We start from the raw sequence: 59,264 nt of genomic DNA on the forward strand, positions 1-59,264 counted from the left end.
TTTAGAAGAGAGTGATATTATCATGACCTTACTTATGAGCCTTCTCGAGTCCTACAACTACCTCATTGTAGCATTGGAATCCATCAAAGTAAAAGAACTCACAATGGATTATGTGATGGAAAGACTTGCCCATGAAGTGATCAAGAAAAAAGAAAAAGAGCCCCAAAGTGAGGATTCGGCTCTCTTTTCAAGGCAAAGTAAGGGGAGTCATTCCAACCAACGTGACAATGTGAGAACTTGCTTCATTTGTAGAAAACCAGATCACTTTGCTCGAAATTGCTACAAGGCTAAGAAAGGAGATAGAAAAAGTGCAAACAATGCTCGTGATGAATATAGAAGTGAGTATATGTCAAAGCAATTCAATGATTTCTTAAAGTTGCATGGTATTGCAAGACAAACCTCCACTCCTTACACTCCACAACAAAATAGAGTTGCTGAAATAGGAAATCGGACCATTGTGGAGATGGCAAGGAGTAAGCTTCATATACAACACCTTGGACATGAGTTTTGGGTGGAAGCAGTGGTGAATGCAGTATACATAAGAAATAGGTGTCCTATAAGTGCACTTATATCAATGACGTCGGAAGAAGCTTGGAGTGGGAGAAAACCTTGTGTTTCTCACATGAGGATCTTTGGATGCATAGCATATGCAAAGATATCAGATTGTATGAGATCAAAATTTGATGCAAAAGGTACAAAATGTGTGTTTGTTGGATATTGTGAAGGTACAAAGGCTTATAGGCTCATGTGTTTGGAGACTAAAAAGATCATCAAAAGTCGTGATGTTGAGTTTTTGGAGCACAAGAGTGCTTGTGAGCACTTGGAGATGTGTCCAAGTGGGAGTAATGGTGTGTTTGTGGACACATCTTCAAATTCAGCAAAGAAGGAAGAAGACAAAGACAGTGATGGTTGTAAAAGTGGAAATGAAGATAAAGATGCAAAGAAGGTGGACAAGAAGGCCTCTACAATTGCTAAGACCAGCAATGAAGAGTATGAAGATGTTGATAATGATGGTCATGAGGATTATGAACCTTTGAGTGAGAAAAGACTATCTTCAAAAGAAAAGAAGGTTGGAGGTGACCATGGAGTACAACAAGTTGAGTCCTCTTCTAATGAAAGGAGATATCCTTTGAGAGATAGAAAACAACGTGGTAAATGGTGGAAGGACTTCATCTTTCCTCAAGTAAGTGAAGAACATGCCAATGTTGCACTTCTTGCTGATCTGTTGAGTTTATGTGATGCAATGAAGTCCATTGATGCTATGAAGTAGGAGAATGCTATGGAAGAAGAGTACAAATCACTCATGGACAATGGAACATGGGAATTGACTCAACTTCCACCAAATCGAGCTTCAATTGGTTGTAAGTGGGTGTTTAGAACCAAAAAAGATGCAATGGGCAATATTGTGAGGTATAAGACAAGATTGGTTGCCAAAGGCTACTTACAAGTTGCTGGCATTGATTTCAATGAAATATTTGCTTCCGTGGCCAAATTCACCACCATTAGAAGCATTGTGGCAATTAGAGCAGCAATGGACTTGCAGATGCACCAAATGGATGTGAAGACGGCTTTCTTCAATGGAGAATTGAAAGAAGACATCTACATGGATCAATCTCAAGGATTTGTTGAAGAAGGCAAACAATACCTTGAGTGTAAGTTGAAGAAATTCTTGTATGGACTTTAGCAATCATCAAGGACATGCTACCAACGTATCGACACCTTCTTTGTGAATGAAGAATTTGTGAGGAGTGAGGCTGATCATTCCATATATGTGATGCAATCAAAAGCCTTCTTGCTGACTGTTATTCTTTATGTTGATGATTTGATCATTTTGACCAATACTTTGAAAAAGATGGATTGGTTGAAGGCAAAGTTAGCAAAAGAATTTGAAATGAGTGATTTGGGAGAGCTCTACTATTGCTTAGGAGTGGAATTTTTGAGAGATGGAGCTAAAAAGATCATTACATTGAGCCAAAAGAAGTACATTGAAGAAGTATTGAAACCGTTTAACATGGAGGAGTGTAAGTCTATTGGAACACCATTGGAGGCAAATTTGAAGTTGATGAAGCTCACGGATGAGGAATTTGCTGAAGTTGAAGAAGAAATGAAAGATATTTCATACAAGGCAGCAGTAGGCTCACTTATGTATGCAATGGTTGGTACAAGGGTGGATCTTGCATATGCGGTGAGTGTTGTAAATCAACACATGTCAAAGGCTGGATCAATTCATTGGACAACCATTAATAGGATCTTGAGGTACTTAAAAGGTACTTTGAACTTCAAATTATGTCTTGGAGGTGATAGTATTACATTGCATGGATATTGTGATGTGGATTGGATTGAAGATGCAAATGATAGAAGGTCAACAACAGGATATGTATTCTTTGTTGGAGTGGGAGCAATTTCATGGAATTATAAGAGACAACCAACAATAGCAAGGTCTACAATGGAGGTGGAATATATGGCAACAAGTCATGGTGCAATGGAGGCAATATGGCTAAGACAAGTTTTAGAAGACATTGGACTTGTGCAATTGGAAGTAACTCCAATGAAGTGTGACAATCAAGGATGCCTTGTTTTTGCCAAGAATCCGAAGCATCATTCAAGGACAAAATACATTGACATTCAACATCACTTCATACGGGAGAAGATTGACATGGAAATAATTGACATGAAATATTATGCATTAGAAGACATGCTTGCTCATTTACTCACAAAAGCATTGGTGAAAGATAGACATTATAAATTGACAAAGGGATTAGGTTTATTAGTCTTTGACCAATACCAAAGTGGGAGTGTTAAAGTAAATGAAGGATAAGTTAGAAGATAAAAGCTATTATCTTAGATAAGTTGTAGTGGTCAAAGGGCAGCAAAAGGATGAAGGAAAGTTACCAAGGTGGCGGCTAGGGTTTTAAGTAGCGGCTAGGGTTATAGGTAGCAGCTAGGGTTTAAAGTGGCGGCTAGGTTAAGATGAATCTAGGGTTTAGTTGGATGAAAGTAAGTTGAATACTAGCCAAAATGGATGTAACCTCTACTTATAAGTATAGGGTGTTGGAAGTGAGAGGCATCTCATTCCACACTTCTCTTGTGTCTAACCTTGCTGATTTCTACTTACTTGTGTCTTGCTTATTATATTTCTTCAATATATATATATATATATATATATATATATTACTTATATTATCTAATTTTTAATGACAATAACCATGTAATTATGTAACATTTTAGATATTAAGTGATTTAAAAAATATATATTTTAGTTATTTATAGTTAAAAAATAAGGATAGTGTATAATATTATAATTATGTAAATAGTAATGCAAAAAAACTGAGTCTTTGTTACAAGTGACATTATTATTATATTATAGTTTAAATAACAAAAACAAATACTGATGAGTATCTATAGAATAAAAAAAAATATAACATTCCATTTTGGATATAAATCAAGTTATTAGTTATATATCAAGAGGTCTAAAGTTATGTATATTTAAATATTATAAAAATAATAAATAAAAACCAATAGATATTATATCAAATATACTTAATTATAATTGCAATTTTTTTTAATATATTATATAAAATAAAATAAAAATTATTAAAATTTATAGAAGGTGTGGCTTTAAATGAGTATTTATTAGGTTTATATAATTCTTTTAAATTTTTTGGAAAGAATTCATCAAAATTGACATCTTAATTCAAATAAAAATAGTTAGATACACATTATTTTTTACAATCAAATGTTTAAGCATTCAGTTGATATTATGGTATTAAGAATTATTGTAAGTCAAATATAAAATTAGTAAGGAGCTTATATATATATATATATATATATATATATATATATGTAAATATATGTATGTAGGTGTAATTTAATAATTTGATGTCTCTTAATTACTATTTTTTGCTTACTTGAAAATATTTGTTGGAATGGAGGTCATTCCTTGATGGACATGATTTCAAATAAATTATAAAATCTTATATAATTCATAAATTTTCTGTCCTCTGGTGGTAATTTAAGCAAGGTATATTTATGTGTGTATATACATATGTATATATATATATATATATATATATATATATTTATCATTTTCAAATAACACTCAATTATAAAATTTATATAATATATTATAAAATTAAACTTTAAAAAAATTCTCATCTCTTATAACTATTTTATTAATATATTGTATCAAAAATTAAAACTTTTAGAAGTACTTAAAAAGTTCTTTTTGTTCAAATATGAAATGTGAAAGATAAAAGTAGTAATATTTAGTATATATTTTTTTAAAATAAAGAGGATTTTTTTGAATAGTTATATAATTCATCTTACAAGAAAAAATCCTATACAAGTAATAATAAAGATATTTGGCACATGTAAAAATATATATATATATATATATATATATATAGTTTTTATGTCATGTATAACAAAATTTTATATTATCAATAATATGTATCATTGATTACAAATTTTATAATAAGTTTTACATGGTTATTAACAATAAATTATTTTAATCAATTATATCTAATTAAAAACATCACATGAGAATTATTAATGATTTTTTGTCATGTAGTTTATTGAAAAAAGAACACTATAAGCATAACACAAATAAGTAGAAATCAACAAGGTTGCAAATAAGAGAAGTGTGGAATGAGATGGTTCTCTCTTCCAACTCTCGTTACTTATAGGTGGTTGTTGCTGCCCTAAAAGGACTTCTTCCACCATTTCACTTTTACACATATGCTCCTTGGATCCTTTGGCTCATACCATGAGGGTATCCAAGGATCCTAGGATCCTATGGCATCTTACATACCACGAGGGTATCCTATGCTATATACTAATTACTCTTACCTAGTTCTTTGGATATTCCCTAGGACACACTTTATCCTCTTGACTTTGACTCTTTGTCCTTGACCGCATCCCATGTCCATAGGATGCTTTTTCTATATGCCAAGAGTCAAGCCTTTGACCATTAGCAACTTACCTAAGGTAATATCCTTTATGAGGTAACTTATTCTACTTTAACTATTATCTATTCATCTTTATCTTTTACCTCAATACTCCCACTTTGCTAATTGTCAAAGCCCTTTAAAATTTAATGCCTTTGTCAACATATGATGTCTATCTTTGACCAATGCCTTTGTTAACAAATCAGCAAGCATATCTTTTGTTGCACAATACTTCAAGTCAATCACTCCCATTTCAATCTTCTCTCTTATAAAGTGATGTTGAATGTCAATGTACTTGGTTCTTGAATGATGCTTTGGATTCTTTGCAAAAGCAAGGCATCCTTGATTGTCACAATTCAATGGAGTTGCTTCCAATTATACAAGTCCAATGTCCTCCAAAACTTGCCTTAACCATGTTGCTTCTATTGCACCCTGGCTTCCTGCCATATACTCCGCCTCCATTGTGGACCTTGCAATTGTGGGTTGCCTCTTGCAATTCCATGAAATTGCTCCCACTCCAACAAAGAATACATAGCCCGTTGTTGACTGCCTATCATTTGCATCTCCAGCCCAATCTGCATCACAATAACCATGCAAAGCAATACTTTCACCTCCAAGGCACAATTTCAAGTCCAAAGTACCTTTCAAGTACCTCATGATCCTCTTAATGGTTGCCCAATGAATTGGTCCTGCTTTTGATATGTGTTGACTTAAGACACTCATCGCATAAGCAAGATCCACCCTTATGCCAACCATTGCATACATGAGTGACCCAACTGCTGCCTTGTATGGAACACCTTGCATTTGGCCTTCAACTTGTGCAAACTCTTCATCCATGAGCTTCATCAACTTCAAATTAGACTCCAAAGGTGTTCCAATAGGCTTGCAATCTTCCATGTTGAATCGTTTCAACACTCCTTCAATATACTTCCTTTGGCTCATTGTGATGGTCTTGTTAGCACGATCTCTTGCAAATTCTACTCCTAAGGAATAGTGAAGCTCTCCCAAATCACTCATTTCATATTCCTTTTCTAACTTTGCCTTCAACCAATCTATCATCTTTAAAGTATTGGTTAAGATGATTAAATCATCTACATAAAGGATAACAATCATCAAGAACTCTTTTGATTGTATCACATACATAGAATAGTCAGCCTCACTTCTTTGGAATCCCTCATTAACAAAGAATGTGTCAATTCTTTGATACCATGCCTTTGGAGATTGCTTGAGTCTATACAAGGATTTCTCCAACTTACAAACAAGGTGTTGTTTGTCTTCTTCTACAAATCCTTGAGGTTGATCCATGTAGATGTCTTCTTCCAACTCTCCATTTAAGAAAGCCATCTTCACATCCATTTGATGCATCTCCAAGTCCATTGCTGCCCCAATTGCCACAATGGTTCTAATGGTGGTGAACATAGCCACGGGAGCAAATGTCTCATTGAAATCAACACCAGCAACTTGTGAGTATCCTTTGGCAACTAGCCTTGCCTTATATCTCTCAATATCACCCATTGCATCCCTCTTGGTTTTAAACACCCACTTACAATTAATTGAAGATCGATTTGGTGGAAGTTGAATCAATTCCCATGTTCCATTGCTCATGAGAGATTTGTACTCTTCTTCCATAGCCTCCTCCCACTTCAACGCATTCGTAGACTTTAAGCATCACATATATTCAATGGATCATCAAGGAGTGCAACATTGGCATGTTCTTCACTTACTTGAGGAAAGATGTGGTCCTTCCACCATTCACCACGTTGTTTTCTTTCTCTTGTAGGATATCTCCTATCATTTGAAGAAGATTCACCTTGATGCTCTCCAACCTTCTTTTCTTTTGAACCTTGTCTCTTCTCACTCAAAGGTTGGTATTCTTCATCATCATCATCATCTTCAACTTCTTCATTGTTTGTCATCCCAATTGTATACACTTTCTTCTTCTTCTTCTTCTTCTTCATCTTCTTTGGTTCTTCATGTTGATTCAAATCTCCACTATCTTCATTGTCTTCATCTTCTTCTTCTTCTTTCGTTGCTGAAATTGAAGATGTGTCCACAAACACACCATTACTCCCACTTGGACACATCTCTAAGTGCTCACAAGCACTTTTATGCTCCATAAATTTAACATCACGACTTTTGATGATCTTCTTGGTATCCAAACACATTAGCCTATATGCCTTGGTATCTTCACAATATCCAAGAAACATACATTTTGTACCTTTTTCATCAAATTTGGACCGCATAAAATCTGGTACCTTTGCATAAGCAATGCATCCAAAAGTCCTCATGTGTGAAATATAAGGTTTCTTCCCACTCCAAGCTTCTTGTGGACTCATTGATGTAAGTGCATTTGTAGGACACCTATTCCTTGTATACACTGCATTTACCACAGCTTCCGCTCAAAATTCATGCCCAAGGTTTTGAGCATGAATCATACTCCTTGCCATCTCCACAATAGTTCGATTTGCTCTTTCAGTAACTCCATTTTGTTGTGGAGTATAGGGAGTGGAAGTTTGTCTTGCAATACTATGAATCTTCAAATACTCATCAAAATCCTTTGACAAATACTCACCTCCATTGTCTGTACATAACATCTTGATCTTGCACTCACATTGCTTCTCCACAAATGCCTTAAATTCCTTAAACTTTGAAAAGCATTCACTCTTGGATTTAAGGATGAAAATCCACACCTTCCTTGAAAAGTCATCAATAAATGTAACAAAGTACCTTGATCCTGCCATTGATGGTGTCCTCATAGGTCCACAAACATCAGAATGCACAATCTCTAACAATTTGGTTGCACATTGTCATATGCCGTGATTTGCTATCTGGGAATACACTGGGTATCTAGCTGTAGAGAGTGTACCTTAAAACTTTATATGATTCTTTTCTTGGCTTTCAAAACTCCTTTATTTTTGTATAAAACTCCAAATATAACAAAATCCCTTCAAAACATATTTTTCCAGCAAAGGATTTTCTCGCCTGGAACTTTAAAAAATCATAACTATTGATCTAACCGTTCAGTTTGTTTCAAATTTATAAGACAGGTAGAATTTATCCTTAACTTTTTCCACAAAAAAAAACCAACCGCAAATTCACTCCCGATCTTCTGGCATCTAAGAAACCCTAGCAGACACTCCAAACCCTAATTTACAAAACTATTTTCCATATTTCTCAAAAACCCAAACTCCAAATATCATAAAACTTATGCACAAAGTTTACTAACATGAAATTACACATTTCTTGAAATTTTGAGCCAAAATCTCACAAAATTGCTCAAGATATAGCTCAAGGGACAAACAGTAGTAAATCGGTTTACTTACTATCCTTAGATTGCATGTGCTGACTTCAAAATCCAATAACTCCTTCACTCCAACTTGGAATCCAATAAGCAGTATGCAAAAAGTATAGCCGCAAAAGTTTTCTCTCTAGTCGCGGTCGCCGATCCTCAATTGCCATCCGTACGCGTGCGTTATGCCCAAAAGAGTGACAGTAGGTCCAAAACTAACACCTTAACTTTGAGCGCCTATAACTTCTTCATAAAAACCCCAAATGACACAAAACTCGCACCAAAACCTTAATCAAAAACCTAAACCTTCTGACCTTAGCCTTCAAAGTTCGAATGGCCTCGAGAAACTAACCCTAATCCCTAATATGGCCTCGGGCAGCCTCCTCAAAGCCCATTGGTCATGATTTTTGACCAATAGGAATGGAAATTTTTATTTTTCATCTCCATTCATCTATATTGGTGCCCTAATTCCTCTCTTTGCTACCAAAATCCTTCTTCAATCCTTTTTCTTATAAGATTTACATAATGTATGCTCTAAACACCAAATAAAAGAACCAAAATAAAATTTTAAATGTCACCAATGTCTAACAAAGGTGACTCTAAATATTTAGAAGTTACTATCAACCAAAACCAATCTTAAAAACCACTATCAAAAGAAGATTAAAGTTATACAAATTCTATAGTAATCTTTTTAAACAACCTCTTTTCAAAGTAATAATCAAATTATATTCTACAACCAACTAAAATCTACTAACATGGCTCTTACCATGTTACTTAATAAATTATATATTAAGTACATAATTACATTATTTTCATCTAGTAGCCGAACCACAACAGGACAACGTGTTGCAACTCCACTTGGAAATGAAGCTCTTTGTTGTTTGCCTTGAATACAACCTTCACAAGTAAGATTTGTGCATGATTGACCAAGATCTAAGCCACTAACCATGGATTGGAGCTCCTTCATACTTTTGGCATTCAAATGACCAAGGCGTCGATGCCAAATGTCAAACTTGTCTTGATCTTGTGAAAATTCAGCAAATGCCGCCACTTCAACTCCATTCACCTTCTTACAATTGATGAAGTAGAGATTGCAATCTCTAAAGCCTTTCAAAAGATTATCTCCATCCATTGTCTTCAAAAAGCATCCATTCATATCAACTTGCACCTTACAACCATGAGAAACAAGTTTACTCACCGAAAGAAGGTTCTTCTTCATTTTTGGCACATGTAACACTTCTTTCAATCTGATCTTCTTCATTTGATTCTTCACAATAATCTCCACCACAATAGAGCCAATTCCAATGGCTTGCACCATGCCATTTTTTTTAACCATACTTTTGTTGTTGGAATAGTCTCATAAGTGTCAAATGAACACTTGTATGGAGTCATGTGCTTGGTAGCACCCGAATCAATGATCCATTTGGACATGGCAGCCATAGACGTGCCTTCACTTGCCATGAATGCATAATCATCTCCACCAACTTCATCACATGCATTGTTAGCATTTTTTCTATCTCCTTTCTTGGCCTTGTAGCAATTTCGTGCAAAATGACCCGATTTTCCACAATTGAAGCAAGTTCTTGCATTGCTTCTCACATTGTCACGTTGGTTGGAATAGGTACCTTTGCCTTGTCTTGAGAAGAGAGCTGAATCTTCACTTTGATGCTCCTTCTCTTTCCTTTTAATTATTTCATGTGCAAGTCTTGATATCACATAGTCCATTGTAAGCTCCTTCAACCTCAAAGACTCCAATGCCACAATGAGGTAGTTGTAGGACTCGGGAAGACTCATGAGTAGAGTCATGACAATGTCACCATCCTCTAAAGACTTGTCAACAATTGCTAGTTGATTTGCAAGGGCCTTTACCTTATTAACATGTGCCATGAGGTCTTCACCTTCTTCCATCTTAGAAGTGAAGAATTTCCTTCTTGTGAAGAGGATGTTGGATAAGTTCTTGCTCTCATATATGTTGCAAAGTGTCTTTCATGCTTCCGCTGGTCCTTTGCAATGGATAATGTGAGAAAAGTTGGCTTCATCCAAATTAGTGGCAATCATGCCAAAAGCCTTCTTTTCACGTCTTTTGAAGTCCTTGTGGTCCTTAGGGCTTGCATCTATGCTTGGAGGGTCTTCACTCTCATCTACAATATTCCAAAGGTCCAAAGATGCCAACAAAAGCTCCATTTTGACCTTCCAATGGTAGAAATTGTTGCCTCTAAACTTCTCAATCACTCTCAAACCTTCACCCTCACTAGAAGCCATGTCTAAGGAGGATTGTATCAAAAAATATTGAGAAAATGAGTCTCTAAAAGCTTAAAATCACCAAACGAAGTTTGCACTGGCAGAATCTCAGAATGCCCTGTTATGAACAAAAGAGTAGTATTTTTTCACTGAAAACACTTTCAACTCAACTTGTGAAGCTTTCTACAAATAATTGCACCCTCATGGAACTCACAATCACTCGTCTTAATCACTTTCTCATCAAAACACTCAAGAATAATGAAGAAATTTCACCAACTCAAAAGACACTATCAAGGTCTTTCTACAAAGTCTTAACCTCACAAAGCAAGGATATAAGAACCCACAAAGCAATGTTAGAGATGTACAAGCTTAATACCAATAGCCTCCTTATACCAACAAACCTAACATCAACAAATACCATAAGATCTAATCCACACAAAAGCAACAAAGAGAAAACGACTTCAACTTACTTGAATAACACAACAAAGAGTGTGTGGGCCCATAACCTATTGAGAAAAGAACACTGTAAGCATAACACAAGTAAGTAGAAATCAGCAAGGTTGCACATAAGAGAAGTGTAGAATGAGATGGTTCTCTCTTCCAACTCTCGTTACTTATAGATAGTGGTTGCTGCCCTAAAAGGACTTCTTCCACCATTTGACTTTTACACATATGCTCCTTGGATCCTTTGGCTCATACCATGAGGATATCCAAGGATCCTAGGATTCTATGACATCTTACATACCACGAGGGTATCCTATGCCATATACTAATTACTTTTACCTAGTTCTTTGGATATTCCCTAGGACACACTTTATCCTCTTGACTTTGACTCTTTGTCCTTGACCGCATCCTATGTCCATAGGATGCTTTTTCTATATGCCAAGAGTCAAGCCTTTGACCATTAGCAACTTACCTAAGGTAATATCCTTTATGAGGTAACTTATTCTACTTTAACTATTATCTATTCATCTTTATCTTTTACCTCAACATAGTTGATACAGAAACAAATATATGGTTTTTTTGTTATATAGTACTAAAAAGGCATACCATCTTATTTGAATAGATTTTCTTTATTGATGTACATAGATTCCATCAATTCTTTGTAATCAAATATATCTATGTTGATTGAAGACAAAAAGTTAAAATATATTTTTTTAAAATTGAATTACCTGAATTCAATTGAAGTTGGACAAAATATAACTTTGTTTTACAAAAGTTTTGTATAAAAGAAAAGCATGTATATATCAATTTAATCACAAGTTTATTTTTAATGTTCAAAAAATCATATAAATTTATATAAAAATTAATTAGGATATGTTTAAAAATTAAGTTGCATCAATTTTGTACCTATTTCTTATGTATTTCAATAAATCAGGTATCAAGCTTTAAGCTCTAAATTTTGTTATCTTATAACCGATATTGTTTTCACAATTTTTATGTATAGATATGCTCTTATCGAGGGCCATTAGTATTTGTGCTATCATTTTTGAAAACTAAAATTTAACAATCAGATTTTAATTTCACAATTCAAAATACAATTACTTTCAATTTAAACTTTTTCATGACAATGATGCTGTCAATTGTCTATAAAATAATAAAAAAAAATAGAGTCGATGAATTCTGGACTACCATAGTTTTAAATAAACATCTGTTAGAAGAAATATGACACATTTACATATGAATGGCCGTTGATGGCAACAAGAAATCATGTTATTCTATACTCAAAGCTAAGTTTTACAAAATCTTTTAAAAAAATTAAAAAAAAGGAAAAAAAAAAAAAATTATGCCCATAAATATATACAACCGATTTTTTTTTTGTAAAACAAATCATAATATCTTCTAAGATTTAATTCTTATTGAGGAGTCTTCTTGCATACTAACGTGCAAATAAAAAAAAGAAAAAAAAGAAGAAGAGGAAGTTAAAATCACATTTTCAAAGAAGTTCCATATTTATTTATTTTAATTAATTCATTAAAATTTTTAGGTGTATACAAAACATAAAAAAAAAATATATATATATATATATATATATTATAAATATTCTTTTGAGGTACTTGTTTAATGTCAACACATCGTAAATCAAGCCTTTGGTTGATTTTATCACATGTACGTATGAAGAAGAAAGGCGAAAGGTAGAAGAAAAGGGAGGGAAACGAAAGTGGAGTCCGACTTTTGACCTTTTCAAACAAGAGCGACGAGGCGCTCGCAACGAGCAACCGCACTTGCGCGACAGAGCAGACGGAGACGAAGCCTAGCCTATTTGTCGTCGAGCTCTCCGCCAGGATCCACGAGACTGTTGTTGTTTCTTAGTGTAGTCTGAGGAGTATTGTGACTTCGTGCGTTCGGATTCGATGTTTTGAATCGCCGACACGGATACCGAAGTTTGCAGAACAGACGGCATTCGAAACAGTGCGGAGAGCAGGGAGCTCTGGAAAATTAGGGTTGCAGGTGTTGTAGTAGTTCAGAGAAGGGGATGAGCAAAGGGAGCATGTAGAAAGAGCTGACGGGCCTCATGGTAGCGTGGTGGTGCTTGTGCTGTGTGTGTGGTATGTGTGGTGGAAAGCGAGGGCTGTGGAGCTGATGCATTTTCAGGGGAGGTTGTGAGACTGGCATGAATCTTAATGGTGTGTGGAATGCGGTGGTGTTGGAAGTCAGTGTGGAGATCAAGGAACACGTCGAAAGAAGAGGTTAGGCTTTTAGGTGGCTGAGTAATGGCACAGGGGACATCGCTGCTGGCAGCGTGCGGTGGCGAAACAGTAAAGTTGTTTGACGTGTCTATTGAGACAGGGGACCCCTGCACGTTCCAGTATACTCCTTCCCCGGGTTATCAAGTTAATTGCGCGCGATGGAATCATACCAGTAAGTTTGATACAGCTACAGCTCTAGGCGTGTCAAAGGATCTTAGTTTGCGCGTGAATCAAGTAGTTCAAGTTCGTGTGCAGATTGGCAATTCGCTTTTCGGATGAATCAAGGGACTGATGAGTTTAATTTTAGACTTGAAGAACTTGCCACAGAAATGAGGCCGTCGCGGCAGTTAGGTTCCTCCTGTGTCTACAAGCTTGTTGTTTGGAGCTTGCAAGAATACTGATGCATTTGCTATGTCGTGATAGAGCTCTTTCTCACTTTACTCAGAGTTAGTTCTGTGGTAAAATTCTGTGTGTATGCAAGAAGGGTTTAAGCTATTGAGTAAGTATTGCCCTGCAATGCGATTCTTGGCATACCCCTCTCTCTCTCCCCCCCTCCCTCAATATATATATATATATATATATATATATTATAACGTAGAGCTGAGGGTACGCTGTACTTTGTAGTTTCAGGAACAAGCTAGGTCGCATAGATTCGTCGTGCACTTAAGTTGAAATGACTCTTGCTCAATGTGTTAGGGTCTTTAGTGTCAGTTAGCTCAGCACATTGCCAGAAATAGTGTGCGATACTCCGAAGAAAATTGGAAATTCGTAAAGTGTGGATATACTTGGATTAGAATTCGAAGGTCACTGATACTGGAGTTTATTCTTTTGGTGGAAATCAAATATGTTTATTTGTCTTATGGCCTGTTTGTTTTATTATGCTATGTCGAGCTTAGGCTTCTTCCATTATCGTGACACTGAGCATGGAACAATGCACAAGAAGTAGGGACTTACTCAAATTTTCCTCAAGTTGCAGTTTAATTCCCGTTCCATGTGAAGCTTGAACTCATTTGTTCAAACGCATTGCATGACGTTAGACTCGCCCCGTATACTAATCATATCATGAATTGCTCGCCAAAAAAGTGGATTATCTAGACGGTAGATTTGAACGATAACATGACACTGATATGCCAAAGGACACATTGATTCATCATGGAAGTAGAGCTCTAAGTATCTGTTCTGCAGATTTGGTGGTTGCAAGTGCTGGAGAAGACTGCAAGATCTCGCTATGGATGAAGAATGGTCAATCACTAGGTGTTTTGCCACAACCTGGGGGAGAACCTGATGTCAATATTGATGTAAGCACTTAAGTCATTGTTCCCTCCTGTTCTGTTTCCACGGGATGTGAACAGAGGCATTGACATTTGATATCTCTGTGGTCTTTGAGACTCCGTGAGAGTTTCCTTGTGGCATAGAGTGAATTGACTGGGAGAGGCCATCTTGAGAGTTAATTGCTCTTGTTCATGTTGCAGGAGTCTATATTGGGAATATGTTTCAGCAGTAAAGGTTCCCGGTACCTTGGCTCTGGTGGAACTGGAAAGGTTGTCCGTGTATGGGATCTACAAAGGAGGAGATGTATTAAGTGGTTGAAAGGCCATACCGATACCATCACTGGTGTCATGTACAACTGTAGGGATGAACACTTGGCTTCTATTAGCATGAAAGGTGATTTGATCATCCACAGCCTTGCATCAGGAACCAGGGCAGCTGAGCTCAAAGACCCTCACAATCAGGTATGAACGACTTCTAGTTACCTCTACTTTGTGTCTTTGTGTATGATTTGAGGGTCCATCCTAATGACATTATGTCACTTTCAATGGAGCAGGTTCTCAGAGTTATGGAGTACTCCCGATTGAGTAGGCATCTTCTGCTGACTGCCGGTGATGATGGAACTGTCCATTTATGGGATACCACTTCACGTAGTCCCAAGGCAGGTCAATTTCTGTTTATTTCTCTTTACCCCTTCATTCGAAGTTGAGGTTTAAGAACTTTTTGTGGGCATTGGAGCTATTGCATCAAACCTAGAATGAAAAGCATTTTTGTTCTAGGAACTTTTTTCCTCATTCGTGAGTTCGAATTTATGTTGTACTGAGCATGTCAAGGTCAATTTTTCAACATTGATTTGTTGTCGCTGCAGTTATCTTGGCTTAAGCAGCATTCAGCACCTACCACAGGGCTTTGCTTCTCACCGACGTCTGACAAGGTCTGATTTTGTAACTCCTGTGTGCTACTGTAGGTATCCAGTATGAGTTAAAAGTTTGGTTGTGATGTAAATACAGACTTTGTTTTCGCTTCATTCGTGGTCGATTTGAACTTGTTATCAGAAGTTAGGTAATATAAAATGCTCATGGGCAATATTTTCTAATATTTTATGTATCATGCGTTGTCAGATGATTGTAAGTGCTGGGCTGGACAAGAAGTTGTATATATATGATCCTGGTGTAAGGAAGCCTGTTTATTGTGTACCATATGAGGCTCCCTTTGCATCACTGGCTTTTAGGGATGATGGCAACACCCTCGCAGCGGGTACCAATAGTGGCCGGGTTGTTTTTTATGATGTGCGTGGTCGACCCCAGCCCTTCACAATCCTGCGAGCTTACAGTGCTTCTGAGGTGAGGAGATGTCATCCTCATTCTAACTCGAACTAACATAAAGCTGGCTTAATTCTTGGGAAGAGGTTTGGGTGCTTGTCTCAAGATGTAGCTAAGCTTTTCTTCGAGACCCGCGGAGGGCAGAGAGGACATTTGCATCATGAGCGTGCACATTGTCTTCTCTACTTCACGGAATGATTTTTTCATTATTTTACGATACTCATCGCACACGAATTAATAATATCATTATTTCCCTCTTTCATCTCTCAGTTCTTACTGTTTTCTTTCGAAGATTTTAGCCTGCAGCTACCCAATTATTTATTTATTTATTTATTTCTTTTTAAAATTTCTCTATTATTTTTGTGCTTAGTAATTGTGTACCTTAAATCTTTCATATGTGCAGGCTGTAATAAGCTTGAGTTGGCAGCGGTCTAATCCAACAACGGTCAAAGATACAAGACCCGGAGAGTTTGCTCTTTTAGGTACTAGCAATGAAGAATCAGTGATAATGCCAGATCCTCTTCCTGCTGGCACTAGAGGGCGGGTAACAACAGCTGCCCCACCCACTAAAACTAGCAACCGTACAAGTCCATTTTCGAACCAGGAACCTCCTATTACTGGTGGGTCCTCAGGGCCTCCAAGGCCAAAGTCAGCGGGAGGAGACGTCACACCTTACTCTTCCTTGCGTACTTTAGGACAAGGTCCAATCTCTAGACTTCAAACCCCTCGGGCGAATCCATTCAACTCTGGAAAGGATGACATGGAGGTTTTTTCGCCTCTTGTTGACGTACAACCCATTACACCATCAGTTGCAGGTTATTGGGATGGAGACGTTGCTGGAGACGAGTTCAATAGGGAAACATCAGCTCTCGGGGGTGACAGTAGGAGAACAAGTTGGGGAACTCCCTCAGTTCGTCAGTTTCCTAGTATGGAGAATGTGAAAGAGGATGTACGGGAGTCACGAGATTCAAATGTTTCACGCAGGTCTTCGATAGGAACTCGACAAGTGAGTCCTATTGTCGTCGAATCTGTCTAGCGTTTTCCACCGGAACTGCCAGCATGGCTGATACCCAAGTTAATTTTTGAAATTTTGATGAGTATGTTGGTTTTATGTCTCTTCTGTCTTCTAGAATGTTTTCTTCCAATTTGAATCGTTTTTTTGGTGAATGTTTGGTGCTTGAGATAGTTTTGTAAATCAAATCAACAACATGTTTTCCTTTCATTGCATTGCGCGTGTCTTTTTTTATGGTACATTGTTAGTAGCTAATAATTGTTTGCATAAAGTTTTGTTTTGTTATTTGATTTTCAATTTTCAATTTTATGCAGGTGGGTACCTTTTTGGTATATTAATTTTGTGACTGAATGACAGGAAGATTTACATGGAAGATCGTCGTTTGGGTCTCCTGTAGTAGTGACTTCTCCAGGAATATCCTCTAAGTCGGATCGATCTCCTTCTATAACACCTCCTGAAGCGTGGGGTGGCGAGGCTTTGGAAAGAGGTGGCTCAAGGCAGCCCACTATGTCCAGGTTAGACATTACAATTCCCTTCTGGTGAACAGCATGCTTGTATAAGCTTCTTCAGGGTTCGTGTTTTAGGATGTTGTGAACTTGATTTTTATAGGTGGTCAATGATGTGGTTCCTTTCTCTCTGCAATGTGCTAATACTTGCGTTGGATTCTTGTTATCAATTTAATGTATCACTTGCTGGTCCTCGTGTGGTATCTCTTCGCGGGTGTTCGTTTGCGTCTCTGTCTATACGAATTCCTTATTTTCCTGAAAGTTGTGTTATGCCGAATTGGGTGGTTGACAAAAGATTATGTGATGTGTTGGTTGTGCTTGTTGCAGATTTGCTTCCACAACAGGTCTTCCGTCCTCTCGATTTGATTCACTGGCTGCTTCTGCAGATAAAAAGCACTCGTCTTCTACCAAGGGTGATATCTCATCGCTTAGATCTTTAGATCCAAATCCATCTTCCCCTTTAACAAATGGTGTGAACCATACGCCAGCAAGTGATTTTGAAGCAGCAACCATAGCTGCAAACAGAAAACTGTTGTCTTATGAGGCACGGGACCTTAACTCAAACTTTACTCGATCTCTTCCTGGATCACTTCCTGGGTCGGCTGAGGATGCAGGATCACCAGGGAAGCATAGAAAGTCAGCGTTGGATAGAGGAGAAGAAAAGGGTGGGGTTCCTGGAAGTTCTGATGGAAAAAAAGACATTGGGAATATTTATACGTTAAGACCGGATGCTGCCGCTGCCATAGTGGCAACTCCACCTTCATTAAACGTATATTTTTTTTCTAGCTCAGTTGTATCGCAGTGCAATTCAATTCAGTTCAATTTTCTTTTTAAAGTTTACTTTGCGTTGAAGTAAAGTTTTTTAAAAAAATTGATTTGTTAATGAAAATTTAACTAATGTGAAGTTGCTAATTCGTATGCTCGGTACAATGTTTTATGCCTTTGGCAGGGCCTTGCTCAAGGGAGCGTGCAAAGAGCTCAAATACTACTCGAACAGCAGCAACAGCAGCAAGGGGTGGGAACTACTGGTTTCGCCCTGCAACTGGTGCAAAGGGGTCTAGAAGAGAGTCTTGGTGCCGTCCAACGATCTATTCACGAAGAGGTTCAAAATTTGCATTTGGAACTTCTTCGACAGTTCCATATCCAGCAGGTAATGTGTGAGGTATAGCCAGTCCAATGAATTGTTTTCACCTTTTTAAATAGTGTCAATCGAAATTAAATGCTTCTCTTGCCTTACTTCAGTGACATCGCTCTCCGTATAAATTCTTATGCTAGTCTCGTCTGGACAAGGGGTGTTCTACTGATCCGTTGAGACAAAATATTTTGTTCTTGTAGATGGAAATGGGTAGCATGATGGATACATTTCAAGCAAAGCAAGCAGAGCTAGCGGAAGAGATCAAGGCTCTCCGTAGAGAAAATCAACAACTGCGAGATCTTTATTAACGGTAGATTACATGGCACAACTTAACTATTAACAACTAGCGAGCTTTGAGGTTTGGGAATCTTTAGGGTTGTTTCAAACCTCGTGTAACCTTCACGGTATGAATGTATAGAAGAGGCGTTGCCATTGTATACATTATGTTAGCGTAATTTTCCCAACAGAAATGCGATTAGTTGGTTGAATTGGATGTATACAAATTGTCTAGATCACAACAAGATTTTGAGATTAGAGAGTGGGAACTCCCGTGTAGAGACTGAGTTGATGGAGAAACTAATGAATGTGAGATTGTGAAGATGTTTTGGTTTATTAATGTTTTTATGTGAATTGCTTACATTAGTTTTGCAGAGAAGTTATGTGTATTATGAAAATTGCTCACGTCTATGAAATGATTGATATGGGAGTAATTGTTTGTTGAGAGAAAATTGCACGCAAGAAAAGTTCGATTGGTTCTATGGCCATTTGACAGTATTATATATGTTTTACTTAACTGAGTTATGGTTATCTACAGTTAAGAAATAGGTGCATGTAGATATTTAAATAAGAATTGCATTTAGTACATTTGTAACTCTAAATTCCCAGAACATGCACAACAGTCTTACAATTGATATGGTGGATAGAATATTCAACAAATTTAGAACTTTATTATAATAGCGTAATGTACTGTAGTGCCAAACTAGTGTTCATGCTTGTATGTACAGAATGGAGCAGATTTCACCACAAATTGAAGCGCTGCAAAAATGGGGAAGACATCGCACAATTCGGTAGCCACGAGTGGAAGTGACGAGACTAGGTAGAGAGCAGCAACCGAGTACAGCATGAGAGGCCCACTACACGGCGGTAGCAGCTGGAGTGCCATACTTGGGATCGTTGACAGCCCTCTGGCCCGGAGCGTTGGCATAGCCTTCCCTGGTAACCCTTCCGGCGTACAGAGCCAGCAAGTAAAGCAGCTCGGTCAAGGAGAGAATGATCATGAAGGCCTCCACAGTTTTCTGTGATTCATACAGAGACCAGAAGAGACATTAGAGAATACTCGCATCAAGTTTCGAGAACGACTTTACAGCTCAGTAAGGATGCTGTGATCTAGGTTTCATTTACCAGTTCTAAATACAGCGAAGAAATGAGGTTATTTGATCAGTCTATTGAATGAAACAGGACTTGACCGGTATGGATAAGGAGTTGTGTGTACCATTCTCTTGCTGCGTCCGTAGCGGGTGTGGATTTGCTTGCAGGCAAGACCCATGGCCAACAGAGTGAGCGTCCACGCGATTACGGCAGTGGCGGCTGCGGCAGCCAAGCTCTCAGTGCGCCAAATGCGAACATGGTGGAGCCCCGCCAACACGGAAGCGAGACCGGCCATGCACGCAATCAAGACGACGGGAATGAAGATGGGCGTCACCACGTTGCCTGCATCAAAAGATCAGTTAGCAAACCCGCCGTTACGGCATTCGCTACTCGTCATGTGAATGGTGAAAGTTAGACTAATTGAAGAAACCTGCTTAGCTTACTGCTCAGACTCGACATCCATCAGATAGTTAGAGAACCTGATCAACTTTCCCTGCTCCGACTATAGCCACCTAATAACTCCATGTACTCACCGATGGGGAAATTGTTGGTGATGCCCTGGTTGGCGTCCAGATTACGGTTCAAGATAGAACCGGCTAGACAAGCAGCAATGAAGTACAGGCAGAAGTTGAGAATCATGAGTGGGAGAACCATCCCCTTGCTGATTCCAAACGCCATGGCTACGAACTTGCAGTTTCCGGAAGCCTCACACGAGTGCTGATACAAAAACCCTTCGGATGCGACGTCGCCTTAAACCTCAGATTCTCAACACCGGCGCATGAACTTATATAACTCTTTGAGAAACACAGTCCAATTTTTTCTGCGATGAAACCGCCTCGTTGCAGGCGAGGTATCAACTCGAAGCTAATCCCTTGCCGCCACCTTAGAGTGGAAAACTGTCATGTGTCACGCCCAAGGAGGTCGCGATCATTACGGCCCAATCCGCTCCAACGATGCATCCCATCTGTCGATCTCGCGAGCTCTCGCTTTCTGCGCGCTACTTTTCGGCTGCCTACACGCTATTTCATCGAATTACTTTGTCCGAGACAGCATGTGGCTGATGACTAGCAATGGATTCACCTGTCATACCCGAGTCCGACCTCTAATTTTGGAATCTTCCTGTTGGGTACGTGTACGATGCCGCTCGCAATCTGGCCCAGGTGGGGTAACTTGGATGAGTGAGAGGCTCAATCTATAAGAGAAGCCAGCTTCGGAGGTCCAGCCATGGCCCCTATTCCAACAATGACAAGTTCTGCCACCAAACACATGTTCACCCACAGCACCTCCTCTAGAACACCGAGCCCCTCATTCCTTCACACAGCAGTGAAGTCGATGCCAGTTGTCCTCGTCGTTTCATGCGTCAAGACATCTACGAAAGACACACGCGATGCGCTGGCAGAAACTGGGTGGAGAAGGAAACCCTGGCAGCTGACCAGCCAGACACAGGGGTGCTGATAAGGATTATCAAGATCAGCCTGCTGATGATTCACAGCTCGTGGGGTCTCAACGGAAGCATCTACAGCAACGTTGTGTGCTACTGCTGATGATGCTTCTCGACGATGCCAGCGAGAGAGAGAGGGGCCCTCCTCTTCCACCTTCAGCTGCTGATGCCGGCTTCGTCCACCGTCTTGAGATTCAGAACTAGGATTGAGCATACATTCCTCGGAGCTGGTTGATTCTCATGATCTTGTGAGCTTTGTTGAGATTGAAATTTGACGAAAAGCAAATCGTGCATGGAGTGGAAGGCTCCAGAAGAATCCAGAAGCACACGGCTGCAGCATTAAATATTGCTTTTTCTCCATAATACGTAGTCTATTTTTTCTTTTATTCTTTTTTTTAAATCCACATTAGCTTGATTGATTTCTATACTTAGATGAGTGAATTTGAAATAAGGTTTTAATTTATTCAACATTAGTATTCTAAGTTTGTTTTGGAAAAAATCAATTTGGAGGTGGTTTTAAAATATTATGGTATTTATATAATATAAATAATAAATATTAACAAAAATAATATTTATAATTAAAAAAACTTGTGAATACAATTTGATCTATTTGTCAAGGACATGAATCTCAAAGAAAAAAAATCTCAATATATTCTTGTATTATTCAAAAAGACTAAAATTACTTGAAGATGATATTATATTAAATTAGAATGGCTATTGCCAAAGATAAGAAGATTAGAAAGTCTTGAAATAAGACTAAGGACTAGAAAGGCATTGATAAGAATGAAGAAAGCTTTACTCTTCCTTCCATATATATCTTTAATTAGAAGTTATGTGGCAATATCATATAAGACCTCCAAAACGTGTGGACTTTATAAGATACTTATCTTAATTTATAAGACAAGCTTTTTATGTGTGTACCATATAGTTAGCTTATTTCACAATTTACCACTATATGATTAACTTATTAATCAAGTTTTTAACCTATCAATCAACTACAAACACATGTAAAATCAAAATAGCATCTATGAAGTTTTTACGAAGCTTCTCAAAAAAATATTATGAAATAAATATATTTTTACATATTTCTACTTAATCATATATATAAATATTAGAATAAATATGTATATCCATGATATTACCTTCCCTTCTAAGGACAAGTTCCATGAGTAGCAGTCATCATATGTTGAGAAAATCTAACATGTAAATTGTGTTTTTTATACACTTAGATCTTTGTTGTCTTTGAAGATGGTTGTTAAGTCTTCTCAACCATTGATAATGTCCCATATTAAGATAAGCAGACCACCCTATTATTTGATTATTATTGAGGCCCTTGTAATTCCCTTCAAATAAAACATTTGGAACATTGTGAGGATTTGTTCCTACCTTAAATAAAATCACCAAATATTGGAAGTCTCTTCTAAGGTCGTGATATTAAAGATGTTATATTTTACTATCTATTTGAGGAAGGACATATCATTCTTGAGGATCTTCATCTCAATTATGTCATCTTAAAGGTTGTAACAATCACAATGTCTTGTCCAATAAGTCAGCAAGTGATAGCTCTTGAGTTGAATTTGTTGGTTTTTAGTTATCCATCTTTTTAGCGTCACAAATATATATAAGTTATAAACAAGAGTAGAAAGTAGAATGCTATCTTTTTTGGATCTTGTTTCTTTTATAGTAAAGATTTTTTATTCTTCATCTTGGTTTTGATAGATGTACTTAATGAAAAGCTTCAATCTTTTTTATTGCATTTGCAAGTTTCTTTGTTGACTCCCATGTCCATTCATTCATATTATATTTTTGCCAATAAATAAGATATTTTAATCTATTTTGGCGTTGCCTTGAATCTAAGTCTTTTTTCATTTTAAATTCTTGATTATTATCTACTTTTATAAGAAGAAGCGATATTTGTCTTCTTCTCAAGATATTCATTGTCTTATATGACTCAATAAGAGACATATGAAATATATGATGGATCTTTATAGACTCAAGTAGATGTAATTAATAAAGAATAAGATTGAATTATTCACAAATATGAAAAGGTCTAAGCTTACAATAGTCCAACTTGTTACAATGACAAATAGTCTTAATATTATGACAAAGTAGTCATACCTTGTCACTTATGGTGAATTGTGGTTATTCTTTGCAATATGCACCTATATTGATCATTTATTGTTCTTGAGTTTCTTTTAAGTGCACCTCCATTGTTCAATTTAGCTCTAACAAACGATTTATCAAATCTTCTACTGTTGCATTATCAACTTTTAAAAAGTCAAAAGTATTAAGTTATGGATGATAACTATAATTGAAAAAAAAAATGTTTATTGAATAGAAGAATATACCAAATTATTATATGCAAAATTTTCCACTACCAAAATAATTTTTCAATCGACTTAATAACAGTTAATGGTATATCTCAAATATTGGTCCATAACTTGATTCATCTATTTTGTTTGCTATTATTTTAAGGATGAAAAGCCAAAGAAAGCTTTATATCCATCTTTAGAATTTTGAAAAGGATTTTCTAAAATTTGAATATAAATTGAGTCCTCTTATTCGATATAATATCTTAAAATAATCTATAATAGCAATAGATGTTGTCAAAAAAAAAAAAAAAAAAAAAACTGAGTTGTTTCTTTACTTGTGATACATTTTGTATATGGTACAAAATGTGCCATCTTAATAAAACGATCTATTATTATTAACATAGAATCATAGAAACTTGAGACTAGAAGATCTATAATAAAATCCATAGAAAGAAAAGACCATGGTTGTTTTGGAATAGGTAATGGTTGGAGAAGTCCATAAGGCCAATAATGAGGAATTTTTGAGCTTGAACAAATATCACATGATTGTATAAAGTCTTTAACTGCCTTCTATATTTGAAGCCACCAAAAATCTCTTGATATTAGCTCCAAAGTATTATTGTATCCAAAATATCCGACTGCTAGAAAGTCATGATAAGCTTAAAGAACATGTAATTGTGCTTTACTTTTTAGAATATTTAATCATCCTGCAGAATAGAATAGATTATTCTTAAACTTGAATCTAGAAGTATCTAAAAAATTAAAAGTATTATTCTTTATATTATAAATAAAAGATCAATGGACATACTTTATTAAATTTGCTTGATGAAAGTTGAATCAATAGTCAATGTTAATTTTATTGTTTAAAGATGAAAATGCTCTAGCTTCAAGATGATTATTCTTTGTTGATCAAAAGCTATGTCTTTTTCTTTTGGTGTAAAATAAAAATGTCTAAAAAAGGTGTGTGACAAACCTTGTTGTTTTTTAATGTCGGTGTAGAAAGAATTTGCCTTAAAAAAGTGCTAAGCTTTTAGCTGTTACTAATTGTTCAACCAAGTCTCAAGATAAAATAAAAAATACTAAGTCTATATCTAAAAAAATTCCTATAAAAAGAATTATATCAATACATAAGCCCAAAGTACCAAAGCTCATCCAAAATGTGATAAAAATATTCTAAAACCTTATATATCCTTAAGATAAAATCTTTTCAAATTTCAACAATTTGTATCTCATAGTTAGATTGTCCAAACAAACTAAAATTTCATATAAAGTACTGATTTACTTTCAAAAAATATTACAACAAATTTCAAGTACAAATTCATTATGGATCTTAAACTACTATAAAAATCCTAACAATAGTTTCAAATCCTTACTTACATACATCTATGTGCAATTTTCTTCATATCACACAAATGAAGTATTCAAATACCATAAAATTTTGATATATAGCTTTTTAACCTAATAACATATGTTTTTGGAAAATTTGAGCAAAAATTTGTTCAAAAATTCAAGATATGGCTCCAACCATTACTATCAAAAAAATAGCTCACTTATTATCTTGGAATTACATATACTATCTTCAATGCTCTATGACTCCTTTATATAGATTCCAAATGTAAAAATATTTTTGTTAAAAATATTGGTCTTGAAATCACCTTTGCAATTGTTTCTCTTGATTTCCAAAACCTACTGCAAAACTCCTTGTATTTTCAAAAGAATAATAGTATGTCTTAAAAAGACACCTTAACTTCAAATAGTTATAACTTCATCATTCTGATTCCAAATCCTCTAAAATTTGTGTACTAATTGTAATCCAAAACTTAAACCTTATAATCTTTGCTTTTGGTTCTTAAATGCATCTTTTGAAGTTGCCAAAATCCTTGTTATGGTCACAAATAGCTTCTTGAGAGCCTATTAGGTATGGCTTTTGACCAATAGGAATGATCTTCACCTCTTGCCTTCATGCATCCATACCTTGCTTTCATTCTTCCAAATAAGTTTTTTAAGGTTTAAATCTTTATTTTTAAATTCCAATCTTTTCTTTAAATTTTATACTAAATATCTAAATCTTATATAATTTAAATACTATAATCAAAATAGATAAATCTCAAAATAAATTTTCTTACATAAACTCTCTTTAAATTAACCTACTAATTATTTTAATATATTATTAATAATTATAGTATAATATTGGATTGATAAGTAATCTTGAAATAAAATCTTGATAAAGATATATTCTAAGGGGCTTGGTGAGAATTTAAAATATGTATTGACATAAAGTGCTCTAGATTCTTGTGATTTTTATATACAGTGATTGGACTAGAAGTACCTTCTAGATAATGATGCCATTTTTGAAATGAATCTATGATTACAAGAAGCTCTTTGTCATAGATCTCATAGTTAATCTTAGTTGTTGAAAATTTCATAGAATAAAAGCTATTAGGTGGACCTTGTCATCTATTCTCATTTGTGACCAAATCACATCTATAGCAAAGTCTGATGCATCTATTTTTATAAGAAATGCCTTTGAAAAATTGACTCAATACAAGATTGGTGCAAAAATAAATGATGTCTTCAAAGCTTCAAAAAATGCTTCAATTTCTTTGCTCCACTTAAGTTTATCTTTATATGTTAAGTATATAAAAAGGGCCACAATTTGAGAAAAATCCTTAATAAAGATCTAGTAATAATTAAAAAATTCCAAAAAATATTATACATCTTTGATTGTTTTTGAAATCTTTCAATCTATGATAATTTGGACTTTCTTAGGATCTATCATTTGAAATGATGTATCTTAAGGAATCAACTTGAGTAGTGTGAAATATACACTTTTTTATTTTAGCAAATAATCTCATATTTTTTAATTTTTGTAATATACAACAAACATAAAGTTCATACTCTTTTATTTTTTTAGAGTAGATCAAGATGTCATTTAAATAATAGATAATAAAATCGTCAAAACATTCATGAAAAACATCATTCATTTGATTTAAAAAATATTTGGCACATTTATGAATCCAAAAGGCATGACATTATATTCAAAATATCCATACTTGATTGGAATCATAGTTTTTTATTTGTTTCCTTCTTTAATATATATCAAATTATATGCTTCTAATAGATGTATTTTTGTATAGATCTTTGCTTCATTCAATTGATCAAGAAGTCTTAAAATGAAAGATAGAAGGTATCTATTCTTGATGGTGATCTTGTTGAATCCTTGATAGTCTATACACATTTGTAGAGATCTATCTTTTTTCTTTACAAATAAAATAGGAACTTTAATTGAAGTTTTAAAATGACATATGGAATTCTTAGCCAAATTTTCATCAATGTGTTTCTTGAGTCAAAATGCTTACGTTTCTTGCTTCTATTTAATTGCTCTTATCTTTATTAGTATCAAGATCCTTAAAATACTCTTGAAATCTAAAAAATCACTTGAAGAAAAAAATATGATAAAATTATTCTATAATATAATAGAAAAAATATAATTTAATCAAAAATATATTATTAGAATATAAGACTAAACCTAGTGATGTGTATAACCATATTCTTTAAAAACTAATTAGTTTTTAATTATAGCATATAAAATTTAAACCTTAACAATAAAATATTTTATCTATCTTTTTTGTTAAAGTAAAATGATGTTTTATATAAACTTATTTATATATATATATATATATAATTTGATAGAAAGATATAGATATTATATTTAGAAAAGATATTATGTATCTTTATTATCTCTTGTACATACATCTTAAAGAAGAAATAATTCTCTATAGATTCTATTTTTATTATGTTTAAATTCAATGCATTTAGAAGTAGACAACATATTTAATATTCAAAATGACCTTGTGTTCAGTATATTGGATGTCATGAAAGATTTATATTCTATTAATAATAAGTTTTTGCATAAAAATTTATTACAATGTGGATATACACTATTTGGTCTCATCATAACACTTTCACTTTTAAAGGTACAATACAAACGAATGCACATGTATGAGAGAAAGGTGATGTAGAATAAATTTCATTAAGTACAACAATAAAAAAAACATCATCCAAAAATGATAATAATAGTTTGATGATAACAAATCATTCTTCGAATGATTTAAAGCGAGCCTTAACATTTTAGGTTATTACCCTTGGAAACATCCCAACATCGGGAAGGATCTCAGTCGCATTGTAAATGTTTCTCATTTTGACACACAAAACAAAAATAAATTTTCCACAAAAATAAATTTCCCAATTCTGCAAGAAAACCGGAAATGGATCCTTCAGACGGCAACATGACCACGATTCTCACAGCAGAATGCCGAAATTCGAACCATGAATTCAATGGTTGGAGCTTCGGTACCCATTACCCAACAGTTTATTTATTTATTAGAGCAATGTCTTCGATTCGAGGTTTCAGTGGAGCTTGCAAGTCTGAAGAGATATGTGCATCAAATCCGCAAAAACCTCTCCCGAATTGGGATATTTTTCTGACGTTTAACTTCGCAGCTGCCTTCTCTTGTGCTGTGGTTGTTCACTTGTAGAAGCTTGGGTCAGTGTCAGAAGTTGCTGGGCGACGTGTTGATTGGATTTGACAAGATTGGCATTGCGGTGTATCTGCTGCTGCAATTGGTGTGGCGGTAGGTTTACTTTGTGACCAAGTTGTTTCATCCTGAGTTTGTTGGGTATTGCTGCTGCTTAGGGTGAGGATGGCCTTCTCGTTTGCGCAAATCTGGTGTTCCGAGCTGGCCCCCTTGTGCCCATCTTGTTTCTTCGGCTGAATTGTTTCTTATTGATCTTCGTTTCGTATCGCCCGCGGCCTTTGAGGTTGCAGATTTTTTGTGGATAGCTTTCGAAGTCACGCTGCGTTGATAGGAAGAGGGCTGATGTAACGATGCCGAATGAAGCCCCGCTGAGCTGGGCTGCTCTGGCCGGTTGTCCAATCTCATCAAGGTTGTGGAATTGCCCTTGTGGGGTCTCTGTCAAAGCTTTACTTGGCGCCGACATTCCTGAGATTTGCAGAGATTCTTCGCCCTTCAAAGCTGCCGTTGATGTCTGCTTGTGCCACTTCTAAAAGTCTCTACTTCGCAGTTGAATGAGAGTTTGCTAGAGTTCGACATGGCAATTTGTTCAAATGTCTTCGCTCTGCTACGATAATTTGACATAGTGAACGAAGTTTCTTGAGGTGAAAATTGACGCAATGCCGATGTAGCGAGAAGCGAGAGGAGTTGGAAGCAGGTGTGCTAATATTTCACGCATAGGTTCCATACAGTGGTAAACTCCACATCCTCTTTCATATCAGTCTTGACTTCCGAAAGTTGTTTTGGCGCGTCGATGGGATAATTCCGTTACACCCAGATTCTGAGGGCATCATGATAGCCTCAAAAATCACTTGGCGAGGTTTTGTGTACATAAGCAATTGCGCATTAGTCTTAGTAGAATGACTGTCAAGGGTTAAGGGGTCAAGGGTTGAGAGGCCAGTTGGTTTAAAAAGACAGTTTAATCGAAACTGCTCACCAGCGAATTGTGTCAGCACCGTTTTCGATTCTGGATCTCTTAGATTATGTGTTGCTTGGAATCATCGACAAACGCAACATTTTAGGATGAATTCGCTTACTTTCTACTGATTATGTGCGTGTATGCGCATGGAGGAATGTTTTGTAGGTGTTGTTCAAACGAGTGTACCATACAGACAATGTTCAGTTCATCAAGGGATTTTTGTGGGTGTGGATTGTGGAATCATGTTTTACATCAATAAGCATGTGATGAGTTTCGTGAAATGATTATCAGCGCACCTCCTGTGCATTAGAGCTTGAGAGAAAACTTGTACTGTAATGTGATAATTGGGAGATATCGTACTTCAGGCTCAACATACCCTAGTTACTCGCCGATTCAACCTTCCCTGTTCTTTGTACAGTTGGATGGCTACTGTAGAACTTGCTTATTTATTTCTGCTTTGTTGCTGAAAATGTTGGCAAAGGGTGTCTCGTCACAGAGTAATAAAACTTCAATAGTCATACTGATGCTTACATGAGTACAATGAAGTCGTGAATGTCTAAATCCAGTTCAAGGACAAAGACGCATGCAATCAGAAAGCCTGGATACCATCCCTTCTCTTCTAAGTGTGTGATTTGTTATGTTTTTTAATACTTTAATGAAAAATAAGACTCAGTATTACATCAACTTGTATGTTTTTCTCATGTTGTTCCATCCGACGATTGAATTGGTAGAGTTTGACATGATACAACTACTCCATTTACAAGATTTATTTTTTTATTTTTTTATTTTTTTATTCATGAGTGCTGGATGGATAGATATCGCTGTGGTCGACGAGCTGCTCAAAGGACCAGGGTTAGTTTACGAGCTGCTTTTGTTAACGTAGGACTGTTCTTGCACGAAAATTGCTTAAAAATACGGTTGTAAATTCGAGTGACAAACAGATGGGTGTGTGAGCATATTATTCACAATCGTGTCAGAATAAACTACATTTTGAGGATTAGTGTGCTACTTACCGCTATGAACTCATTTATTTGTCTCAATTATTCATAGAGAAGAGTTTAGTCGAGTCTATCTTTGTATCTTTAGTTTTCTCCAGTTAATCACTCTAGTGCTGTGGACTTCGAAGAGGAGGTTGTGTCATTCAGCATTTGATTATAAGTAATTTGAATGAGACTGGCGCTTGGAATCCGAAGGCACAGATTCCAGAGCAATGTCGTGGTTTAGGCGTTGAATTGAAACCTTATTCAATAAGTGGACGAATTTTCAGGACATCTGCCTGAACTGTTACAGATGATAGATCCAATCCTTTGTTTTCATGAAAGCTTTATGAATTGGCTTGAATTGAGAGGATATATATTTCATCCTGGTTTGTTCTGCATTGCTAAGACCTCTAGAATAATCCTGTGACTGCATCATGAGTTGAAGGCAGTAATGGCCTCCATTTGCTTTAACTGGTAAGTGAATAAATAGTGGATTTATGATTGTTGTATATTGGTTAGCTCTAGCTTCTCAGGGACAGTTCAGCAACCTATAATTGCTATTTATATTCTCTCTTCAGGGTGCGCTTGTGTGGGACGACTATGTATTACTGTTTTGCCGCTAAGATAATGACTGTTGGTTCTCCCGGACTTTGCTTATGCTAACAATGTTGAAGGCACAAACATGCCACAAACTGGTATACATCAAGCTGGGGTAGATGATGCCCCAGCGTTGCTCGAATCCAGCAGCAGATGCTTTACCCACAACCCCATTGTGAAAATCTCCGCGGCAAGGGAAGCCAGTAATCCAAAAGCCATGAGACGGACAGTCCAACAATCTTGAGAAATGGATTGAGCAGTCCATCCCCTCTGCTGTAGTTCCTTATACTGTCACAGTCCTTGTGAGATGCTATATTTTTTTCAAAGAATGAGGTTTCACTTTAGAATAGTGGATCAGAGGTATTGACTGAAGTATAATATTTGGGTCAAACAAAACCATCTTGCGGCAGCTTGGAGACTTCCACTCCCACAGGACTTACTTTTCATAACATATCTCCAACATGAAAATACGAAATGAAAAAGATGGGGGTCGAACAATATGTCTCAGAGGTCTCGATAATGAGGCTTAGTTTCTCATGGTTCTTTGGTGCCGTGATGCATGATTGAGGAATGCATCAACTCTTGACATTGAACTCACTGTTTTATTTTGTTAGTATTCATTTTCTTCTCAAAGAAGCCATGCTTTTCACAAGCACTCTGGATGGTGTCGATATTGTTGCAGAGGGGAAACCACACCCTTAGAAATGATTGGCGTCAACGCAGGCTTTGTGGATGGAGAGGGGATGCTTTTGAATCCGTCAAAAGGCTTTCTTCTTCACTTGGGCATGTGGGCAGGGCTTTGCAGCCAAGTGAGGGATTTGATGCTTCATGCAACCGAATCTGAGAGGAGCCCTCAGCTCTTCACTTGTGGCCTCATTTTGCACTTCCGGGGTAGCATCATCCCCATCTCCTGAGATACATTTTAACAAGTCAAAGTAAATTGATGTATGTTTTGAAGTTGCATTGTTTCATCTTTTGAAATGGCTGTATTTTATTTTTACTTTTTTACTTTTTACTGATTATTGAAGACAATCATTGTGTATTGAATACCATCATTTTTTTAATACAATTATTGAATACAATCATTTTTTATTATTTATTTTACTAATTATTGAATAGAATCATTCTTTTTAGTATACTATGATTTACAAAAGAAAAAAAAAAAAAAAAAGGTAGAAATTTTGTATATGATATAAAAGCTATTTTTCACTCCAATTTTTTCTTTCTTTTTATTTATTTATTTTCCAAATAACTTTTGAATGAACTTGTTTGAATTCTTGCATTTACAAATTGAAATTCTAGACAAAATCAGTTCCCTAAAAGGATATGTAGTTGTATCAATCAAGTAAAAGCTAAAAAAATAAAAAAATAATAAAAAAATTGAGTTTTGCTTCAAAATAAATAAATTAGAATCTCAATTAGAAGCTATTAGCTTTTTCCAAAATATGTTTGTATAGATATATCTATATACATATAACCTTAGTTTTAATAATCACAGATTTGAAGATTCAATAAGAATTTATTGCTTCATTGAAGTCAAAACTAAAATTTTACACTTTTAATCCAAATTGTTGTCTACTTCTTTGATTGTTTTGTGTTCGTCTTTTAGATGTTACTTATCCATTTTTTTTCTATATAACACTTTTTTTTCATCTGAGTTTCTTCTATTATTATAAAATTTAAAACATTAGCAAAAAAAAATTTGTTGTTGTTTGTGACATATCTTCTAATTCATTTTTGTAGAATCTATGGTTCAAAGTTGTGACAGCTTTCTGTTTTCAGACCCCCCTTCTTTTTAAAATATAGGAATTTGAAATCTTAGGTATTGGAATATGTATTTATTTCATTCATTTTTTGTTCATTTGTACATGACATATTGATTGTTGATGGATTTTGGCAGCTTCTTCCAACATAATATTAATTAGTTGAGTTTCATAAAAGATAATGGAAGAAAAAGAAGGTGTCTCCATGGACATGAATAGTGGGAGACAATCTAAAATGGGGAGCTTAAAAGAAATAGTAGAAGATAAGATAGCAATAGAAAGAAGACAAAAACGGAAGGAAGAAAATGCAAAATTGAGGGTGCAAGGTATTAAAAAGGTTGGTCTTTCAAAGTCATTGATGTTAGAAGTAGTGTAAAAAGTGTGAAAAGCCTACCCAATATATTATAAACTCATTCATTGAGGAATCAAAGTTGTGTGTTTTACATGGCAATCTTCTAGAATTTCACCAAAAAGACTATCCTTTTATTCTTGCTCTTTTTGGCACCATGTAAAGCATTATTATCATCAAATAACTATTCAAAACATATCAACAACAATAACAACACACTTCACGTTGTTGAGTTTCCCAAAAACCCACTTCAATTATCCTCTTGTTTGTTTGTGCACACTCACACATGCAACTCAAGTTTTATTTTTATTATTATTTTTTGAGGATCTTGTGCATTCTACTTAAACTAATAACACGTGCAAGATTTTAGGGTTACAATCCCAATCATGTTCTAATAAAAGGAATTCAATATCAGTCAAGGGACGCCTTTGAAATGATACCTTCAAAACAAGAGACAAAAGAAAACAATTGGGTATGATAATATCATTAGAGGGAGCTTGAAACTCACGTTCTCACAGTGAGGGAACATGAATTGGTGATAGGGAACACAGATCAGCAATGGGGAACGATGATTGACGATAGAGAACGTGTACTCGAAGTGGAGAACGTCCGTGGCGATGGGGAACGTGGACTAACGGTAGGGAACGAAAATCAGCGATGGAGAACGTGGACTAACGACAGGGAACTTACATTGGCGATGGGGAACGTTGGACGGGACCGTCGACAGCTAGCGGGACACGAGAGGTGGGGGGGTGCGGGGATGGGCCACGCGTGCGAGGCCCGGGTGGAGCGTAGGCGACCCGTCCGATGCGCTGCGGCGCCAACTTGGCCGTATGCGCGACACGCGCAGCTTCAGCGGTCGCCATCGCCTTCAAATGTCCCTATTCACCGTGCCTTCGATCGCACCCATAGCCGTGGATTGTTGAACCAATTGAGCGGGATCGGGCGGGGAGATTGAATTGATTGCCTCACCTCGCTATTCTGTGATGTTGGTCTGTAAGATTCTTTCAAACGTTTTCAATTTGGCTGCGCGGTGTCGAGGAGTTTGTGGTTGAAGTAGGAGTGAGGAGTGAGCCGTGGCGAGTCGACTTCAAGTATTCAGCGCGTGATTCCTTTTGGTTTGAAGGTGGAGGAGTGAGCATAGTCTGCTGTAGTTGAGTCGGGGAAGAGAATTGGGAATTGGAAAATTGCAGAGCATTTGCGGTGTGCATTGGTTCTGTAGAATTCCCTTGAATAAAAATAAAAAATCTTAAATTCTAATATTGACAAAGATATGCTTTAACAAGCTTGGAAATAATTTAAAATATGTATTAATATAAAATATTTAAGATTTTTTATTTTTATAAATATCATATATATAATTATTTAATTAAGATGTATTAAATAAAAAATAATAAAACTAGATTTAAAAATATCTTTTGAAAAAACTTCATAAATATGGATTTGACTTTATATATGTTTGTAGTTGATTAATAGATTAAAAACTTAGCTAATAAGTTGGTTACATTGTTGTGATGTAAATACATACATTTATAGAAACCTTGCTTGACTTACTTTTCTTTGAACTTTTATTAAGTTCTTTTATCTTCTTACCAATTTAGTTTTTCTATAGTTTTGGGGAAATTTTTCCACTTTCTTCTTTTTTTCTTTTCTGAAATTTTGGTTAAATTTTATTTTATCTTTAACCTTAATTTTATTTGTGGTTAAGCCTTAAAAACTTCTTTTATTCCTTTTATTTTCTTTTTAATCTTTGGTTTTAGTAGATTCAAAATTATACTTGTAAATGTATGAAGGATTTTGACTTTGAGGTTGTATTCGGTTTATATTAAGGATGTGAGTCATCAAATTGATTCACTTATTATTTTAGGATAAAAATATGCATTTAGAATTTTTTAAATCACAAGATATAGTAAGTAGTGTAGAAATCCTTAAAGAAATAGAAAATTAAAATATTAGTGGTGGAAATGGAGTCTTGCTAAGTCTTGGAAGCAATTATCTTCAATGGTTTAGTATTTTTATTCATTGTTGAATAGTAATGATTATTTATAAAGACCAATATTTACATTGGTCTTATATCTATATATAATACTTGTAAAAACTATAAATTTTAGTAGTTAGAAGAAGCATGAGAAAGAACCTCATGTCATTTTAGTTATTGATATTAAAAAAAATAGGATTTATAGTGGATTTAAATTGATTTGTATTATTATCAAAAAATTCTAAGGTAGGAAAATGTAGCCTTAAATGAATATTAGCATTATGAAAAAATTATAGAACTTTTCAAATTTTATTTAGAATTTATTTAGAATTTTTTAGGAATTTTTAGAGCAATTTTCAAGATCTTGGTAGAAATGAGTTTTATCACTTTGAAAACCTTTATGAAGAAATGGAGCAAGAACTGAAGGCCATGCAAGGTTCTAAGGCTAATTGGGTGTTTTTGAATATTATGGTGAGGTCAAAATTGCAAAAATGTTGGTCCTTCTAATAGAAAATAGGAGGACCAGAAACTAGTATAGTCCTTGTAGGAAGGGGAGTACACAAGTTCCATGTGGGTTGTAGCACCTTGAAGGTAGTTAGGAGGATAAGACTAAGGCTTCATGGCCTCTCTTAGACACCCTTATAAACTACATGTGAGCCTTGATGAGGTTCAAATCCTTGATTTATAAGCAAGTTATCTTTGAGGTAAAATATTTTCACTTCACTTTTTAATTATTTACTTCATATCTTTAAAACCTCATAACTTACTCATTGTAATTCGGATTTACATGATTCTTATGTTATCGTAAAGAAAATAAAATTACGTATCTAAAAATTTATTTTTTATTTTTTATTTTTATTTTTTATTAGGTGAAAACATAATGAACAGACTGTGACTTAGTTTTGGATGTTGTAATTGCTTCATGTTATTTATTTCAATTGCTTTGTAGTTGTTCTTCTTTTTTTTCTTGTTAATTGCCTACTTTACTTCATACCACCAATTACAAAAAATTCTTATTTGAGGCCATCTTCTAACTTAGGTTAATGAGTGAAAATTTACACTCACAAAGGATAAATGAAGTTTGCATAGCATTAGTTAGCTGCCATTAATAGTACTAACTTTGAGATTAGATTTGGTATTTGTTTAATTTTAAACTATTAGTTTTTGAATTAGACTTTAAAGACCTTGGCTATGACTTCTTTGGCGAACTTTAAAGCAAGGAAGAGTTTTTTTTTTGCAAATAGAGAAGAAGTATTCAGAAAGAAGAGCTTCTTGGCATGAATTTAGGTAGAAAAAATGCATGAATTGGAGCTTGGATAAGAGAGATATGTTTGTTTTAAAATTAGGCTACTAATTTGATATCTACTATCACTTTTCTTTGTGCATTAGGAGTTTAAGATACTAGCAAGAAATCATGAAGTTGGATTAGAAATTAGATTTCAAGTTGAAGATTTTCTGTCTAAAGATTGATAGAATTGAGTCTAGAATGAATGAGATATGGCTAGTTAAAACTAGCAAACTAAAACCAAGGTTTTGAAGAAATTAGAAAAATAGAGGGTTTTGGTTTTTAGCTAGAACTTGAGCTTCAAGATGAATTTGAAGCTCATTTTTTTGTATACATGTTACTTATAATATAAAAAGCTTATGTCTAAAATCTCATATCAATTGAGACTCTGACTTGGGAGAAATGGCAAAATTTGTTCTCATGTGTCTAGGGTTTTGATTTTCAAAAGTACTTGATAAGGATTTGGTGATATTAGTCGATTGTTAATGAAATTGTACTTAAAAATTTGTATAATGATGTTCAAAGATGTAAATTTTATACTCCCAAATTTTGAACTTATTTGAACAATTGAATCTTGGAATACAAATTTTTAAGTTTTCGGTTTGGTTTTGACTTTTAAAAATACTTGCTAAGGATTTAGTGATATCAATCAACTAGCAATAATTCTGTAGCTAAAAATTTGTGTGATAATGATCAAAGATGTAAGTTCTGTACTCCCAAATTTTGAGCTTATTTGAATGGCTGGATCTTGGGATATGAATTTTTAAACTTCAAGTTTATTAGTTTATTACAAACATAGTTTTGTAAATACTCAAAGAAAAATTTAAGAAGATTTTGTGCATATTGGAACTAACTTGAATGCAAAGAGGGACCTTGCATCTATTCAAAGCAAAATCTTGCTTTGACAATGTATTGCACATATTGGTGATATGTGGTACAAATTTGCTATATAGTACACATGTATGAAACTTATCTTACAAGTTAGATATATGTTTTGCAAGTTAAATAAATGTTGTAGATCCTATAAAATGTTACAATGTAGCTTTTACTTAGATAGTATATATAGAGGTAATAATAAGTCTTTTTCACTCTTATTAACATCTTTCTTGTTTTTAGTCTTATTTTGAGAGTCTCTAATCTTCTTATTTTTGGCAATAGTTATTTTAATTTTAATATTAAAATTACTTTTGAATAAATATCTATTTTTTAAATAATCTAAGAATAAAAAAATTACTATTTTAAATTCATATCTTTAATAAAATAAAATCATTGCAATAAAAATATCTTTAAGAAATTAGCACTATTCTTGAAATGAATCCACAAATATATAAAGCTCCTTGTCATGGATTTTGTGATTAATCTTTGTTGCTAAAAATTTTCTTAAATAAAAAGCCATAAAATGAATTTTATCATCTATTATCATTTTTGACAATATTGAATCCAAGAAAAAATTTATTGCATCAACTTTTATAAAAAAATGTCTTTAAAAAGTGAATGCAATACATGATTGGATTATAAACGATGTCTTCAAAACTTCAAATAGTGTTTCAACTTTTTTATTATACTTAATTTTTTCTTTACAAATCAATTTTATAAATGGAACTAAAACTTTAAAAAAGTTTTTGATAAAAATCTTATATTAATTGAAAAATTCAAAAAAAAATCAAAAAAAAAATCAAAAAAAATCTCTAAATGTTCTCAGAACCTTCTAATTTATGATAGTCTTATTTTTTTAGAATCCATTATAAGTCCATTATTTATAATGATATATCTTAAGAAATAAACTTAATTTTTATAAAATATATACTTTTATATCTTGACTTATAGTCTTATATTTTTAAATTTCTATAACATACAATAAAGATAAAATTATACTCTTTCTATTTTTAGAATAGATTAAAATATTTTCTAGATAACAAACAAAAAATCATTTAAAAAATTTCAAAACAATTATTTATTATATATTGAAAAGAAATTGGTATATTTGTAAGTCCAAAAAATATGATATTATAATCAAAATGTCCGTATCTAATTTGAAATGCAATATTCTATCTAATTCTTTCTTTAATATATATTAGATTGTATATTCTTTGTAGATTTATACTTATATGGATTTTTTTTTAATTAAATTGATAAAAGAGTCATAATATCAAAAATAAAAGATATATATTTTTGATGGTAATCTTTATGAGTCTTTAATAATCCATATGCATTTATAGTGATCTATCATTTTTATTTACAAATAAAATAAGAATTTCTATTGAAAATTTTGAATGTCATATAAAATTCTTTACTAATTTTTTTATCAATGTAGTTTTAAAATACATTTAACTTATTTTATGATAAGCTATAAATTGATCAAAAAGATATTTGAGCTCTTTATTAAAGATAGATGAGTAATAATTAAGATAATATACTAATTAAATATATGTATTCATCTTTTCAAAAATTTCTTAATAATTTATATACTAACTTAGAATGGCGCTTAAAGTCTTTTTACTATAAAAAACGAGTGTAGTATAAATAAATAAAAGATGATTTTTTTTTTTGCATTAAGTAACAAAGGTCTTGTATTTACTAATAAAGAAATGGATATATTAGATTTATGACTTTTTACTTGGATAATAAAAGTATAATAGAAAAAATATAGTTTATAAAAAATCTAAAATAATTGAATTGGAGGGAAATCAATTGGCTAAAGGAGTATAATTTTTAATTATTTTAGATTTAATGTCATTGATCTCCCTCCAATTCAATTATTTTAGATTTATAAAAAATGAAGTTTATAATAAATAATTGAATTGGAAGGAGATCAATAACATTAAATATTACTAAGTTATTATAACTATTAGTTTTTACATCTAAAAGAATAGTTTCACAAATAACATCTCCAAAAGATAATAAATAGTCATCTATGATTTTTACATGCATGAGTTTAGTTTTTTTTATTAAAAATATTTTATGTTCTTAAAGAATTTATTTTAAAAAATCCTAAGATTTCTAAATCTAATAAGATAAAAGTTTTGTAATTTTTTGGTCCTAAACAAATATCTATTGTAAAAAAAGGTTAAAGATCTAAAGACAAAATATAATCTTTACCAAGTATTGTACAAGATTTTAGTTGCATGATTCCTATTGTAGCTAGAAAAACTCATTTTTTGACATATTGTCTTCTTTGGACAATATTGAACAATGTATTTAGGTTCTCTATAATATAAATATAATCCTTCTTGATAACATCTAGTATTTTTTTTTCTTATAGAAAAGTTTAAAATATATCACATCAATTTGCATAGGTTCTAACATTGATGAATAAGTTTTTGAAAACTCAAGAATTATCTTCAAGACTTTATTTATTCTTATCCATCGACATCTTTACTCTTGGCATCTTTCAAAAAATTGATTATTGCATGTAATGGCTTGAGAAATATATTATTTCATTGAATTTTCTTTTGATATTTTTTAAAATAAATATTTAATATTTTCTTTTAATCCACATCAAAATTTATTAATAAAGATTTCATTGCTCCAATCTATATTGCAAGAAATGTTTTGGAATTTAGTACTATATATGGTAGTTAAGTGTGATCTTTATCATAAAGATATAAATTTTATTCGTACTATCCATTTTTTAGTCACTTTTTTAAATTTTGATTGTAAATACTTTTAAGAATAAATTCAAATTATATGAAAGTATAAAATCTTTTTTTATTAAAGGCGTAAATCAAAAAAGAATATTTTTAAATTTAGATGTATCTATAAATCTTACTTGAGTGAAGCCATTATAATTTTAAAAAGTATATAATATTAAATTGAACTTGACTTCTTATAAGAATCTTCAAAATTTTGATCTTGTTCTATTAAATCTCTTTGGCATACTAATCCTTGTCTCTTTTGTATTTATAATAGCCAAACTTTTTTAATTTAATTTTAAGATTGAACTACTTGCTTCTCTTCATTATACAACTTCTTGATAGATACATTGGACCTTATTATTAATTTCTTTCATATGCATAGGACTAGTACTTCTATAGTTGATATTAGTAATATATGAGATGTTTATTTTAAGAATTTTAACAAATTCATGAAGACTTATAATAGCTATAATGTATTCTCATTTCTACCAAATATTGCATCTATAATCTTTTATATTGTGTCTATAATAGATGACTTTGATAATTCCACAAGTCAAATTCAAAGAGAATAATCTACAATCTCTAGTATCAAATAAAAATTTCTACAAAGAATGATGGTCAATTTTTTTAAAGAAAGAATTAATGTTATAAAATAATAAATATTATTTTAAAGATAGGTAGTCTATATTCTTTAAAATATAACAAAAGAAGTGAGGTAATGTATTCACTTCTAAAACAAAACAAGAATAGTAAATTAGCTTTTTTGTTAAATTATCTATGACATGAATTACAATGAATCAAAGATTCAATATACTCTTAAGTTACTAAAATAGAGTAGATAATTACTTAAATATTGTATATTATTAAAACTAAAATGGCTATTGCTAAGGACATAAAAACTAAAAACTCTTGAAATAAGACTAAAAATAAGAAAGGTGTTCATAAGAGGGAAGGTTATATTCTTGCTTCTAGATATATTATCTAACTAAAAGCTATGTAGCAACATTTTATAGGTCCTTCAATATACATCCAATTTAGAAAACATGTATCTAATTTGCAAGATAAGTTTCCTATTTGTGTGCTATATGACCAACATATGTGATATGTGACCAACTTGTTGGCCAAGTTTTTAATCAATTAATTATATAAAAATATTTATTAAGTCAAATCTACATATATAAAGCTTCTAAGAAGCTTTTCTACAAGATATTACATAATTTATCTACTTTTGTTAATTTCTATCTAACTCTTTTTATATATGTAAACATAACTAACATAAATAATTTGTAATGTTAGTTATGTTTATGATACTTGGTCTTTCTTGGTTTCAATTACATAATTTTAAATTAATTATAAATAATAAAAAATTACTTTAAAATTTAATTTATATGATAAAAAACTATCTTGACCTTTATTTGTAGAAGTTATTTGTGTAAATGTGTAAGATGTGTTTAAAACAAATACTTTTGATGAATTTCCAAAATACCAATCCAATAATTAATCTTCAAAAAAGAACTTAATCATCATTTAGAAAAATTTATAAATTTTTGTAAAATCAATAATTTTAATTAACACTAATTTTTTTGATGAAATTTATTTAAGTATATTGATAGAACTTCTTATTTTTGATATTAAAAATAGGTTTCATATATTGACTATAAAAAAATTGAATTTAAAATAAAATTCTTTTATTATATTTTTTATATATATTTCCAAAAGAAAAAGTACAATTACGTGAAATACAAGCACAACATGACTTTTTTATACCAGGCTACTTTGGATATGATTAAAAAAAAAAAAAAAAAAAAAAAAAATGAAGTTATTTCAAGAGATTTTTTATAGCTTCAAATGTGGCAAGAAATAAAAGCCTTTGGTCAATCATTTGATATTTATTCTAGAGCAAGACTCCATGTTATTGATCTTATAGACTTCTTTAATTTTTATACATTTTAAAGCAACCTTACTTATTTATTCTAATTGATTTTATCATGAATCTTTTAAATTTAATTTTTTTATCTTATTTTTGTAAAGTGGATTTTTTTAACCAAAATAACATACTTGTATTATGTATTCTAAATGTTGATATATCAAGTATGTTATTTTGGTTAAACAAGATAAAAAAAATTAAATTCTATATTTAACTTATAATATTTTTTAAAATTTTCTTGCTTCTTTTTATTATTGATATTGATTCTTTTCTTTTTCCTTCTTTTGTATCAATTCTTACTAATTTTATATTTTATCTTTAATATTTTTTATTAATTTTTTATTAGATTTTTATCATATATATATATATATATATATATATATATATATATCTTTTTATATTATATAGCTTCAATTTCTTTCAATACTGTTGATAAGTGTCATGATTTTTTTTAAAGTTTTAGATTTAAATTTTGATGTTTTAGATTTTTATATTGATATTTTAATATCAAATTGTTATCCTAATATAAAAAAGAAGTAACAAAATAATTTATGTAAAATAAATTTATTTTATATATTTTATATATTCTTTAATACTAATCATACTAATAAATTTTGAATAAAACTAAACCTGTCAATTACAATATTTTTTAAATTATTAAAAAATAAAAATATAAAAATATATTTTATAAATTTATAGAATCTTTAAGTATTTTATTTTTTTGTTGTGATTATTTGCATTTAGAAATAATTATAAAGTTTTTTAACTTTTTGCATTTATATATATATTCTAATACAAGAAATGAATGATATTTGAATAATAATAGTAAAGTTTCCATAAATTTATATTTCAAGTTATTCTTCTATTTTGAATTAATTTAGATTAAATTATCTTGCATTTAATCTGCCATTAGCTCTAATTAATATAAGTGTCTTTAATTGTTTGTTTTTATGACTACTTGAAATAATTTTACAACCTTGTTTTAATATTCTATTACAAAGGTACAAGTAATCAATAGTTTAAGCTTATCAAAAATAAAATTTGGCTTCATATCTAATGCTATTACAATCTTATCATTTCAATGAATTCCAAAGTCCTACTTACATTCATTACCATGTAATATATTATATTTGACAACTTTGGATGCATTGAGAGTAAGTAAATCAAAATTTTCTCTTATAATTGAATATTAATAAGGAAAAGCCATTATTGCATACTAAACTGTTTTGACTCTAAAAATTATTTTTAAACATACATATATTGTACACTCTTAAGAAAAGATCACAAAATTTTAAAGAGAAGTAAGAAAAGGTTTTTTTTCTAAATCCTAAGATTTTATCTACTTGTCTTATTAAACCAAAATATGATAATTGAAATGTATATGTTTTTATAAAAAAAAAAACTGTGTATTTTTAAAATTGTAGTTGTGATTGCTTTTTGACAGAACATTTCAAAAACACTTATTCCATGCAAGAAGTTCAAGGACCAAGTAAAACATCACATGGTGCCATGGTAAAATTTGAGAAATAAATAGTGTATATTAGTTACTTTTATTTAAAATACATAACTGGATTAATTTTATTTCATTAAAAATAATTAAAATGAAAATATTTACAGTGTTTTATACTTTGAATTTTCTTTTAAATTAAGCATATTTTTGTAATTTTAATTTGTACTAAAAATGAATAAATAATTTGAAGACCATACTATATCTAAGTTCATATAATTCTCTAATTTTCAATGTAACCTTTATTTTTATTTTTAATATATATAATTTTTGTATAGAAGTACATTATTTATTTATTCTCAATCTTACTTCTATTTTCTTCAGTAAAAAAATGCTTGAACTTTTTTAACCATGGGAACAGACATAAAAACTAAATGTTTTTGAAATTAAAAAAATAATAAATAATGGTTTATAGATTATTTGACTTTGATTATGTGTTATTAGTCATGATGGTTTATAGCTCTAAAATAAATAGAACTAAAATCTATGTGACAAAACCTGAATTATAATTTCTAATTTGTTTTATACTTAAATGTAATAAATTATATAATCAAGATGTGATTTTTATACTTATACCAAACTAAAAAACTATACAAATAAAACTTTACATTAATTGTAATATCAAGTTTACATAGAATACTATATACTATTATAACATAAAATAATATATTAATTAAATTACCCGAAAAAAATTAAAAGTACCAAATATATCAAAATAATATAAATTGTGGCATCTATGGATATTTAATCAAATTTTATGCCTATTTAATTATAACTATTAATCTAATATTTTTATAACTACATTGCAATATCATTTCATGTTACCATTCTTTGAAATCATTATATATGGAATCTAGTTTATTTTGTAACACAATAATATTTGATATATAAAAAGCTTTTAAATCTCATAAACTATATTATTGTAGTAATATGTTTTAACCTGCTTAATTTTTTTGTGTGCTTATAAACTAATTATAAGTTGTTATTATTCAAGTATAGGCATTCTTACAAAAAATATTTCCAATGATCACATTTTATGACATATTTAACTTAGCCTTTTATTTATTTCTTGTCTCTTGTAATTGTATATATTTTAAAACTATACATATACATATATACATTATGATTATTTTAGTTATTTTTCTTTTGTATGTTAATATTCATTTATATTTTAATTATCTTTTTATATTATTTTTTTTTCTATAAAATATAAAAAAATTTAAAAAATAGAGTGTTTTTAAAATAATTAATTGTTACAATGTTATATTTATATAAGTTAATATATTTTAATTAAAATTTACTAGTACTTTGATTTATTAATTTTTTAGGTTAATATTTTATAATAATTGTAGATAAGATCATATTGTTTACATTATTTTTGCATAATTATTTTTTGAAATTTATATGAAATTAATGATGATGATAATAATAATAAAGCAATTTTGCTGAAATTTATATTACATTTCTTTAGGAAAATAAATAAATTAAATAAATAACTATATATATATATATATATATATATGTATTATTTTTTTGATTTTATACATATTTTAGTATTTGAAGCCTTTACATTTTTTATATTTTGATTACAGTGTGCTTAAATAGATGGCCATTTAATATACTACACACATAACGTGTTTTATTTTTTAAAGAATATCCGTTGTAATGTTAAGTCTAAACTTTATATGTGATTTTGTCTCACAATTTAAGAAATATTAGTAGCCATAATCTTATTTTAATTATGATAAAAGTATAAGAAGCCAGGTAATATAAAAAAATTCTAGGCATATGTATAATTAGTAGAAGATGTGAGATCCTAATCAACAAGTAAAGTCAAATAATTGGTAGAAGCTTGTTCTTCTCGGAATACCATATAGCCCTAGTTTAGATTCACAAATAGAAAGTTTAATTAGTTCATATTGAATAAAATCCTTAGCCTTGTCATTTTATTGTGTTACAACACCTGCATTACATAAAACTTAAGTGTAACTTCAACATTAGTGCAATTACCAAACAAAAAAAAATATGTGTTGATTTTTGTTTAAATTATATTGACTATAATACTTTAGACAGCAACTGAGAGAAAAATTTAGTTTTCAAAAAATCTTGCAATGCTTACAAATCATATTTCTACTTGGGATTTATTCTTAAAATAAATAAATAAATAAATAAATAACCATTCAAAATGATTTGAATTGATAGAAAAGACCACCAAGTCACAAATACATGAATCTAAAAATCTCACAATCAAAAACATTAATATGGTAGATGTAGTTTTGCAATCTCTTCATTGGTAGTATACCCCACAAGGTTTCTTCAAACCCAACATCTTCAACAGTAAATAATTTAACTATTCAGATTGGAATGTGAGAATGAGCTTTGACGACAAGCTTTGTTGGTTTGGGGATGAAAATCAAACAACAATGTGGAACAAAGTGAGTCTAGATTTGAGGGATTATCCATTGAATGGAATGCCAGAGAAAGTGCGGGATGGGGTTACTAAGTTTTGAGTGTGGGAAGCGAGCAAACGACACTCAAGCTCCCGAGAAGTTCCATGAAATAAGTTCAACCAAACCCTAATTCTTGTACCGAGTTTTGTCGCTCATTGGCATCAGTCGGAGGCGAGGAAATGCCAAATAAATCTATTGTAATGGGAAGCTGATCGAAATCAAAGTTGGGTGGGTGTCCCGGACATCTGTTGAGTAGCAGCAATTGTGCTCGGTTCGCCACCGGAGGACCAAGTCAAGCCACTGCGCGCAGTGCGAGCTCGCCGCATGGCTCAGGAAGTGTCCAAACAAACCTTCACAGCCATGTGTCGTCGATTGACTGATTTCGTGCCGTTATGAACCAGCTGGGCTTTCGAAACCCGGATGAATTATCGGAGGAATGCCTTCGGATCGAAGCCTTCGAGCCTCACAAGCTCTTGCCGAGTCGCGTGCAGTGCCAACAACCGCCATTGTAGCATCCGAATCCTGCAAGCGCGATGCATTTGTAGTTGCGTTTGTGTTGGAAAGTTGCTTTTTCGATCGTTTCGTGCGTGATGGTTTTGCAGATTGTGCAGCGAGACCTCGCCGAAAGTGATTCATCCGCAAGTGGGCAGCGACGTGGCGGGGGTTAGAATAGAGCGCCAGGCTTGGAGGATTGCTTGTCATGCTGTGTTTATGATTCTCGTTGACGAGGACCTGGTGTGAGCATCTGGTGTGCGTCGGCTTTGGAAGTGCCTTTAATTTGGAGCGCTGAGAGGAGGAAATTTTACTGTAGAGGGGTGTAGGCATGGCTCATCTGCACACCCGGCTCTCGGAAGAGGCCGAAGCATGGATTGCAACGGGTGTGGATAGTTTCAGCAGGTGGCAGGAGTACGCGGCGGGATTTGGGCGGGCGACGTACATTGTGGCAGCGTTGGGGTTCTTTGCAGTGGTCATTTTGGAGCTTCACAACAGTAGGAAACGGAGGCTGTCGAAGCTGCCTCCGGGGCCATTTCAATGGCCGTATTTAGGGAGCCTTCCGAATCTTCTCCTCACTGTAGGCGTAACGTCATCGTTCAGATTGCGGGAGAAGGTTAGCGAGCTCGGAAGGAATCATGGGCCGCTGATGTTCTTGCAGATCGCGGATACGCAAATTTTGATTGTGTCAAGTGGGACAGCTGCGAAAGAGGTGAGCGGGAGTACTCTTCACTTGATTTTGATTGTTATCAATCGCGGATGATTCACGTGATGTCACGATCCAGAATCCTCCCACATACTCTGGAAATCGGGTGCATGACGCAATAAAACCCACTATTTGCTGTTAAATATTTGCAGAAATCGCCCTACCCAGCACTCATGAAAGGGGTTTAGGGTTTAGGAGTTCAATTTCGCAATCGATTGCATCTGCACGTCAGTCTCTGCTCACTTCAGCAGTCTCGGATTGTAAAGTAGGGATTCTGAACGATGGGTACACTTCGGAATGGTTGTGACATTAGGTGCTAATTGCGCGAGATGAGGAATTTAACTTCCGACCGCAATGCGCAGTAGGAAAGTACTTGGGTTTCGGTTCTTCGGACATAGCGTTTGCTGAGGGCAGGCACCATTGGTACTTGCGCAAGCTCTGCGACACCCGCCTCTTCTCCGCAGACAGTTTTGTCTCGTATGGGCATATTCCAAGAGCTGAAGCTCTGAAGATGCTGCACTCCGTTTGGGAGGCTTCCAAGAAAGGGAATGGCATTTCCGTTCGAGAGACGGTGACGGCCTTTGTTCGCAACAGCTTGTGTGGGATGTTGCTGGGTTCTGCACATCTGGATATCGAGAATGTCAGCCTACAATTCACAGAGAAGACTTTGATCACGTTGCTGGATGAAACCATTTGCGTGGTGGGGGAGATAACACTGAGTGACCTCGCCCCTGGTCTGAAGCGGGTGGATTTTCACGGCCGAACACGGAAGTTGAAGGAGCTCCACGAGCGGTGGGAGAAATACCTCCGAGTGATCCTGGAAGACCGCTCCCATCGCTTGGAGAAGAGTGCTAAACCCGAGGCTCTAGTAGACGTGTTACTTTCACTGGACGATGCAGACATGAAACTCTCGAATGAAGCCATTATGGGCGTCCTTTTGGTATGCGAATGCACCCTTCTCCGAATCTCGCTTAAACCTGCATTCTATCGATCCTTTTGTGTTACTGTTTGAATGCTTGATTCTTATCTTTCTGTTCAGGATACATTGGTTGGGGGGGTATACTCGACCAGTGCCACGATAGAATGGGCCCTGGCAGAACTCGTTCGTCACCCTGGAGTGCTTGAGAAAGTTCAATTGGAAATGTCCGAGGTTGTAGGCCCTTATCACATTGTGGAAGACGCCGAAATTTCTCAGCTTCCTTACTTCCAGGTGCAACAGCACTCTAAACCTCTTTTCTTGCTTTTAGTGCTCTTTGTCAGGTCCACATGTTTTCATCGCAAATTAATGAATCGGTCGAGCATGGACTGGCTTTATATGTGCAGGCCACTGTGAAAGAAACCCTCCGACTCCACCCGGTGGTCCCCATGTCACTCCCTCACATGAACAAGGTGGCAACTTCCATCTCTCGCTACCAAATTCCTGCAAACACATCTGTGGTAATTGACTACAAAGCCATTGCGCGCGACCCTGCGGCGTGGCACAAACCGCTCCGCTTCGACCCGAGCCGGTTCCTTCACACCAGCGCGGCATCACAGATTGACAACATTTTCAAATTCTTACCCTTCGGATATGGCCGCCGCGGCTGCCCGGGAGCCAATTTCGCAGCTGTGTTGCTTCAACTGGCGTTGGCCCACCTCATTCAAGCCTTCGACTGGGCCCCAACTAAAGGGCAACTTCCACACGATATCGACGTCAAGGAGTCCCCGGGGCTCGTCTGTTTCAGGTTCTCACCTTTGGTTCTGAGCTCCACTCCACGCCTGGCCAATTCTCTGTATCAGGTCTCTCCCTAGTGTCCGATTTTCACCATCGTTCCCTTCTGGAGGACAGGAGTCTGTAGTGTAATCTCTTTCAGAATGTGTTCGTGCCTTGCGTCTAGCCTCCGCCGTCATATCCACAGAATTCACAGAAGAAGCTCAGTCTCTTAACCTTAGTGGAGCCCCACTATTCTGATAGTCTGTTGCGACACGAGCATCTGTGTGGTTCGTTGGAAAAGCTGACGCATCGCTCCTCATGAATCCCTCGCAATCTCACGCAAATTTCACGCGCTGCACGCCGCGATCCTTCGCTAGCTTCTCCGTTCGAATGAAAAAAGTATTCATCCTCCTGTTCTCGCAGATGAGACATATAATTTTCTGTTATGTATTACGTGCATGAAAAGCCTACATGTATTAAAAGTTTAGTGTACATGAATTGATTCACCAAAAAGAAAACAACATTTACTCTAGAGGATTCTCTCCATCTACGAATAGTTGTAGGTATCCATAATAGACATCAATTTTCTTAGTTTAACTTTAATATAATACTTGTTAACATTCTGTATCATGATCGTCTAAAGCAGTAGGTGTCATTGTGAGGTTTTCACAATGACACCAAATGGTTATCACAACCAAATTTTCTTATTTAGCAGCTTTATTTGTAAATTATTTGTTCAATTTGGAATTTTTATGTTTACAAATATAACAAAATAAATTTTGAAACAAGAGGGAGTGTTCATACAAATAATAGTGCCTTGACTTTTGAAATTGAAGTCATTAATGCAAATACAATGTATTTTTTTAATCATAAATTAGATCCAAAATATATAATTAAAAATAAAGATGTGTTTGTATTTACTTGTTGACAATAAACCATTTCAAATTCCTCCATTCCCATTTCTAATGCCCATTTCAAGATGGGAATGAGGGTTAGAGAATAGGAAATGAGGATTGGAGGATATAAAATGACAGAAGGAAATAAGGGACAAGGATGAGAACAACAACATGCACTAGGAACATGAATGGCATACAACATCAAGAAGGAAAACAAGAAATAGAGATTTGAGACAAGGATAGGAGACAAAGATAGGGATTGAGGGATCAAGATGGAGATAGAGGTCGGAAATAGAGGTTGGGGATTGGAATGCAAATAGAGGTCATGATAAAAACAGAGGATATGAGGTTAGGACACACATAGGCAATGGGGGATTGGGACATAGATAGGGGATGGAGATGGAATTAATCATGAGATGGCAAGAAAGGTGTGGTGTTAATAAAATGAGAGCATGGCTTTAATAATTTCTTATATATATATATATATATATATATATACATTAGAATTGGTAATCATAAACTTTTTTTTAATAATTTTTTAACATTAAAAATACCTTGCTTAGACATGCACTATGTCATTCTATGACATAACAATACTTGGTAATGTCATCACCTATAGTGACCTTACACTTATTTTTAGTCTTTTTATAGCCACTCTTGATATAACAATGAAAAAATTAAAACTATTCTTTATTACCATCCTCCAATACTAATCAATATATGTAATATTGGTATATAAACATAGACATTTAATTGGTTTATAAAAATATAAGAGTTGTTGTTAAAAGATTTTAATATAGATCATATCGTTTTATTATTTTTTGACACAAAATAATGAAGTATAGAATATCTACATTTACTAGCATTAGAGTTCTTTACTTAGATTTGGAAGTAATATGTTAGGATAATGAAATTCTATATATTTACAAATGAGGTGGAAATTCTTTTTTATAGGATTTTTTTAAAATTAGATAAGATAACAAAATTAAAATTAAAATAAAAGAATGTCTTGTATCTCTTGTGAAGGAGATAATATACAATATAGTTAAAGCCTATAAGATGTTACTCTTGGTATCAATCTTGAATGTTGAGTCTCTTTCTACCTTTTTCATTTCTTAAGATACTTCATTGAGACAAGAATTGGCTAACATCTTTGGATGACTTTATAGATAGATGGATGCATGAATCAATATAATATCCTTGTAATAGATGCACATATACAAACACCATTGTCTTTATTTATTTATATATATATATATATATATATATACATACATGTCATATATAGAAATTCTTTGATAGTTTAACAATTCTTTATCACTTATTCTAAATTTTTTAGAAAACCTCAACACATCTTATGTTCTTCTAAAGACCACTAGTTATTATTTTATAATTTTCTAATATTCTCAAAGCTTTTTACCATTTCTTGTAACAAACAATAAATACTCGTATACAAAATTGCAAGGACTTAACATGTATATTTCATCTTCAATTTTAAAATAAAAACATTTGTATAAGATTACATGCAACTGAATGTATGATATATATATATATATATATATATATATTATTTATTTATTTATTTATTTATTTATTTTAAATCAGGTCAGTCTGCAAATTTCAAGTTGTGGCTGAAGTTCGAGAACTTGACATACATTCAGATTTGAAAATACCTAGGTTTACAAAGAGTTCTGTGTATGTACTATGGACAGAGTATTAGAAATGGGCCGTTGAATATATTGCAGCATGCTTCATCGAACAGCATTGCTTCCTTATCAAAAAAAGAAAGAGATGCAGAATCACCGACGAATCCATCGCTCTTTCCGAGGCAGCTTCTGTGCCTGGGCTCTGGCGATGTCAGAAACAAGCAAGCATTGCGAAGAAAACGTATCGAGTCAACAAAGCTTCGATCCATCTAGACTGTGTGGGTCCTAGCGGCCAGCGCCACGCGTGTACGGCGTTCTTGTAAAACATTTTACGCGGTGCAGCTTGCGGTCCTTCATCTTACTTCAGCCTGCTGTTGCAGAAACGATTCCACTTGCACCCAACTAGGGACATGTATCATTATTTTTTTGGTGACCCAATTTGCCGGTACTGGAATCAAAAATAAAAAAAAATGAAAATAAATAAATAAATAAAAAGTCACAAGAGAAACCAGCATACCGATGATTCTAGAAGACTTGCTTTTCACAAGTGCAGCCCACATGGCGTCGAGGCTTTGCATGATCTTTCCAATTTATCGCTAGTGTCGCTCTGCAGTGTGGAGAAATCGCAGAATCGCCTTGCTGAAATTGGTATCATGTTTTATGTTCTATGTATTTTTTTTTTCAACGTTTTATAACTTGAGATTGCCTCCACCCACAATGAAAACAGACCCTAGAAGTTCCTTCCTTACGGCTTCGCAACAATTCAAAAAGGAATGATCCTTGCCGCAATTATTCTGCAGTATTCCTCTTCTAATTTATTATTGTTTGGCACTAAAATCCTTCTCGTCACAGTGCCTCGATAAGGATTTTTGGGGACAAGGAATCGTGAGCTGGTTCGATTCGCAGAGAAAGCAATCACTACGGACAAAGTGATTGGCGACCTGCCAACATAAAGGAGTAAAACTGTAGCATCTTCAAACCTCTTGGAGCATTTCATCCTTCAAAATTTTTTTGAAATCTCGAGAAGGAAAACCCCGTGCTGGCGACAAAGGTTGAGACCGCGATGGAACTAATCGAAACCGAGTAGAATATGGTGGGGAACTGACCTTGTTGTGTTGCTCGTAAGTGTCGAAGTTGACGGCGAATCCAAAGTCCAGTTGGACAAGCCAGGAGTTTTTAGTCGGAGAACAGGAACTATGCGGGGACTGGGCATTTCATCAATTCAGATGACTGCAGTGAACACCAACGCTTCGCTATCCAAGGAGATTTATGGCGTCCAACATCATGAAATCAACGTCGACATTCCTCCACAGTGATTTAAGGCTTTCGAAGAGCAACGGGAATCTTAGCTCTTGACATTATACATTATTGTTCGCACATGAACAGTATTCTGTGTTTGTTAGGTTTTCAATTATTTCATCAATTATTCACCAATTATTTCATCACAATATTTGTGACACAGCACTATTTTCTAACAAGCCTGAGGTTCATATTTCATGGATTCAGCATTAAAAAACTCGTCGAATTTGTGATTTCATCGAAGATAGAAGATTAGCATACCAAGAGTGCTAACGAGATAGTAGTTACGCAGGTTGCGCGAGTAGCTACATTTGTCAAATACCTACATGGCATAATACACCGAAAGAATCTGGCAAAAACTTGCGGAAGTTGCAAAGATGTGCAAATCTATGGACCAAGTAAAAATTTCAGAGGTAGCATTACCAATAGCTCAGACGAATACAAGGCTCGTTCGAAAACACAGAAATCAGCTATAAAAGCTGATTGTTCTACACCATCTCCATCCGTCTATATTTGAAGTAGACTTTCTTTACCACTACTTCAATCTCATTTTTTGCTTGTAACAAGCCGAAACAACGTGCTGTTTCTGCAACTTCAAGCACGTCACCACGGACGGGAAAAAGGCTACAAATGCAAATCATGCATCGTCGACCTAGAAACTAATTCAGATATCATAAATTAGAAGGTTGAAGGCTATTAACCGAATACCTTAAGAGTTAAGGCCACCGCTTGCATTTGGCCACATGATTCATGAATCCGTCTCAACTTGGATAGTAACGTGGCTAATTTTGAATACCCTCTCGCAATAATCCGCAACTGCCTGCAACGCTTCATTCGTGTTCACTTGCGGTTGAACTCGAATGTGGCAAGCAAGGAGAGTTTTCCCCACAGTGATTGCCCAGATGTGAAGATCATGAACCTCAACTACTCCAGGAAGCCCCAACAGGCCCCTCTCCACAGCCTGCGCGTCAATCTCCCTCGGAGTACTCTCCATCAGAACTTCCACAATGCTGCGAATCATCGAGAGTGTCGTGCACAAGACGAGAACAGAGAAGATTAGCGTGCAAACTGGGTCGATGACTTTCCAACGTGGCTGGTACCAGATAACAGCGCCTCCGATCATCACTCCCACACTTTGAAGAAGGTCCCCAAGAACGTGTAAATAAGCCCCCTGTACGTTGATGTTACGCTCTGGCTTTTTCTTTGAAAGGTCCCGACACAGCGAGACACTATGTGATTTCTTCAGCAGCGGCTCTCCCAAGGAATCAGACCCGTGACTATGTTCGTGTCCTTTGTGATGGTGATCGTGTTGTTTCTCCTCGTGATCATCATGAGCATGGTAGTGTCCTACAAAGAGAGAGATAGTACAGGATTGCTTAGCTCAATGCATGAGGAAAGAGGCCCTTGAAACAACACAAAACCTTTCTAATATAAGTTTCAAGAAAGAGGTTGCCATAAAGTCCACATTGTTATTCATACTGTGCCCGAAAACATCCTCTAAGAAAAAAGAAAAAAGAAAAAATCGTACAAAACCTCGTCGAAATAAAAACGCCAATTACGAAATCTGGGCTTACGGGAAGTGTTATGCTTGTGGCTTGAATGCCCGTGCTGTCCGTCATGCGTGCCCTGGCTCTCGCTTCCGTGACTATGTACATGCTCGTCATCGTGGCTATGGCCATGGCCGTGGTCGTGACTGTGACCATTACCATGATCATCTTCGTGTGAATGTTCGTGCCCGTGCCCGTGTCCGTGCCCGTGAGAATGACCATGCCCATGCGCGTGGCCGTGTTCGTGCCCCAGCAACACCATCATGCAAAGGTTCACAAGGAGACCCACACTTGCAATACAGAACATGAGACGACCGTCGATCGGCGCGACCTCAGTAAGAAGTCTCTTGATTGCTTCAAACACTAGAATTCCCGTGAGCAACCAAATGAATAGAATGGATCCAAGTGCACCTAGAATCTCCAATCGAGAAAACCCGAACGTTTGCAGAGGAGTAGCCTCCCATCCCGATGCCCAAATCGCGAATAGAGAGAGGGCAAAGCCTGCCACGTCGGTGAGCAGGTGTGCTGCGTCCGTGAGAATTGCAAGACTGTTCGCATACAACCCTCCTACTATTTCAACCACCATGAAAAATAAGCATATCATTACTGCCCTACTCAGCTTCTTCGACGAGGCGCGCCTCTCCACTTCGTCCTGCTCCATGCCCCCCACGCTTTCTAATCCGCACCTCGTGGCGGCACATTTCATCCTCGCAACATCATTCTGCTCCACCACCCCTAAGTCTCCACAATCGACGTACACTGCCTCCAAATCCCTACCCTCTTCTTCTACCGGCTTCGGATGGGCGTGCCCATGCTCATCAACGTTGGCAGCCATCCAGCTAACTGCGCTTCACTCTCAAATCCCCTTCAGACCTCACGCTCAACCCCCCTCACTGCATCAAAATATTCTCTGTAATCACAAAACACAAACAATTCACCCAACTGTCCATCAGACTGGCAAACGTCGCCACACATCAACTTCGAAAGTAAAACCCACATGCTCACATCTCAGGACGAAAACCCACGATCATGTCAAGCTCAGCATTCACTCTCCTCATGCAAAACAACGGAGCACACTCACAAGGAAACACCCGTGGTCTCGAGGAGCCAGAAACGCTAAACCTCCATAAGAACCTCCTCCTCTCCCTCCCCCTACCCTCTCTTGTTCATTATTTTACTCTCGAAATGACACTAAAACCTTGACTCGCAAACCTTCGCATGCAAAACTCACTTCACAAGAGCGGCATCAAAGGCGAATTAACCGTAATTGAGGGGGCGGCATCTGACAATCATAACAAAATTCGAGCGAGGAAGGGGCCAAGTTGGCAAGGCGAAAGCATCCATACCAGCAAGGAGTGCAAAAGGGAGGCACGATCCCACGGTTCTATGTGAGCTAAGAGGGGGGCTCGACGAGGATCGCACCACATGGAGTTACGAGAAGTGGCGGAGTGGCGACCTGAAACACCTCGCAAGGAATGGGATGCGATGCGATTGGGCGGTGTAAGAGATAGTGGACGGAAAGTTCTCCCGGGGCTGAGGCGAGCGCAGCAGCCGGGAGGACGAGGAGGAGGAGCAAGAGGGCAAAGCAGGGGTTCGTGCTTGAGCTGGCGTCCCTCGCATCGCTTGTCGCGATGCAAATGGAACGCTTGCACACATGCAAGCGCGCTGCCTCCCTCCGGCGGCCACCCTCCTGACACCAGCTACGCAAACTTCCCGCTGCCGCGCGCTCGCGCTCCTAGTTTCAACCCCATCAGTATCGTTTTCAGCATTGGGAAAACCCAATTCTACGGCCATCGAAAACCAATCTCCACATGCATCAAATTATCTTAAACCACCCACTCAGTGATTTTGACCAATTTGTGAGAGGTTTTTTTTTAAATAAAATAAAATCAGATGGGAATATAAGGTTCTGAAGTGTTGCAAAAGAAAGAAAGAAAAAAAAAAAAAAAAAAAACTGCCGCAATGGTTTAATTGAAAAAAAATTACAAAAGGTTTTAGCATTTGACCCCTGAACGAACCAAGGCGTAGACTTCAGCTAAACCGTGAGTAATCAGAGCAAAAGTTGGGGTCATGAGGCCGCCATGTCTGCAAATTCTCAATCAAGCAATCCAGAAGCAGATGGTGAGGGAGATGAATCACAGGGTCTAGCTTGCTCACTGTCCGCTTCATGATTGTAGCAGCTTCTCCTCACTACTTGTTGTTGATTTAGGAGCGTGACATGGTTTAAGATATTGCAACGTTATTGTAACATACGAAAATGGATATTTCAAATTAGTGTTCATCAAAATGAGTAGTTTGGGCATGTCCAAAAAATTTGAGCATGCTTGCTTGTTCGATTCTGGAACCTAGTGCATATGAGGGAGACCAAGGATAAGAGAACTTCTACTTAAAGAATGGAGCCCAAGGGATTTCAAGGGAAAGTAAAGACACAAAATTGAGTATAATAATTAATACAACATAGGGTGTAGTGCATCCACCAATATGAATCAATTCCAAAACCTCCAAGATTGCATCAATTCCTTCTATCATGCAAATAAATACTTCTGATAATTGTTATGGAGTGGAAATGCACACATACTTCCATGTGGTCAGATTTTTGTCTCTTGCTTTTGGCCTTGAGCAACGGGCAGAAAGTTAGCAAGGGGCAAAATCCTCTATCTTTCCATAATCTAACACAAACATCATCAATCCATCATGGATGATATTTTTGTTGGTTGGTATTTGTCCATGGATTAAATTTGGAGTTTATATTGCAAAACTTTGCCTCCATGATTCAGTATAATGTACAACTTAAAGGTCCTTCAAAAGCTTTAAAAAAAAAGTTAAAAAGAAACAATAAAATAAAATAAAATACTTTGTGATGCTTTTGTTTGTATAATGTTGCTTTAAGGATTAGTAATCATACATGAGAAGAAATAATCCTATACCAAAAAAACAAAATAAATAAAATAAATAAAATATAAAAATAAAACATAAAAATAAAACATAAAAAAAATATAAATCAAGGGTTTTATGTTTTAAAAAAATGTACCTTGTTAGGATTTAATTTATGTAGTTTAAGTCATGATGGTATAATCAGTGTTTTAATATAAGGTGTGTTTTGATAGATGGTATGTATTATGTTTTAATGCCACTATGCAAATGTGTTTTCACTGTACAATGTCTTAACTTTGTATCTTCTATGACTTTGTTGTAAATAGAATATTTTTCAAAGCTTATTGCTATTGTGATTTTCTTTAATCATGTTTTGCGGGTATATTGAAGCATTTTAAAAACAAACTTTTGGGTATTTAACTTTTTTTTTTTCTTACAATGATTTATAAAATTTTAATTAATAAAAATTTATTGGAAATATCAATTTATTATTATGTAAATATTTTTGTAAAACTAAAAATTGTGAAATAATTTATTTTACTAAATGTATTAAAAAAAATGGGTGATTTTTTCATGTGATACGAAAAACATATCTATACATATATCTATATATATATATATATATATATATATACTCTTTTAGAATGTAAAAGACCTTTACAAGATATTTTTAGTAGTTATAAAGGCTGTATAAATGTAAATATATATTTTCAAAGTTTAAGTACTAGTTAGTAAGTTATATGTATATAAAAATGAAAAAAGATATTAAAATAACTTACAAATACTATAAATAGTAATAACATGTCTTTACTTTGTCTTTTGATGCAAAAATGTTCTATCAAAGACTCTTGCAACATGTGGTTACATTGCATGAGCCTTAGATTGAGTCTCAATTTAGAATAAGATTTCACATGAATACCACCATAGACTTTGAAGACTATGCTATGCCTTCATAGTTGTTCCATAATTGGATTTACAAAAGAATCCTATTGTAGCATGCATTTTACAAGGCTTTAATGAATATATATATATATATATATATATAATTTGTTGTGAACAACATTAACTTTTAAATTTATAGTATAAAAATAAATAAAATATAAAATAAAATAAAATCCTATGATAGATTACTGGATGGTGTATTACAAGTGTTGTGAGGTTTTTTTAAGCAATTTGCTTCACAATTTCATAACAACTTGAAAGACATTTGATGGTTTGTAAATACATTATGAGAATGTCAAGTTGACTTGAATGTATTCTAAAGGAGAGTTTTTGGAATTACCATTTCAAATAAAAAAATTCTAAATGAAGATATTTTTTTAGACAAATAGAGCTACAGTAAGATAATTCTATTAAGTAGTTTGAAATAATTGAACAATTAATTCCTTTCTTTAAATAAGATAGTCTAAGGCCCTAAAATGTCCAAAAGAGCAAATTTTAAGTAAGTATTTAAATAAAGATAAGATGAATGTATGTATATATATATATATATATATATATGTTCTAATGAACTAATCAATGATCTTATTTTTAATCTTGTACTTAAATACTGATAAAGTATGTCTATAGATATAATTATTCATTTATTTTACAAATAATTAAGAAACAAAAAATATATATAAATAATATGATAACTATTATGATATTACAACCATTTATTTTTACTTCAATCAAATCATAAGATTATAATAAGTATTGTCAAAGTTATAAAAACATTAATACAACTATTTTGTGATATATGTATATATACATATATATATGTATAAAAGTTCATAAAATTCATATCAATTGTATAGCACAAAAATTAAAATTATTCAACTTTATGTTATTTTTTTTTTGCAAACATGTTATTGAAGAAATTTGAAAAGATCTTCAACTAAGTTTAATCACATCAAAACATTATAAATAGGGTATTGTGAATGCCACCACAATTTTTGCTACTACCACCACATGCTACCTACACTCTTTGCTGACTCAATGCAAGGCAATTGCAAGATATGTAGGGACAGTTTGTCATGATTGCATGAGTTGCAACGAGACTCATTTAATGCAAGTAGAGAATCAAACCATTATGGCTTGTGGAAGTGGTAGCAATGTCAAACTCCATGAAAACAATAAATGTATATATATATATATATATATATATATATTATGCAAATATCAAACTCCATGAAGAAAAAATATATATATATTGTGCAAGATGTTGAGAAGAGAGTGGTGGATGTGAAAGTACAAGAGTGCATGGGTGGAATGTACAAGAATAGCACACAAGAAGAGTGAATAAGATTGTGAAGAATTGTGAGTGAAGTAGGTAGTGTGTTGTGGTGGCCATAGCAAAAAATTGTAGTAATATTCTATAAGAATGTACACAAACACACATGTACACAAACATGTATACACACATATACACACAAATAAAGATGTTTATTATTGAATATGATATGCTGCTACAAATTTTGGTGGATAATATATACACATGATCAAACATCACAGAATTTTTGAAAAACCAAAAATTGAGAGATAGAGATAGACAAGTAAATCACTGGCAATTGTTGACTTGATTTTGTTGAATTCCACACGGAATTTGCTTTGTCTCGTTTGTGGTTCTCCCACCAC

General features: G+C 34.1%; 5 protein-coding genes and 1 long non-coding RNA gene across 9 annotated transcripts; 3 read left to right on the top strand and 3 right to left on the bottom strand.

Annotated features, from left to right (window-relative positions):
• Positions 1–12,753: 12,753 nt before the first annotated feature.
• On the top strand, positions 12,754–19,065 carry LOC112281374 (protein NEDD1). Its single transcript, XM_024517800.3, has 11 exons — positions 12,754–13,338; positions 14,352–14,464; positions 14,639–14,899; positions 14,992–15,096; positions 15,304–15,369; positions 15,557–15,778; positions 16,161–16,763; positions 17,127–17,284; positions 17,603–18,044; positions 18,225–18,425; positions 18,611–19,065. Exons 1-11 carry the CDS (start codon positions 13,191–13,193, stop codon positions 18,716–18,718), a joined length of 2,427 nt encoding a protein of 808 aa, XP_024373568.1. The 5' UTR covers positions 12,754–13,190; the 3' UTR covers positions 18,719–19,065.
• A 272-nt stretch (positions 19,066–19,337) lies between these two features.
• Positions 19,338–20,525, bottom strand: LOC112281375 (membrane protein PM19L). Its single transcript, XM_024517801.3, has 3 exons — positions 20,312–20,525; positions 19,903–20,120; positions 19,338–19,705 (listed from the first exon to the last, which is right to left on the bottom strand). Exons 1-3 carry the CDS (start codon positions 20,454–20,456, stop codon positions 19,544–19,546), a joined length of 525 nt encoding a protein of 174 aa, XP_024373569.1. The 5' UTR covers positions 20,457–20,525; the 3' UTR covers positions 19,338–19,543.
• A 5,811-nt stretch (positions 20,526–26,336) lies between these two features.
• Positions 26,337–34,024, top strand: LOC112280987 (uncharacterized). 2 transcript variants are annotated; one of them, XR_002969472.3, is made up of 2 exons: positions 26,337–28,165; positions 28,360–30,318. XR_002969472.3 is itself a non-coding variant. In XM_090250150.1 (2 exons), the coding sequence occupies exon 2, from the start codon at positions 33,282–33,284 to the stop codon at positions 33,669–33,671; it is 390 nt and encodes a 129-aa protein (XP_090106276.1). In that variant the 5' UTR covers positions 26,337–28,165; positions 31,284–33,281; the 3' UTR covers positions 33,672–34,024. The 2 variants fall into 2 exon arrangements, 1 of the variants encoding a protein (XP_090106276.1); XM_090250150.1 differs by lacking the exon at positions 28,360–30,318 and adding an exon at positions 31,284–34,024.
• Positions 34,025–45,501: 11,477 nt separating this feature from the next.
• LOC112280855 (cytochrome P450 782C2b) lies at positions 45,502–48,832 on the top strand. Its single transcript, XM_024516743.3, has 4 exons — positions 45,502–46,699; positions 47,007–47,633; positions 47,733–47,903; positions 48,017–48,832. Exons 1-4 carry the CDS (start codon positions 46,319–46,321, stop codon positions 48,482–48,484), a joined length of 1,647 nt encoding a protein of 548 aa, XP_024372511.1. The 5' UTR covers positions 45,502–46,318; the 3' UTR covers positions 48,485–48,832.
• A 2,167-nt stretch (positions 48,833–50,999) lies between these two features.
• Positions 51,000–52,476, bottom strand: LOC149989442 (uncharacterized). The gene is made up of 2 exons (XR_016502753.1): positions 52,035–52,476; positions 51,000–51,869 (listed from the first exon to the last, which is right to left on the bottom strand). It is a non-coding gene; the product is annotated as an uncharacterized LOC149989442 (long non-coding RNA).
• A 143-nt stretch (positions 52,477–52,619) lies between these two features.
• Positions 52,620–55,545, bottom strand: LOC112281638 (metal tolerance protein 1). 3 transcript variants are annotated; one of them, XM_024518388.3, is made up of 3 exons: positions 55,121–55,545; positions 53,802–54,684; positions 52,620–53,574 (listed from the first exon to the last, which is right to left on the bottom strand). In XM_024518388.3, the coding sequence occupies exons 2-3, from the start codon at positions 54,607–54,609 to the stop codon at positions 52,976–52,978; spliced, it is 1,407 nt and encodes a 468-aa protein (XP_024374156.1). In that variant the 5' UTR covers positions 54,610–54,684; positions 55,121–55,545; the 3' UTR covers positions 52,620–52,975. The 3 variants fall into 3 exon arrangements, with proteins under 3 accessions (XP_024374156.1, XP_024374158.1, XP_024374157.1); XM_024518390.3 differs by having other exon boundaries at positions 55,006–55,150; XM_024518389.3 differs by lacking the exon at positions 55,121–55,545 and adding an exon at positions 54,856–55,073.
• Between the last annotated feature and the right edge of the window lie 3,719 nt (positions 55,546–59,264).

This window comes from Physcomitrium patens, chromosome 4 (assembly GCF_059467195.1).
Source record: "Physcomitrium patens ecotype Gransden chromosome 4, ASM5946719v1, whole genome shotgun sequence".
Classification (NCBI taxonomy): Eukaryota; Viridiplantae; Streptophyta; class Bryopsida; order Funariales; family Funariaceae; genus Physcomitrium; species Physcomitrium patens.

What these genes read in the sequence shown, in the direction of transcription:
- LOC112281374 (XM_024517800.3), top strand. Translation starts at nt 13,191, where the DNA reads ATGGCACAGGGGACATCGCTGCTGGCAGCGTGCGGTGGCGAAACAGTA. An exon ending in CGCGCGATGGAATCATACCA is followed by an intron (nt 13,339 to 14,351) that starts GTAAGTTTGATA and finishes TCTGTTCTGCAG; the next exon opens with ATTTGGTGGTTGCAAGTGCT. An exon ending in CCACTTCACGTAGTCCCAAG is followed by an intron (nt 15,097 to 15,303) that starts GCAGGTCAATTT and finishes TTGTCGCTGCAG; the next exon opens with TTATCTTGGCTTAAGCAGCA.
- LOC112281375 (XM_024517801.3), bottom strand. Translation starts at nt 20,456, where the DNA reads ATGGCGTTTGGAATCAGCAAGGGGATGGTTCTCCCACTCATGATTCTC. An exon ending in CACCAACAATTTCCCCATCG is followed by an intron (nt 20,121 to 20,311) that starts GTGAGTACATGG and finishes CTTTTGATGCAG; the next exon opens with GCAACGTGGTGACGCCCATC. An exon ending in ACGGACGCAGCAAGAGAATG is followed by an intron (nt 19,706 to 19,902) that starts GTACACACAACT and finishes TATGAATCACAG; the next exon opens with AAAACTGTGGAGGCCTTCAT.
- LOC112280987 (XM_090250150.1), top strand. Translation starts at nt 33,282, where the DNA reads ATGATTGACGATAGAGAACGTGTACTCGAAGTGGAGAACGTCCGTGGC.
- LOC112280855 (XM_024516743.3), top strand. Translation starts at nt 46,319, where the DNA reads ATGGCTCATCTGCACACCCGGCTCTCGGAAGAGGCCGAAGCATGGATT. An exon ending in CCATTATGGGCGTCCTTTTG is followed by an intron (nt 47,634 to 47,732) that starts GTATGCGAATGC and finishes CTTTCTGTTCAG; the next exon opens with GATACATTGGTTGGGGGGGT. An exon ending in CTCAGCTTCCTTACTTCCAG is followed by an intron (nt 47,904 to 48,016) that starts GTGCAACAGCAC and finishes TTATATGTGCAG; the next exon opens with GCCACTGTGAAAGAAACCCT.
- LOC112281638 (XM_024518388.3), bottom strand. Translation starts at nt 54,609, where the DNA reads ATGGCTGCCAACGTTGATGAGCATGGGCACGCCCATCCGAAGCCGGTA. An exon ending in CCACAAGCATAACACTTCCC is followed by an intron (nt 53,575 to 53,801) that starts GTAAGCCCAGAT and finishes CTCTCTTTGTAG; the next exon opens with GACACTACCATGCTCATGAT.